This window comes from Nicotiana tomentosiformis, chromosome 8 (genome assembly GCF_000390325.3).
Source record: "Nicotiana tomentosiformis chromosome 8, ASM39032v3, whole genome shotgun sequence".
Classification (NCBI taxonomy): Eukaryota; Viridiplantae; Streptophyta; class Magnoliopsida; order Solanales; family Solanaceae; genus Nicotiana; species Nicotiana tomentosiformis.
In genome coordinates, this window is record NC_090819.1 from 97,070,405 (window position 1) to 97,142,493 (window position 72,089).

General features: G+C 39.4%; 1 long non-coding RNA gene across 5 annotated transcripts; it reads left to right on the top strand.

Annotated features, from left to right (window-relative positions):
* The first annotated feature begins 7,751 nt into the window (after positions 1-7,751).
* On the top strand, positions 7,752-42,814 carry LOC138896910 (uncharacterized). 5 transcript variants are annotated; one of them, XR_011410481.1, is made up of 5 exons: positions 7,799-8,465; positions 23,851-24,034; positions 33,362-33,424; positions 34,367-34,428; positions 42,578-42,814. It is a non-coding gene; the product is annotated as an uncharacterized lncRNA (long non-coding RNA). The 5 variants fall into 5 exon arrangements; XR_011410482.1 differs by lacking the exon at positions 33,362-33,424; XR_011410479.1 differs by lacking the exon at positions 42,578-42,814 and having other exon boundaries at positions 34,367-34,590.
* Positions 42,815-72,089: the final 29,275 nt, after the last annotated feature.

The window sequence follows — 72,089 nt, forward strand, 5'->3', positions numbered from 1 at the left end:
TCTTGGATCATGAGAGAACCTTGAGAGACTATTTTTAGGGTTATAAGGTCTGAATATACTGAAAAATAATGACTTAAAACGGGGTTGAGGTATCTTATATATGTCCATATGTCTTAAACCGCCTTTGTGGGCCCCATAGAGAGCAGCTTGGCGCACTCTCGCGAAAATGCGAATATCTCTCTATTCCGAGATCGTATCGACGAACGGTTTAATGAGTTGGAAACTAGACTCATAGATATTCAATTTGATAGGTAGATCACCCCATAATTCCAAGCACATTGGGAGAAAAATGCAGTAACATTTGACCTAAAGTTTAAGTAAAATTATAAACCTAAGTTGCGACAACTTTTATCGACTTTTGTTTCATAACTCGCTTGACTTCAAGACTTATGATGCGGATATTATATGATTCAAATACATTAAAACAAGACCTCTTGGGACAGTTAATCATCTCTAGTGTTACCCGAAAATACGGGTTACAACATCCTTGATTCGTTTAACTTCTAATACTTGTTAACCACTCTTATACACCCTTGTATCGTTTAAGACCAATAGGATTAACTTCTTATCATCTCAAAGATAACCTCTTCTTAGATTTACGTCGACTAACTTACGGCGTGATCTATGGTATTCGAATTTGGGTTGTAACATACCAGTCCCGCTATCAATGAGCAGTGATTACGTGAAGACTTCAAGGTATATCTGCCAGCGTCCGCAGACCTCGGAGTCCCCCTCTACCTTTTTTATGTTGATTTCCTTTATCTTCGTTAGACTATGATGTATAAAAACATTTAGTATTTCTCTTAGAAGCTTGTGACTTTTCTACCGGGTTTTGAGAATTGTAATTATTTTGAATTGCAGTTTTATTTATTCCAGATATTAAGATTTGAGTTTCAGCTTAATATTCAGCTATTTGGTATAATTGGTAGGCTTACCTAGTTTTAAAGACTAGGTGCCGTCACGATATCCTACTGAGGAAAAATAGGGTCGTGACAATAACAAATGAAGTAGACAAAATATTATCACGACCCAAATCCCACTATAGGTCGTGATGGCGCCCAACATCGCCGTTAGGCAAGTCAACGGTAAACCATTAACTTAATTGTCCATTTTTATGCTTTAAAATCATGGGTTACATTAGGGAAATAAAATTAAGTGTAGAAAAACTATGGAGCAATAAAGTATTAATGAAACATAAAGCAAAATGATGATAATATTAGGCAAAACCACAATCATCTACTAGAAATTCCCATAACTCGATGTCAAAAGTGCATGAGTAATTTAGTGGAATATGTACAAACCATTATAGCTATTGTCTGAAACAAAATAGATAGAAATGATAATATAACATGAAGGAGACTCCGGGTGCTGCAGATCGGAGCATGGAGAGCAGCTCACCACTAAGTCTCCTGATAGTGCGTATGCACGCCCATATGACCACTTGAAGTACCTGCCTCAGTACCTGCACAATTAGTGCAGAAGTGTAGTATGAGTACGTAAATCAATGCGTACCCAGTAAGTATCTAATCTAATCTCGAAGAAGTAGTGACAAGGGATCGACATCGATACTTACTAGCGGTCCAATAAATAGAGTACATGAATTATAACTAGGCATGTAATACAACATTAATAATGAAATAAGAAACTGTAACTAATATGATCCTTCAACATAATGACAGTATGAGATCCTCAAATTCATGTGTTATCTCAAACAGATAAGGAACATCAAGTAAATGCCAAGTTTCAAACCAAGAAGGAAATCTCATGTATATCCTGACTCCTAGCGATGTTACGCATGAATTATGCCAAGGTCGTACGGCCTAATCCCTAATAATAGTGTACACTGCCAAGGTCGTTCGACCTGAACCATGGATGCATCTCAAATATACTGCCGAGGTCGTACGGCCCGATCCATGTTGCTATTTCACAGCACTGCCGAGGCATACGGCACGATCCACAGAAATAGAGAAACGTTTTGATCTACGGGTCAAATATATGCAACACAAGTATAGGAACATAAAGAAAACATGATTTTTACCGACAATCAAGTATCCCGCCAAAAACTCAAGGTAATGAGGCTTGGCAAAACATAATCCCTAATCAAATTTCAATTATAAATTTAAGTAATTAAACTAACAAGTCGAGTTTAAGTAATACAAATATTGCATGGTAAAGTCCTGAGTCTATCAGGACATAAACATGATTCTAGCTACATATGAATCTCGTCACCTCATGCGTACGTAGCACCCATAACAAGTAGCACAAAATAATTAACGCACCTACGGGGATAATTTCCTTAACAAGATTTGGCAAGAGTCACCCCCGGGCACACGTGCCCGGATATTGCAATTTTTTTGTAGCAAATTGTTACGCATGACCCTACAAACTCAAATATATAATTTATACTCGATTTCATAATAACTTTCGCAGTCAAATTCCATTATTACTAAACCCTAGGTTTTTCAAACCCTAATTCTATAAATTTCTATATTAAAATCTAACCATAATCCTTGTATTTAACTTACATTAGGTAAAAATTACTCACCTTATATTGCTTGATGAAAATCTCCCTCCAAGAAGCTCCAAAACTGGCCAAGCAAGTGTGAAATGGGAAAAATGGGCCTAAGTCCCAATTTTAAAAAGTGTCCTGCCCAGACATTCCTACTTCGCGATCGCGGAAGCCCCTTCGCGATCGCGAAGGCAAATCCCAGAATTTCTCTTCGCGAACGCGACCAGGCCCTCGCGATCGCGTTGGCTATCCTGGCCTACCCTTCGCGAATGCGGACGGATTTTCGTGAATGCAGACAGACCTTCGCAAACACGGACAGACCTTCGTGAATGCGGACGACCAACAGCCTGCCATCCCCCAGCCCCAGCTCATTCTTCGCGATCGCGACTCCCTCCCGCAAACGTGTAGCTTCACTTCCCCTAGCCTTAGAGAACGTGACCCCACCATCGCGAACGCAAAGCACAAAATATCTCCAGTCCAAATCCTTCATTGTGAACACTAGACTCCCTCCGTGTTCGAGAAGAAGGAAACTAACACCAGTAAAGCTGCCAATTTAGACTTTGCTTCGGGTGGTCCGAAACTCACTTGAGCCACCCGTGACCACGTCCAAATGTACCAAAAATTCTATAAACATAATCTGGACCTACTCAAACTCTCGGAATACATAAAACAACATCAAATCCATGAATCGCACCTCAAAACCAAATTAATCAACCTTTGAACTTCAAACTTCTTCCAACTAGCTCTGAATGCGACGAATCATACTTAGACAACTGGGAATGACGCCAAATTTTACGCAAAAGTTACAAATCACTATACGAGCATGTTCCAAGGCATCAATAACACCAATTCTACTTCAAACCAAACTTAGAAAACTCTAAAACCTTCAAGACGCCAACTTTCAACAATAAGCGCTGAAACACTTCCGGTCCACCCGAAACTCAATTCAAACATACGCCCAAGTCCAAAATAATTATACGAATCTATTGAAACCTTCACATCTCGGTTCCGAGGTCATTTACTCAAAGTGTTGACTCAAGTCAAACTTGGCCACCTTATGCCACTATTATAGAACTAAGTGTTCCGAATTCAAACTGAACCCTTCAAAAATCAAAGCAACCGTCCCTGCAAGTAGTAAAATAGTAAAAGTACATATGAAAAGTCTTAAATAGGGGAACACGGTCGATCGGGTTGTTACATTCTCCACCTCTGAAACAAACGTTCATCCTCGAACGGGACTAAATCATACCTGGAGTGTCGAATAAATATGGATATCTGCTCCACATGTCTTCTTGGTCTCCCAAGTCGCCTCCTCGACTGGTTGACCCATCTACTGGACCTTCACCGCTGAAATCTTATTAAACCTCAACTTACGACCTGCCTATCAACAATAGCAACTGGCTACTCCTCATAACGCAAGCTCTCATCTAGCTGAACTGTGCCGTAATCTAACACATGGAACCTGTAGGCATGGTAACTCCGGAGAATAGACACGTGGAATATTGGATGAACTCTCGATAGAATAGAAGGCAAAATAAGCCCGTATGTAACCTCTCCAACTCGCTCCAACACCTTGAATAGACCGATGAACCTCGGGCTCAACTTGCCCCTCTTTCCAAACCTCATGACACCCTTCATCGGCGAAACTTTCAAGAGAACCTTCTCGCCCACCATAAATGATAAACCACGCGCTTTATGATCAGCGTAACTCTTCTACCTGGACTGCATTACCTTATCCAATGCATCCTTTACCAAATCAGTATCATATAACCTAGCCTTGTCGGGCTCAAACCAACCGATGGGAGAACAACATCGTCGACCATACAAGGCCTCAAATGGAGCCATCTCGATACTGGACTGATAACTATTGATATAAGCAAACTCGGCAAATGGTAAGAATCGATCCCACTTCCCTCCGAAGTCAATCACACCAGCTCTGAGAATGCCCGTCGGTCAGCAGATGAAAGATTGTGTTGAGCTCTATCCGGGTACCCAACTCACTTTGTACAACTCCCCAGAAATGTGAAGTGAACTGAGTGCCTCTATCTGAGATAATTGAAAAAGGCACACCATGCAACCGGATGATCTCCAAAATATAAATCTGGTCCAACCTCTCTGAAGTGTATGTAGTCATCACCGGAAAAAAGTGTGTAATGTTGGTCAGTCTGTCGACAATTACCCACTTTAACCGTAATGAGAAGCTTTTATAGTCATACAAATGGCATGGCCTCGCAAAGGTTTTCTCCTTAAAGCTTGTAGGACCACATGGTTCAAAAGTCTTATTTCTTTTCTTAAATTTTATGCCATGTCAAACTACATCATCTAAATTTAAGCGGGGGAAGTAATTGTTAAAGTACTCTAAGATTCAAAATTTCAAAATAGTTGAGTTTTATTTTGATGTTGTAATTTTTTTTAAATGGATATCTCAAGATTCAATTTTTAGGTTTAAGTTATTCAATCTAAAATTTTGTTTTCTTTAATTCAATATCCTCTCTAACCTCTTACAGGTTACGACCGAGAGTTTCGCCTTTTGAAGCTCCAGTTGTGTAGGGAGACCAGGCCAGGTGTCACGACCCAATTCCCTACTAGGTGGAGACTGCACCTAACATTGTTGTTAGGCAAGCCCACAAGCAAAACTACTATTTATTTATCTATTTATAACATATTTTTTATTACACTAAATTTCACGCAACTATGATAAGTCTTTTTAAACAAAATATCAACATAATACGTACATAGTCTGCGGTGATAGAAATGACAAGTACAGCAGTACATAAGTGCTACAAATCCCCAAAACCTGGCATCAGAAGTACATGAGCAATCTAGAAAGTACACAAAACTACTTTCCGAAAGTAATAGACAGGAATAGTACGTAAGATGGAAGAAGACTCTGGTGCTGCGGATCGTAGCAAGGCAAGCAGCTCACCCCTAAGTCTCCGTAGATGATCGGTTACGCGCCCGCGTGACCACTGGTGGAACTTGTCTCAGCACCTGCACATCAGTGCAGAAGTGTAACGTGAGTACGGAGAACAACGTATACCAAGGAAGTATCTAGTCTAACCTCGAAGAATTAGTGACGAGGGGTCGACTTGACACTTACTAGAGGTCAATAATTATAATAAAAGTGCATAAAGTAGACATGGTGAGCATATGATAGGTATCAATGAGACAAATAAAAGCAACTACAATAAATACGTTAGGAATCCGTAACACATCACCAACATCTCATAACTAGCCGTGAAGGCACTAACTCAATTATCCAAATTGGAACCCGTTACGAATATTAGCACGAAGTTGCCGAGGCGAACGACCCGATCCCATAAGAATAATGGTACTCAGTACTACCAAGGCGAACAACCCGATCCAATAAGAATGGTGTTACCATAATACTGCCGAGGCGAACAGCTCGATCCCATAAGAGTGGTATTGCCATACTGCCAAGGCGAACGACCCGATCCCATTAGAGTAGAAAAGTTTACCTCGCTCGCGGAAGTACTAGCGACGCGAGAGGACATGGATTTTTAATAGTTATTAAGTATTCCTCATTTTTCCAAAATAAGAAGGCTAAGTCGATAATTGCAACTTTAAAATACCTAGTCTCAGCTCTATTCAAGACAGTCAATATGCAAGATAATCACAATAGTATAATTAAAAGCATGATGTGGATCTAAGTCTACCCGGATATATTATGGATTATAGCTACGCACGGACTCTCGTCACCTTGTGCGTACGTAGCTCCCTTGTCACACAGGACTCCAGATCTAACCTTGGATCTAACCACCGCTTTATAAAACTTACCTTTGAGTATCGGTGGCACTCTCTTGTCACACAGGACTCCAGATGCTAACCTCCACTTCATCCATCCTACCCCAATACGGTGTGTGACATCCTCGTCGATCTCCCCTCCCCCTGGATAACCGAACCAAGGTACTTGAAGCTGCCTCTACTCGGGATGACCTGCGAATCAAGCCTCACATTCACGCCCTCTTCCCCTGGCTCAGCGCTGAACTTACACTCCAGGTATGATCATGACTCATGAGGTACAATTTTCTTTTTTGTGCACGCATATTTATACAAAATCAAAAATGAATAATAAAAGTATTTATGTATATTCATTATTTTACACCAAATTAAATAATATAAACTATTACAATCACCAATTGTTGTGGCAGGCCGGATTGAGCACCCGAAAAAATGCGAATGCCAACGATAATATTGCAATAGAATGAATTGCGTGTGCGGTGTTCCAATTTAGGTTGCACGCGCCTTGATTATAGGGTTTCTGTTATTTTCAGCCCACTCAGGTATAGATAAATTTGTTTGCAAATGCGTGGATAGATGGAAAAATGTCTCCTAATGTTGGGACCAGCTATTTAGCATACGAAATATAAAAACAAAAAACGGTGGTAGAAGTTGATTAAACAAAATTAAATTACTAATTCCGTTTTAATTTAATTGTTTTACTTTCCTCTTTAGTCTATTTAAAAAACAAATCTTTTAGATCAAACATTTATTTAAAGTTACAAGATTCAAATGGCATTTTGATACACACATTTTTCGTTTAAAATCATAAGTTTTAAAAGCTTCACGTATTTTGTTAAATTCTATGTCTAGTCAAATTAAGACACATAAATTACGACGAAAGAAGTAATAATTGGAATTTCTTTTCAAGTTCTAAAAAACTTGTTTATGGCAGTGTGTGAATTTTTTTTTCACTCACAAAATATTTATTTTTTTCAAATAAAATGCATGTCCAAACACAATTTCAACTTGCAAAAATTATATTTCAACGCAACTTCAAAAATTATTTTTTCATGTTTCAACCAAATCTCTATCCGAACGCTAGCTAAAAGTTCTACAAATCTAGGTACTTTTCTACTAGTAGGATGTAGGCCATTGGCTGATAGTTGTTACCTAAAATCTGGTATCATAGTCCTAGAGATTTGTTAGTCAAGATTCAATTGCCAATTTTGATATCATTTTGGCAAGAGTTTAATTGCAAGTTACCATGACATAATATGAGCATTTAATTTTTGACCAAATTTAAATATTTTATCATCTTTTAATATGTAAATATTTTTAAGTTTAACCTACATATTTTAGCTCTTGTTTTACCTTTATATGTTTTATTTAAGAAAATTAAAAATCACAAAAGAAATTATATGTTCTTGATTTTAAAATATTCAAAATAAAGCAAGAGTCGATAAGTTATTTCCATGTGGCAAGATTCTTCCTTATCTTTTGTAACAAACTCACATTCTCCTTCAAAATTACATACACATACACACTCTTTTTTCTTGGCAACCAATTAATCCCCGTTCCTATAGATCTTCCACACACAAAGGGGGCTGGGAAAAACAAAAAAGGAGAAAAAACAGATAGAGCAAAGAGAGAAAAGAGAGGCCTAGAGGACGAGAGAAAAGCAGAGGGGTTTGGGAACGGGATTAGAAAAAAGAGAGAGATGCCACAGTTCAACTCCATGGACGCCACCTAATTTCCCACTCTACTTTAATCTCTATTAAACACCCATTACCACCAACTTCAACACTACCCTTCAACTCCACTCACGACGGCAAACAGAACAAAAACAGAGAAAAACAGGGGAACAAAAGGAAAAGGAACGGAAAAATTCAAGAACCTATCTTCTCCACCGTAATCAACACAAACCTCCACCAAAGTCCAGCCCCAAAAATAGCCCATTCAACCCCCTAAAGCCACCGTAAATCAGCCATTAACACCGGAAGACACCACCCATAAAGAGAGGAGGTCACGAAACAGAGGGAGTTGAGGGAACGGACAAAGCAACGGGGAGAGCAAAAGGAAACGGGTCTCAGCACACAGCTTCATCGCTCATCGCCTAAAACAAAAATTCCAAAATCTGTTCGAGGTTAGAGTCTGAGGTTCCGCTCGAGGTTCGGGTGCAGTTCTTGTTTGCCGATTTTATTTTTCAATCAAGGTTCATTTCTTCTGTCTCACTCTTTATTTCAAATGAATTAAAGTTTGATTGGTTATCTGATTCATGTTCCTCTGTGTTGGTCTATGTCTAAAATGAATTTGAGCTTAATTTGTTGTCAGATTCTCGTTCCTTTTGTGCTTAGCATTCTCTCTGGGCAGTGACATTTGATAACAAAGATGAAGGGAATTTTAGTTTGTTCAATCTAGTTTTACATTTGATAAGTATAAGTCTTAAAATTGGAAGTAAGATTTGGATTAATTTTGTTTAAGTAACAAAGTGAGTTTGGATATGTTAGGCTTGAATTCTCTGAAATTTTCTATAGATTGGTTTGGTATATTAGTGGGCTAGAATCGTGTTTTAAATAACCTTATGTTATCGCAGGAGCAATTTGCTGCACGATGTGTTATTTGTTTGGATGCTATTTATTTTTCTTGAGTGCTTTGTTGGACTTATATTTAAATGAGCTTTCATGTCGGGCGTAGGGACGTTGGGCTAAATTGAAATGAAATATTGAAACTGTAACCTTTATTGCATTATTCAATTGTTTTGACCGTTAGGAGCATGCTTCGCCGTTAATATTCATAAATATCGTAGCTTGCTTTAGGCGTGATTAATAATAAATCATCGTGACTACGAGTACAGTTCCTGTGGTATGGTCATGATACATAAATCCAAATTTGGGTGTGCATTTCATGTGCTCGACCATAACTTCGAATAATAAAAATTAACATGTTATAAATTGTGGATGTGTTTTACGTGGCGCGATTCGCAATGTGTACAAAAACAAACGAGTGCGCGACATCGCGACTTGTTCAAATAATTTCATAAATAATTAAAAGCGGTTTTAAAAGGTAAAAATGCATAATAGGTTCTAAAACATGTAATAAATCAGATTATTAAGCCAATTATTAATAGTTGAGCGACCGTGCTAAAATCACGGAACTCGGGAATGCCTAACACCTTCTTTCGGGTTAACAGAATTCCTTACCCGGTCTTCTGGTTTTCGCAGACTTTAAAACAGAGTCAAATTTCCTCGATTTGGGATTTGAAATAAACCGGTGACTTAGGACACCATAAATTATCCCAAGTGACGACTCTGAATAAATAATTTCATTTCGATTAATGTCAATTCAATTGGAAAAACTCCCTATCCCCTTCGGGAAAAAGGAGGTGTGACACATAAAATTGAAATTAATAATTTGAAAATTAAGATAGGTTATTTAATGTGACAAGTAAAGATATATTGATAGTGCAAATTTTTCTAAAATGTTATTGTATACAAATTAAATCGATTTGACAATGGTTTATTAATCTCTTTGTCTCACATCCATTTGTTTGGAAATTCGAATGGACACGTTATCTTTAAAAAATTAAAATATGCATAAAATGTCAAAAGCACCCTTAGTACCAAATTGTAGTTGTATTTTTATTCTTTTCGATCATGAAAAATCATGTCGATTCGTATTAGGACAAAATGAATGTGGAAGATTAAATAATCTCTAAGTACAAAAATTTGTCAATTTTCGTGATATACAAAAAAAAAGTGTCAAACAAATTGGGGAAAAAATGAGTACACTGAACTAGACACTACAAGAGAAATACTCCAAACTGAAATTCATTCATTTCAAAAGGTTTATTAAGAAGATTCATGGCTAAAATTTAATAATTGTTGACTCCAGAAAAGCAAAAAATACTTAATTTTTAAGGCCGTGAGAGTATGCAAAAGTTTCTTGTATCGGAAGGCCACTTTAATTAATGTGTAATATACCAACACCGCTGGGATTTTCATGAATTTATAAAAGCAAATCTATGAAGCTGTTTCATCCAACAATACAGCAAATAGGAAAAGCAAAATCTATCCTACGATTCACTATAAATTTGAACTCACCTATTCATCTCATAGCAGTAGCTTAGTAATCCAAGATATAGAGCTAAGAGATAGACATTGAAAAAAATGATCAGTTTTCAATCTTTTCGTCTAAATATTAAACTCTCCAAACTGGAATGATAAACTAGTTTATGTTAAGTTCACCTACCGCAAGTCAGTAAGCAGATGTTAATTTAATTTGTTTTTATTATGTATCACATATCATGTTCGTAGGTTCTGTCGTTGTTTTGAATTGAAAATTAGAATTCTGTCTCATGTCTAAAGTAAATAAATTAACGTCCTTTTTTTTAACTCTTTAAAAAATCTAATCGTAAAAGTTCCTAACAAGAAAAATATTTTTGGATTTTGAATTTTTTTTTTCTGATTGGAAATTTTCGAAAGAAATACTTCCAAAGAACAAAGAAAATATTTTTGAATTTTTGGTTTTGATTTTTGATTTGTTTTTGGGAGAAAAACTTCTAAAGAAGGAAAAAAAATATATTTATGAATCTTGATTTGATTTATTTATTTATTTATTATTTTCTTTTCGAATGAAAGACTTGTAAAAGAAAGAAAATATTTTTGGGTTAATTTTTTTTATTTGAGATTTTCTAAGGAAAGACTTCTAAAGAAGGAATTAAAGGAAAATATTTCTAGATTTTTGAAAATTGGGGGCCGGAACCGATAAGGTTTGCCTACGTATCTCACATCCGGTGAAAATCAGACACGCGTAGTACGGCGAGTTTTTCAGGATCGAGGGAAAATGTCATTTTTTGAAAATTCGGACTCATTTGTGAACTCCTTCTAAAATTAGTTAGAGTTCTAGGATCTTTTTTTTTTTCAAATACCGAGATGTTCTAGAACCGGTCAATTTTCTCTCTCCTACCTTCTATATCTCGGTTTTTCTTGATTTTATTTCCCTATTCTAGAAGCGAGTCAACATGCAAACCAATTCAAACAAATACAAAAGTAGCACGTAAGATGCATCAGGATGGTCTTTTTAATTTCGGGTACACATGTCCTAGACGACTCAACCCCTGTGTTGAGTCCCAAAAGTCTAATGTACGTGATGCAAACAAGCGTACCTACTAGGGATCCTACATGAGGCTATGTTCTTCTAAGTTTAAACCTTAAAGGTTTAAAGTTCTAGATCTATCTTACCCGAACGGATAACTCGAGCCGGGGGCAACGTACCGAGAATCAAAAGGCCATCCGGCTTTGTAACTTATCCGATCCTTGTCTAATCAACTGTCAGAAAACTGTAGAGGGAGTTATAGTAATTCCCGCCAAAAGTAGTATTTCTACCAACTTTTCGGTAACACAAGATTGTGTCATCGGAAAGCAAGGGGACTATCTATATAGGGAAAAATACGACATGACACATGGCAACTTAAATGAAGGACACGTGGAACCCAAGATGGAGATAGCCACCGAACATAGCTATTCCGCTTTTTACCGGAAGGAATAACGATCATAAAATGGAGTGTTAAATGTTTTACACCCGGTAATATTTAATACAGAATATTTTGTAGCATTAAGGATGATGGCCCGTTAAAGGGAATTTGGCATTTATATCTACCGTTACATCTTCATCAATGACCCTCATAATTGACATTAAAGAAGGGCATAATTCTAGAACCTCCTTCCCTAGACATAGCTATAAATAGGGAGTTCAGTTATCATTGTAAATGACATAAATTTTCTAGCAAACTTATACTACACTCTATACAGAGCTTAATATTATTTACTTTCTTGCTTCTAATCTCATCATTATTGTGCCCAGAAACCCTGTTCCCGGACTCATCAGCTCTGTCGTTTCATCTACATTTTAAGGCTAAGTATTTTATATTTCATCAGTTATTTCGTTATTTTTTGGATCAAATTAATTCACTTGTCTAAAAATCACGAACAAATTCAACTGTACCATTTTACGGGTAAACAGTTTGGCGTCCACCGTGGAGCCTAGACAGTCGTGCAATTAAATTGATCCTTACTTTTTTTTACTAACAAGATTTGATTGTTTTGTCTTAGAAAAAATCACAAAAAAATGACAGACAATACTGTTAACAACACTCACAATCCTGGATTTCGAGGGGATCAACCTCATTTCTAGGATTCAATCTGTGACGACCACAACGAGGGGAATGACGCTACACCGGTACATGACATGCAATATCCTCGACATGTTCGGGAAACAACTCCCGATGATGTTAATGAAGAGCATGTCTTCGATGCGGTAAGCGTCTTGCAAGAGCAATAGGCGATTATTCTAGGCCATCTCACTCGGCAGGATAAGGTTATGACGGAGCTAAAACAGGCGATGTCGGGGGCTTCGAATAATGCAAACATGCGAGATCCAATTCCTCCCCGAAAATGAAACAATGCAGAGAGTCAACAACAATACTCCCAAGGGTGAAGTCGATTCTGACGGGGCTGGGGGAAGCGGATCCGGTCTCAACAGCGAGAACGACCCGTTCAATAATGAACTTTTACGGTTCATGAAAGAAGTAAAAGCCTGCATGGACCAAATCCCGGGCGCGCCACTAGTAATGAAGGGCCCGGATTCAAATAAGTATACTAGCTGAGTGCGGCACCAGAATTGATCCTGAAACAGTTCAAAATGCATGAAGTTCCAAAATATAACAGAACTTCGAATCCTCATGAGCATATTGCCACTTACACGATGGCAGTAAAAGGAAATGATTTGGCTCCTCACGAAATTGAATTCGTGTTGCTAAAGAAATTTGGTGAGACTCTCACGGGGGGAGCTTTAACGTGGTATTTATTATTACCCGAGCATTCTATATATTCCATTGAGATAGTCGCGGATTCTTTCATCAAGGCCCATGCTGGTGCCAGAAAGGTACAAGCTGAAAGGCCAACATATTCAGGATCACGCAGGGAGAATCCGAATTATTATGAGACTTCGTTACCCGGTTCCATAAGGAAAGGATGTTACTACCCGCAGTTCCGGATGAATGAGCAGCTGAAGCGTTCACCAAAGGTTTAAATCCGAGAAGTTCGGACTCTTCCCGGAAGTTGAAGAAAAGTCTGTTCGAGTTTCAAGCGATGACTTGGGCGGATGTCCACAACCGGTTCGAGTCAAAAATAAGAATCGAAGAAGATCAGGTTGGCTTTTCATCGTCGACCATAGGACGAGAAAAGAACATAGAAAAAATAAAAGATGATAACGACACGGATAGACGGACTTCGAAGGGCCTATTTTTGCCCTACGAGCGGACCGAAGGTCGTGGCAGGAGCTTCCAGACAGTAGACAAGTTCACTATTAATAGAAGGACCGATAGCGGCCGGAACAATAGATAGCTGCAAGAAAAAGAAATCTCGGGGTCGCGAGAGTCTTCTTACCCAAAGTTATCAGAGTATAACTTCAACGTCAGTGTAGTGGAGCTGGTGTCAGCCATGAGAAATATCAAAGAGGCACAATTCCCGAGACTTATGAGATCTGATCCCACCTAGAGGGATCCTAACTTATGGTGTGAATACCATGGTACTAACGGCCATCGGACTAGGGACTGCAGACACCTCCGGGAAGAAGTGGCAACACTGTTAAAGAATTTCATCTCAGAGAATTCTTGAGTGACCGAGCTAAAAATAATTATGGCCTGAATAGAGGTGACGCGGAACCCTCGAAAGCAAGAGAAGAACCCCCATGCCAAATGATCAACATGATCTTCGGAGGGAATGAGATTAATGTGGTCACCTTTTCGGAAACAAAGAAGACAAAAGTATCAATAACTCATAGTAAAAGGCTCCGGGAAGACGATATCACATTTACAGACAAAGATGCATACCGATTGCTGTTACCGCACACTGGTAATTTCTTTAAATGTGTTAGATTTTAAAATTAAACGTGTCTTAGTAGATCCAGGAAGTTCAGCTAATATCATACAATGGAGAGCACTGAAGCAAGCTAAACTCACCGAAAGCATTATCTCGGCAACAAAACTCCTCGCTGGATTCAACTTTGTAAGCGTGACAACCCGAGGAGAAATTTTATTGCTCACGAATACTGAGAGAGTAATGAAGACAACTCTCTTCGAAGTGGTAGTTGGAGACATGAGGTATAATATCATCTTGGGAAGACCATGGTTGCACGAGATGAAAGTTGTGCCTTCAGCATATCATCAATTGTTAAAGCTTCCGACACCCGAGGGGATCAAACAGATAAGGGGAGATAAACCTACAATAAGGGAGATGAATGCAATTTCGATCTCCAGTAGAAAAGGAAAGGAACGTGCAACATAGCAATTACTGGAACCAGTACCTTCCCCCAAACCAGAGGAAGTTAGCCAGGGGACAGAAGAGTTGGAACAATATCAAGTACCAAGGTATTTTCAAGTACCAGAAGAGACGGACGCGACGAAGTCCACGACAGAAGAACTAGGGAAAGTTGCATTGTTCGAAGAATTCCTAGAAAGGAAATTCCATTTGTGAACAGGACTACACCCGGAGCTCAGGTCTGCTTTTATTGAATTCCTTAAAATAAACACCGATTGTTTTGCATGGTCACACGAGGATATGACAGGAGTCCCAACGGAGATAGTCGTACACAAGTTAATCTTGGATCCCAACATACCTCCGATAAGACAAAAGAAGCGCCCTATTGCTGAAGCAAGGAATAAATTCGTCAAAGAAGAGGTAACCTGTTTACTTAATATTGTTTCAATCCGAGAGGTAAGATATCCAGTCTTGCTAGCCAACAACAACAACAATAACAACAACCCAGTATAATCCCACTAGCGGGGTCTGTAGAGGATAGTGTGTATGCAGACCTTACCCCTACCCTAGGGTAGAGAGGCTGTTTTCGATAGACTCTCGGCTCCCTCCCTCCAAGAACTCCCCCACCTTGCTCTTGGGGTGACTCGAACTCACAACTTCTTGGTTGGAAGTGAAGGGTGCTCACCACTAGAGCAACCCACTCTTGTCCAATGTAGTAGTATTTCCTAAGAAAAATAATAAATTTTGCATGTGCATAAATTATAAGGATCTTAATATGGCGTGCCCAAAAGACTTGTTCCCATTGCCAAATATCGATTAAATGATTGATGCCACGGCGGGCACGAGTTAATGAGTTTTCTCGATGCATTTTCTGGGTACAATCATATCAAGATGAACCTAGAAGACCAGGAAAAGACTTCGTTTATAACGAATTTTAGTACGTATTGTTACAATGTGATGCCTTTCGGGTTAAAAAAATGTTGGAGCCACTTATCAACGACTCGTGAGTAAGATGTTTGAAAAACAAATAGGAAAGACTATGGAGTATATATAGATGATATGCTCCTTATGTCTTTGAATGCAGGTGACCACCTGAAGCATTTGCAAGAAACATTCGACATCCTGAGGGAGCATAATATGAAACTTAACCTCGAGAAATGTGCGTTCGGGGTTAGTTCGGGTAAGTTCCTAGGATTCCTAGTCTCACAAGGGGGAATTGAGGTAAATTCCGACAAAATCAAGGACATAGAGGACATCCCGGATAAATTGTCTAACGTAAAAGAAGTCCAGAGGCTCACAGGGAGATTGGTAGCTTTGAGAAGGTTCATTTCCCGATCATCGAAAAAATGTCATCGCTTCTTCGCACTACTCAAAAAGAAAAACAATTTCGAATGGACATAGGAGTGTCAACAAGCCTTGAAGGAGTTGAAGAAATATTAGTGAAGCCCCCCGTTGCTCTCAAAACCAAAAGAAGGTGAAACATTGCTAGTCTACCTCGCGGTCTCAGAAGTTGCGATAAGTACAATTTTAGTCCGAGAGTATGAAGGAATGCAATCTCCCATTTATTACGTAAGCAAAATTTTAACGGGAGCAGAAACTCGCTACTCACATCTGGAAAAGTTGGCCTTAGCTCTCGTAGTCGCCGTTCGAAAGTTGAGGTCCTACTTCTAATGCTACCCGATAGGTGTGGTGACTACTTTCCCTTTAAGAAATATCCTCTATAAACCCGAGCTCTTGGGTAGATTGGCCAAATGGGCCGTCGAAATGAGCGAGTTCGATATAGAGTATAAACCGAGTACTGCAATTAAGTCACAAGTCTTGGCTGACTTCGTGGACAATTTCATTCCGGGACTATTGCCTCTAGCAGCCAAGGAGGCAATAATGGTGTCAGATTCGACATCGAGAGTTTGGACCTTATTTACGGATGAAGACTCAAACATAAAAGGGTCTGGGCTCGGAATAGTCTTGATCACGCCTTCGGGAGAAACCTTAAGGCAAGCCATCAGAATGATTCCTTTAACTAACAATTAAGCAGAGTACAAAGCTTTGATTGCAAGGCTCGAATTGGCCCGGGAGCTTGATTCTAAAGTCATCGAAATCAAATATGATTCGTAGTTGGTGGTAAATCAGGTCTACAGAATTTTTGACACCAAAGAGGAACGTATGAAACAATACGCGGTAAAAGTTTAGACTTTATTGGAACGATTCTGGGAGTGGTCAATTACTCATATCCCGAGGGAAGAAAACGCGAAAGCAGATGCATTGGCAATTTTGGGCTCATCGACATAAATACAGGGATCAGAATCATGGACAATAGTACAACTGATGAACTCAATCTTGGACACAAATGGTTACTATGAGGTGAATTCGAATAGTTTGGTCTGGGACTGGAGAAACAAAATAATCGACTATCTCGAGCATGGAAAGTTGCTCGAAGACCCCAAAGCATCAAGAGCGTTACGTGCCAAAGCTGCACGTTATAGGTTCAAGAAAGGCCCATTGTACAGAAAATCCTTTCAAGGCCCATTGGCCCGGTGTTTAGGAGCATCAGAAGCTAGCTATGTCATGAGAGAAGTCCATGACGGGATATGCGGCAATCACTCGGGTGCAGATTCTTTGGTGCTGAAATTAGTTCGGGCAGGATATTACTAGCCCCGTATGGAACAAGATGCCAAAAACTTCGTACAAAAATGTGATAAGTGCCAACGCTATGCACCACTAGTACATCAACTGACAGAACCACTACATTCAATTTTGTCCCTGTGGATGTTCATGAAATGGGGGATGGACATCGTCGGACCGCTACCACCGGCTCCTGGAAAGGTAAGGTTTCTTTTTATTTTGACTGACTATTTTTCTAAATGGGTGAAAACAGGTCCTTATTAGAAGATCGGAGAACGCGAGGTGATCAACTTCTTGTGGGAAAATATAATTTGCAGGTTTGGAATACCAAAAGAGATTGTATGCGACAATGGGCCGCATTTCGTGCAAAAGCTACAAAGTTCCTTGAAGATTTGAAGATAAAGAGGATCACCTCTTCACCCTATCATCTGAGCGCAAATGGTCAAACATGGTCAACAAACAAAGTGATTATTCAAAATCTCAAGAAAAGGTTGGAAGCAGCAAAAGGCAATTGGCCCGAAGAATTACCTAGGATTCTATGGGCCTACCGAACAACGGCCAAGTCAAGAACAGGAAAAACCCCTTTTTCCCTTCTGTACGGCATAGAAGCTTTGATACCGGTGGAAGTAGAGGAACCAACCTTAAGGTATTTGCAGGCGGAAGAAGAATCTAACAACGAAGTAATGTTAATCAACTTGGAACTGCTCGAGGAACGCAGGGACTTGGCGCATGTAAGAATGGAGGCTCAAAAGCAGAGAATGGAGCGATACTATAATCAAAGAGCTAATTTCCATTATTTCAAAGGGGGAGATTTAGTTCTGAGGAAACTAACTCAAAATACCCGGGAGTTTAATGCGGGGAAGTTGGTCCCAACGTGGGAAGGTCCCTATTGGATTTCAGCTATCACTCGAAAAGGCTCGTACGAGTTGGAGAACCAGAACGGAGATAAGTTACCTAGCAACTGGAACGTGCCACACCTCAAAAGATATTACTGTTGATGAACGTTACCCAAGCGAAAAGTATATGCTGCACTCTTTTTTCCTTCGTTAAATTTTTGTCCTAATTGGGTTTTTTGGCAAGGTTTTTAATGAGGCAGTGATAGAAAGCATATTACGAAGACAACAATAATAAGATCTTCGATGGCAAGGCTTCACTTGGGGACGGTTAGGTAATCTTTGGCTCTATAGCAAATTCCCACTGGGAAGTTAAGTTTGCTATAGGACAAAGGTTACCCGACCGTTCATGAGAACAAACCACTAGAGGATTGTTAGATAATCCTTCGCTCGATAGCATGAATTCCTAAGGGGAAGTAAGGTTTGTTGCCGAGTTAAGGTTTGTCTAGCAATTCATTGGTGGGATCTTTGAAGACGCAAGACTTCCAGTATTCCAATTCACATTCTTTGCATTCGAACACTAGGGGGAGGAATGATATGAGGATACGGCAACACTGAATGCCACGTCAACCGGGGAACGAATATCCAAAACCAGAATACATCATCGGGATCGGAGACTGCACAATCAACCCTGTAGAAATAAGTTGTACAAGATAGCCACAAGTAATGGCAATTTCTTTTCAGCATATCAAATGCTTATGTACTTTTGAAAATAGAAGGAATTAAAAGACATAAAATCATTTTGTTTTTATCTTGTTTCTTGTCTGAACGATGAATTAATTTTGCTATTTAAAAGTTAAACAAGTACTTCAAATGTTAGTACCATAATAAACAGGAGACGTCCTCTTCAAGAGCATCGTAAATATAAGAGATCCCTATCTTATGAAATCTCTCATGTTAAAGGGTTGGTTTAGAAAGAGTTTGTGCATGAAATCAAAGCGCTTTCGGGGAAAATGCACCCGAAGGACGTATAAGAAAGGACGCAAAAGGTAAATTTGTGAAAATACTTATAAAAACCCTCATGTAAAAGGGATAATGCTTTGCATCCGAGACTACACATAGCAAAGCGCAAAATGAAAACGAGCACAAAATTCTTAAGCAAACACAAAAGTTGAATATTTGCATGGATGTTCAAACAGAAGCATAACGAAAATAAGATGAAAGTAAGACTCAAAAAATACTTAAGCAGAAGAAAATTTTTATTTACAAATGCGTGCAAAAAGTACAAGATAAGAAAAAAGAAAAAAAAAGCTAAATTGCAGCATCTCCGGAACCAGTAGGAAGAGAAGCGTTCGCATCCCCGGGAGAAGCAGGTGGGCTCACTGATGGCTCAACAATTTTCCTGGTTTGGTCTTCAGCATCATCATCTTCCGACTCCTCTCCAGTCCCTGAAAACTCGGAACCGGAACCAGAAGCATCAGACTGCATTGGGAGTCCATTTTTAGTAGCCAACTCAAGCTCTCGGGCCCTAGCAATTTCGGCATCAAAGTCAATGATGCCTGATTTGGCCTCTTCCAAGGTTTTTCTTGTCATGCTATACATGGCATAAATTTTTTCAAAAAATGAGGGAAGCCTCTCGACGCTTGACTTTCTCTTTGAGTTGGGTTTCTTCATCAGAGAGCCTATCCCGGGCGGACCTAACAGATTGGAGGCTAACATCAAGGTCGAGGACAGTTGAACTAAAGAGCCTATTATGCTCGATAGTTTTTCTGTACTTCTCTTCCAACTGGCATGCTTTGCCTCCATAGTATCAAGATCTTATATTTTGGAGTTCAAGGCTACTTCTAATTCAGACACTTTTTCGGCAATGGCAGCCTCGCGCTCGGTTGCAGCAAGAATGGCGTTCTGGACTTCAGCCCATTTGGACTTGTCTTCATCAAATCTAACCGTCAGCGGGCCAATCTCTTAGCTAAGGGTTATCACTTCTTGCTCTCTTTGCTGCAAGCGAGCCTCCAAAATAACTGCCTCAGTAGCTTTGGTTTCCAGTTCCAAGAGGCGGAGAATAGTTTGGTCACGTTTCTCCAAAAGCTGATTCTGTTTAGAAGTAAGTTCCTCTTTCTAACGAATCAACCTCTGTAGGCCCTCGGAAGCAAGAAAGTTGGCCTAAAAAATAAGATAAATAAAATTTAGTACAAATTCATGCAAAAGTCAAAGAAATAGCAAAGGTTGAAAGGGGCACACCACTGCGGTATTATGCATGGCATTGTTCAACAAACACTCTCCCAAAAGTGCTTGGATATTTTCCTAGTCTTTCTCTGAAGCCAATGGCTTCGGATAGTTAGCAAGCTCCACCAACCTCGAGAGCAGGTTGTACCCGGTGGAGACCGAAAGGGTAATACTCATCCTCCTCTGTGGATCCTCAGAAGGGGCAGCATAATTTTGCCCCAAATTCCCATGAACTGGGACTGGGGAAGAGGAGTACCCTCTCCGTGGTTGGATGAGGCCGGTGGAGATGATGTAGCAATTGCTAGTGGAGGAATGGATGAAGATGGAAATGATGTAGCACTTGCTGGTGATGGTGAAGACGGAGATGAAGCCGATGGAGCCGAAGGATGAGAAGCAGTAGCATCAAATGCAGTGCTGGTGGGAGGATACTCTCCAACCAAAGACGGCAGGGATCCGATACTCAGCCCTGTAGTACCGGACACAACAACTGGGACTCGAAAACAGTAATTGGCATTATCTACCAAGTCAAACTCTCCCCACAATGCCGAGAAATCGTCCTCGATTGGTGAAACTGCCTCAACAGGTCGAGCATCTTGTTGAGACGATGAGGATCGTCGCCTTCTGTGTAGAGAAGCTCTCTCATCACTAGCTTCTTCGTTGTCATCAATCATCACAGTGTCTATGACCAGCCCGGAAGGGGAACCAGTCACATTCGCCACCGGAGATAATTTGTGGGTACCAGTCTTTGCCCTCTTATTCTTTTCCTCGGCCATAGAGGAACGTCTTCTCTTTGGTTGCTTGTTCTCTGGCCGGTGACTCCGTGAAGAAACGTTTGTGCCCGAAGCAGTCTGGGAGATGCATGTTCGAGTAAGTTTCTCCTGAAGCAGCCCCGCCGCATCAGCAGGGTCAGCCAAAGAATCCTCCCCCGGGACATCAACTGAGCCCACAAGTAGACCTAATGTCATGAACAAAGTTAGGAGGGTTCAACCAACTTCTTCACATATAAAACAAAAATAAGGTAAATTAAAGTTACCATGACTTTTAGCCCTCAACTCGTACTTAAGGGCCAGTTTTTTCCATAAGCGAGTCTCGGACGTCGTAACGTCCAAGATCTTTTGAACCCACCGGTGGGATCCGTTGAGTTGCTGTAACATAGAAGGTTGAAGGATCAATACATGCATGAAAGAATTTTTATTAAGAGAAAATATATTAAAAGGAAATCTTACGAGTACGATTCCAAGCACTTGGAGAGGATGATGCCGCTGACGGAATAATATTATTGGTGGCAGTTGCAATTAACCGTTCTATCTACCCATGGTCGTTGTCATCATCCATGCTAGTCAACAGAGCATGGTAGTCATGTTTGTAGAGGTTTATCATACATCCTCGAAAAATCTTGGGGGAATAAAAGTTCATTATACAAGCTAATGATAGCTTTTTCTCAGTTTTCTGGCACAGGCGTCGAAGGCAGGAAACCATCCTCCATACTGAAGGGCTTACCTGTGCCAAACACACTTGGTAGCGAAGGCAAAATTACGCAATCACGGGATCAAGCTCTCCGCTCAAAGAAAACGCACCCAGAGTAAAGGTATACGTATAAAAATATGTAAATCCTTCCCTGAGAAGGGTCACTCGCTCCTATAGGCTAGGAGCAATGATGTCCAATTCATGACAGCGGCAATCTTCGTTCATAGTTGGAATATTGGAAGGACGGATGGAAGAAAGATACCTACTAACAGCACATGTACGAGAATTAGTAGTAGAAAATTTTTTTTCAAAATCCTTTGTAGTGTTAAACTTCCTTGGGATGATGGAACCCACCGTCGCAGAGTCCTCAGCTTTGTTCTTGCCCTTTGAAGAACTAGCACATTTTGAAGAGGAAGCCATTGGAATAGAAGGAAGGAAAATTTCTGGTTCGAAGAGGATTAGAGAAAAGTTGGGAAATAAAGATGCAAGTTAGAAAATTGAGAAATTATAAAGTACATAAGAGGAGGATGATGCGTATAAGTAAAATTTTGGCGGCTAAATTCATGGCCTTGATTACCTCGATAAACGGCAAAAGCTATGCTAAATTATGGGTTGACACGTGTTCGGAGCATTAAGTGCGGAGAGACGTGCGTCAAATTAACCGTCAGAAGACTGCAGAAGGAGTTATAGTAATTCCCGCCAAAAGAAGTATTTCTACCAACTTTCCGGTAACACAAGATTGTGTCACCGGAAAGCAGGGGGACTATCTGCATAGGAAAAAATACGACATGATACGTGGCCACTTAAAGGAAGGACACGTGGAACGCAAGATGGAGATAGCCGCCAAACATAGCTAGTCTGCTTGTCACCGGAAGGAATAACGATCATAAAAGGAGTATTAAATGCTTTGTAGCATTAAGGATGATGACCCGTTACAGGAAATTTGACATTTATGTCTACCGTTACATCTTCATCTGGCCCTCATAATTGACATTAAAGAAGGGCATGATCCTAGGACCTCCTTCCCTAGACATAACTATAAATAGAGAGCGTAGTTTTCATTGTAAAGGACACGAATTTTCTAGCAAAGTTATACTACACTCTATACAGAGCTTAATATTATTTACTTTCTTGTTTTTGATCTCATTATTATTGTGCCCGGAAATCCTGTTCTCGGACTCATCCGCTCTGTCGTTTCATCTACATTTTAAGGCTAAATATTTTATATTTCATCAGTTATTTCATTATTTTTTGGATCAAATTAATTCACTTGTCTAAAAATTACGAACAAATTCAACTGTACCGTTTTACAGGTAAACATTCACCCAAAGATTTGGTGAGATCAAATGGAGTAGACAACGAAACATATGGATTGGAACAAAAATTACAAACCTCTTTTTCCCTTTCTTTATTTTTCATTATGATCTTTCAAAACATTTTAAGATATTTTTAACTACAAAAAACGAACATAACTGAAATTGTAGTTTTTTAAAATAACTAATTTCTATGAAGGTGCTAAATATTGCAAGTAGATTCTCACTCGATAAAAAATCTCACATTGGACCTTCCTGCCTTTCATATATATAGATGTAGAACAATTGAAAAAAGAACTCCCCAAAGGTGAATAACGAAAATCTGCAAGCAATAAATTTTGTATCCTATATGCTAAACAAAAATAGTTTAATTAACGAATACAACTTGGATCAAAACTAGTATTCCAATCAAATTAACCTTGGTTTACTTGTTGATATGCGCAGGCAGGGGTGACAAACAGGCGGGTCGGGTTGGATATGGTCCGGTCAAAAATGGGTAATGTAAAAATCGGATAAATTATCCGATCCGACTCATATTTAATACGGATTAACTGATGAATAATATGGATATCCATATTATCCATGACTTCTTGAATATGATCACTTTTGGGAGAATTCATAATATCTCAAACTTGAGGAGTCCCCAATTTGAGACTTTACAAATATAAAAGTTAAACTCATTAGTTATCTATTTTCTAAGTGAATAATATGATTTTTATTCATATTTGACCCATTTTTAAAAAGTTTATTATTCAATCTATTTTTTAATAAATTATATAGATGGATAACTATTTTCTTTTAACTATTTTGCCATCCAGGTATATCAAATCAATGAAGCGCGACTACCATCTAAAATGCTGAGCAGCCATCATTATTCAGGACGAGACCACCATAAAACACGAATTTTGAGCAATGATAATGGAATTGAACCAAAAAGGCAACATGTTCGTGTCCGTCGAGAAACACGTTGCTTTACCTTGAAATCCAATTTTGATACCAAAGGTGACAACATATAGTATATACCAAGAAGGAACGAAAATAAGTCTTTTGTAGTAGTTTATAGTCACTAGTGTTTACCCCAAAATTAGGTAAAAATTAAATTTGTACGTAGTTTAAAAGATACGTGATTTAATTCAACACGAATAATTAAGAATATCAGATAAATGAATTACAGACAAAATAAATGATTAAACCAATCGCAATGTTATGGTCAAGCCTGATCTTAAACTGAACAACGACCTCGTCTTCGATTGGACCTTCGGTTCGAGCCCAGTCGTGAATGAAGAATAATACATGTGAGCAGAGTTCTTGACAATAGCTAGAAAGTAAAAATAAACTTTTATTGTCTGGAATTGCGTGTTAAAATGTAGGAGAGTTTCAATCCTAGTGAAAGTCTAAAAAAGGTAAAACACTTCTTTTTTCGATAATTACTAATCCTTAATCGACATCGAGCGAGATACGCGCCGTGATATCCGGTTGAGGGCGAGTATCACGGCCCTCTATCGGTCATGCACAATCGTTCACCATGTCTCCCGAGGTCTTCGAACTTATACTTAGCCAGAGGCGCATGGATTTACCATACCAGATGACGGACACATCGTTCACTCTTCATGGGTCTAGATACAAAGGGCCTCTAACCTCGATTATAATCTCGTAGATCCGTGCTCTCCCTCTGTTTTCTCATCGGGAAATCGGGGTAGACATTACCACCGATTTTACCCGTACACAGATAGTCCCCTCATTTTTCGGAGAGTAGGTTTACCGAAATGACGGGAAGCGATAGATGGACCCCGATTCCTTCATTCGTACGTTACAACTGATATGACGGGTTAACGAAACGTTCCATCAGTCGCATCGTTCTGACTTCGGACACATGTCAGCCGTTGGTTGACTGCCCTAGAATGTGAAACGTAACGCATTGATTGTCCTTCCTCTATAAAAGCTCTTACCCTTTTATACTTCTCTACTTTTCGATTCCAAAACTCTTAGACTTACCCTCGAATTCTCTACTTGCCTTTTAACTCCTTCAAATCTTCATATATTGCTCCTTTGGCCTTCATATCCTCATCCTCAACCTTCATACATTTTCTTTGAATCTTCAACCCAGACCTTCATATCCTCATCACATCTTGAAAGCTTCATATCTTTCCTTCAAACCTTTATATTATTTCTTCAAAGCTTTATATTTTTCATATCCCGATGGAAAAAACTTTCAAGTATGTGCCTCAACAAGTCGCTCCTTCATCTTCCAACCCGTCCATAGACGTCGAGGTGACCGTTCCTGAGGTGGCCCAGGAGCCTCCCTTAAGGAGCTTCGTACCTGGGGGCTGCTCTATCGAGAATGATTTCAATATCGAGAAGGCCTCCAGTCAACAGGACCGATGTGAGAGAGCATGGAGGTACATATGCTCCTTTACTGAGAAAACATTGACCACAGTCCCGGTAGACTGTAACTGGAAGGGCAAGGAGGTGGTCGTCCCCGTGCCCAACGACGACATCACCACTCACGTGAAGAGGTACTTAAATGTTTACACTTACCCCTTCACGATCGCCCCGATGGACCCCGTACTCCTCGACTTTTGTAAAACGTACGAGGTCTGCCTTGTGCAGATTTATCTATCATTTTGGAGGATTGTAATCCTCCTATGACATTTCATGAACAACACCGAAGCACCTCGGTTCACCCTCGACCATCTGCTTCGTCTATATAGTCCCTGAATCTTCCACGAAGGGTTGATCAAGCTCGTCTGCCGAGCAAGCAAGGCTCCGTTCTCGAGCATCGACGAGGATCGAGGTCGAGGTTGGTAGGGGAGGTTTGTTTGGGTGAAAATCGAAGACCTCATCCCTTCCGAATTTCTACCTTTCCCGGAGAAGTGGAACGCTTCCCGTAAGTCTTTTCCTTCTTGAGCTTATTTTTCTAATTGCCTGTGTTTGTCGTTGTGCAGCAGTATCCCAAGTTTCCAATGCAGTCCCCCGATTTAAGGAGTGGATCGAGGGGATCTACAAATAGATGCTATACTCCGAGTGCGCTTGGCGCAAGTTCTTGAAGGGGAAATGGGAGGCCCATTCCCATGGTAAGGCTTTTTCCCAACTAGTACCTTCATATTCTTGACTTATACATCTCTAAGTCTTCTTTCTTCCTACAAGTTTGCCTAAGACCACTAAGCTTAGGCCGGTTGACGAGGACTCGTCCTCACTTGCCGAGCCTTCCGTTTCCGGACCGCCTGGGGCTACCACAAAGGAGGAGAAAAAGAAGAAGAAGTCTTAAGGCTCCCCGGACGCCGAGTTAAAGAAGAAGAGGGTGACCACCCAGGTCCAAAAATGTAAAAAGAGCTCCAAGTCCAAGGTACCGGACTCTGATTCCCTCTACCGGCTCACGGATTATCTTGAGGACGACGACCTTGAGTTTATTGCTCATTTAGTCGACCCTCAACGAGGGGGAGCACACGGCAGTCGGGGAAGGTGACCACAAGGTCGATCCCCCTAGCTCAGAAGCTAGAGGGAGAGATGGAGGTCGCCGCCACCCGAGAAGCCGCTCATGTCCTGAATTAGGTAGCTGGTGTCATTTACATAACGGAGATGTCGTCCTATACCGAGTCCATGCTCAAAGAGGCTCAAGAAGGTAAAGAGAAATCAAACGAGATGGTGTTGGGCCCAGATGATGCCCTCAACACGTTCTTCGATGGCATAGACATGGCCGTGTTAGAGGACTTTTCCGAGCTTGGTCACCTGAAGGCCCCAAAAAATGATGTGCCATCGGAAGTGAGCAAACTGAGCTCGAGCTCGAAACTAGTGAAGTTGTTCCCTACCCCGAGATCAGCCAGCTTCAGTGCTTTACCATGAAATCTTTCTTCGGTCCCGCTTGGAGATTAGCCAGCTCAAGTTCGAGCTCAAAGAGCATGTCTGAAAGAAGGACATGTACAGGGCTCTCAGTGAGCAACAAGACGAGGCCCTCAAGGACCTCCCAATTCTCCGAGCCGAGCTGGAAAAGGCTCAAAAGCAAGCCTTATCCATCAATCGGGAGAACGCCGACCTGGATGAGAAGGTAAGGATCTTTGAGGCTAAAAATGAGAAGCTACTCGTGGTGACTAACAACGTAACTTCGCAGGTCCAAGAGAAGGTAGACCTGATTGACCAGCTTCGGGCTGAGATGGACGAGGTCAAGGCCACGACCGAGGTGTGGAAGGGCAGGATGGACCTATGGGTTTCAGAAAAAAAGGCTGCAAATGTGGAGCTGGCATCGGTCAAGGACCATCTCCGGGTGGCAAAGGACAAGGACGACAAGTGGTCTCGGCTAAACGATGAACTCCAAGCACAGTTGAACTCAGCTGTTAGGGAAACGGATTCCCTCGGCCAGGAATATGCCGCGCTGAGGTCCAGGCTGGAGGCAACTTCTATTGATTCCTCCAAAATTGAGGAAATGCTGGCCCAGTATACGACCTATGTGAAGAGAGCCGAGGCCCTCTTAAAGACGAATATTGAGTACGTAAAACGGCTATCCTGAAGAGAGACCTTCGAGGAGGTCCATGCCCGAGGTTTTGACTTGTCGGCCGAGATTGAAGAAGCCAAGAGACTTAAGGCTGAGGTGAAGGAACTCTATGAGCTTGAGAGTCCCGAAGACTCTGAGGATTCAGACGGTTCCAGTGATGAGTCAAGCCCGAGAGAAGACCAGGCGTAAATGCCTTAGTTCTTTTTTTAGTTTTTCCTTGTGTATTTTCTTTTTTGTTTATTTTGAGGTCGTTTTATCGTGCCTTTGTAAATATGTTTTTGGAATATATAAAATTTTCCCCTTTTGGAAACACCGTATCTTTATTTTCCAGCATCTATTTGCAATTTTCTATTTGCGTATCGTTTATAATGCCTTAGCGTAAAATCAAAAGTAGTCTAGAGCATCCGTTCTTCCGAGGCCCGAATGGGGCCCGATTTCGATGGAAACTCTGGATTACTTGTGGCTTCGAATATTCGATAAAACCAAAGGGCTTTAAGATTCTTAACTGTCTCAGACAATGTTTTTGCCGAGGGTAATCTTTTAACAGGTTTCGATTTTATGTAAGGGCCTTACTTTCTGAATACGGACTTCTGATGTCTCCGAGCAGTTTTTAGAGTGGCCGTAGCCTTTCATATTCGGGCACTGCCTAATAAGCTTGATACCTCCGGGATTCGGTAGCCCGGATCATCTGAATTTTTATCGGTCGACAGTCCCCGAGTAGGGGTATCCCGTGGGCTTTAGGATCCAGGATCGAAGAAATGAAGTGCGTAGTAATAAAGTGTAATGGAAGTAGAGATTTTCTTCATTATTTAATGTGCAAGGTACATAATCGGCGGTGCATAAGCCTTGTGCCGTGGTTAGAGTGGACTATGTGGGCACGGTTCGTACGAATGTTTAACCCTTATAATGAATCCTAACCACCAAGCCTTGGCTTTTGACACATAAAATTTTCTTTTCCCTTGCTAAAGATCTTAATCTAGGGGTAATAGCCCCTAGTATTCAAGGCCGAACTTGTGAGGGCTCGAATACTATTGGTTTGATACAAATGATCATCGATTCCGGTTTAAGGCCGGCCTTTAAAACTAAGGTATCACGTTTTACTATTCCCTCATTAAAAACCTTGCCGAATAGCCCAATCATCTACAATTGGTGGTAGGTCCATCCATTCTATCTAGAACCTTAATACGAACTCTTTGAGCATCTCGTTATCCCTTTGTTTGACCTTGAAAAGATCTGATTTTCTATTCTCGACCTTGATGGCTCTGGCATGGGCCTTTACGAAATCATCCATGGTCCCGTTATATTTGGGGATGTCGGGCATCGAAACCTCTTTGGGATCGGCTTTGGTGCCGCGCTTAGAGGAAATGGCTTATGGATAAATTTTTTGGAGTCCGATCCCTTAAATATCGGGGTGCTCCCGGGATCTGATCGACTCTGGAGTTGTATGTTTCCACCTTTTTGTCATTACCCTCAATCTTTTTCTCACCCGACTCTACCCATTTTGTCAACGCTTCGAACGTTTTCATTACCTCGGGGATTACCCCGGGCTAGGCTTCACCCGGTCTCTCGGTAATATTTTCGTCTCTTCTGGTGCTTTCCCTGGATTGTTCGAGCTCGACCCTATTGGGGACGTAGCTTTGATTCTGCATCTATGCTATTTCCACTTATTGAGCTTGCCGCATTTCGAAAATCAGTCGTAGGCTTACCCAATCACCTTGCCTTCGGGTGCTTCTCGAGTTGTTGGTCGGGGTCCCCCGCGAACACTATTTTCAGGATCAATTGGCAAATTGATGTTGATGACCACCTGTGAGTTAATATCGACCGGGTCGGTAGCTGGGACAATGCTGGGATCGGCAGGAAGCACATCATTGCTGGGCACCAAATTATTATTTTTGTTGTGATGGACAGACTCAGCGTCAACGTTCAAGTGATAAGATTGAGAGTATGTTAGGGTGTGTTATGGAGATTCATATCAAATCACAACTATTATCCTTATCCCTACGGTGGGCGCCAAATTGTTTACCCCAAAAATACTTGACAATTAAATTTGTTTGTGGTTTAAATGATACATGGTTTAATTCAACACGAATAATTAAGAATAGTAGATAAATAAATTAAAGAGGACATAAACGATCAAACCAATCGCAATGTTATGATCAAGCTTGATCTTAAATTGAACAGCTACCTCGTCCTTCAAATGGACCCTCGGTTCGAGCCCAGTCGTGAATGAAGAACAGTACAAGTGAGCAGAGTTCTTGACAATATCTAGAAAGTAAAAATAAATTTTTATTGCTTGGAATTGCATGTTACAATGTGTCAGACTAAAGAAAAATTCTCCCTTTATTTAGTAGGGGAATTTTAGTCCTAGTAAAAGTCTAAAAAAAGTAAAAATCATCTTTTTCAGTAATTACTGATCCATAATCGATATCGAACGAGATACGCGCCGTGATATTTGGTTGAGGGCGAGTTTCACGGATCTCTATCAGTCATGCACAACTGTTCACCGTATCTCCCGAGATCTTAGAACTTATACTTGGCCCAGGGCGCGTCACTTTATCAAATCGATGGCGGACACATCGTTTACTCTTCTTGGGTCTCGATACGAAGGGTCTCTAACCTCGATTACAATCTCGTGGATTCGTGCTCTCCCTCCATTTTCTCATCGGGAAATCGGGGTAGACATTGCCTATAATTTTACCCATACGCAAGTAAGAGTTGACAAACTAGAGCTAAAACTCCCTTGATATTTATTTTGGGCACGTTAAATTTGTTAGACATTTGTCCTGATTTTCTTACCATATTTGGTTTTCCTATCTGTTGAAGGAAAGGACAATATATTTACCATAATTGAGTTTTTCTTTGCTTGAAAGAAAATTATGAATCTCCCATATTTTGGCTAGTCCTTTTTCTTATAGGAAAAGATTTGGACTTCTATAAATAGAGGATCCTTGCTTCTCATTCAGCATCATCCACAATGTAGCCATATGGGATTTGAGAGTCGTGTTTAGAGGGGAGAACTTTACGGGACAAGTGTTAGTGTGTCACTTGAATTTGCCTGTTCGTGAGGTTGTTCTCTCGATATTTTGTACTCTCTTTTATATAGTGGATTGCTCATCTCCGTTGTGGACGTAGGTCAATTGACCGAACCACGTTAAATGTTTGTGTCTCTTTTGGTATATTTCCTTTTGTTGTCTGATTTATCATTGTTCATGTTGCTTTACTAACTTCCGCATGACACCTGATTATTTTGATCCAAATAAAATTATCTCCAATTTTAATTCAAGTTTCTAGGACAGACAAGTCCTTTATCTAATTCAACTTTTCAACCTAAAGATAGTTTGTGTCTTCTCTTTATGAACTCTTTTGCGAATCAACTTAATTAAAATTTTGAAATGTATATAAGTTGATCAATGTTTCAGGATTATTAATTTGGTCGATCTGCATGTTTATTCCAAAAATTGTTGTCTGGTTCTCAAATATTAACATTTGCTAAACAAAATAATGGGCTAACAATTGTGTAAATATAATTGGATAAAGTAAACAAAATGTGATTTCTAAAAATAAAAAACCAAACCGAAAAAAATAATTTTGGATTTGTTTTTTTTTTTTTTTTTAAAAGTGACTCCATTACTTGCATTTCAAATGAGTTAGTTTTTGGATATCAAACTAAAAATATTTTAGGAAAACAAAACCGGTCCTATCGTTGTTTTTCACTTGGAACCACAACAGAAACTAACAACATTTTGTTTATAATAATCGATTTTTTTAACATTATCTCTTTTACCCAAATATTTTTTTCCTTAATATTTGAAAATCTCTTATTATTTTTCTCCTTCAAATTATGTTTTGTTTTGTGTTTGGATTACATGAAGGAATAAGGGCTGCTGGTGTTAATTTGTTTTGTATTGGGCCTAGCCCAGTTTATTTATGAGTAGCTTAGTTATCTGATTTGGGAAAAAGAGGCCCAATGTATATATAGGGATATAGACGGAATATTCTAGAGACTTTTGGCATTTTTATCAATTACAGAATAAGAAATATCTTCCTGTTCAATTTTGTAGTTTTTCCTTTTCAATAAGAAATATCTCGGAATATCTTCTAGTTTTTCCTGTTCCTTCAAGCCCCAAATGTAATTTGCCAATTTCTCTTTCAATTCTGTATGCTAACATGGTATCAGAGCGAGGAATCTGATGATTCTCGTCATTCTCTATCTAGTGATGTTACCCTCGTTTGATTTCGTTGAGTTTTTCATCTTCGTCGGAGGTTTCTGATTTCGCCAAAAATTTGTGATTTCTTTGATTTCCGTATAATTTTTAGAAGTTTTGTGTGATTTTCTTCTCCTCTGCTGCCCGAGTTATATTTTCGAGGATAAAAGTTATGATAACCCAAAGGGTCATATTATGTTTTAGAACATGAATTTGCACTCTTAAGTCTTAAAAATCTTATTTTTACCTTTCTTGATTTGCATGCGTAATTCGGGCAGAATTCTGAAAAGTTTTTATGTTAAAAATAAGAATTTATGCCTTAAAAAGTTGATTTTAGATGACTCCGGTCAACAATTTTGGTAAATGGATCCGGATCCTTATTTTGACGGTCCAAGTGGGCCCATATCGAATTATGGGACCTGGGCGTATGCCCGAAATCGAATTCGGAGGTCTCTAGCTCAAGTTATGAATTGTTGATGAAAATTAAAAGTCTGAAAATTAATTATTTTTAAGAATTGATTGATGTTTGGCATTGTTAGTGCCGGGTCCGTATTCTGGTTCCGAAACCTAGTACAGGTTCATTATGATATTTAAGACTCGTCTGTGATATTTGGTGAGAAACGGAGTTGATTTGGCGTGATTCGGACATCCAGTTGAGAAGATAGAAATTTTAAAGTGTTCTTGAGAATTTTATTGGATTTGGTGCTAAATTCGGAGTTCTAGGTGTTATTTTGGCGATTTGATCGCTCGAGCAGGTCCGTATGATATTTTTAGACTTGGTTTGGAGCCCCGAGGGCTCGGGTGAGTTTCGGATAGGCCACGAGATATTTTGGAATTGGGAAATATTTGGTTTTCTGCAGATTTTAGTGTCTGGCATATCCTTCCTCGCGTTCGTGAAGGTCCTCTCGCGAACGCGAGGAGTAAATTGGTAATGTTGAGACTTCTTCTTCGCGAACGCAAAGTGATGGGGGATTTATCCTTCGCGAACGCGAAGCACTTGGGGACCTGGGGAGGGTTGGTCGTTCCTTCATCACGAACGCGAGCAATGGCTCGCGAACGCGAAGGCCAGGGGGAGTAACCATCACGAACGCGAGAAGGGTCTCGCGAACGCGAAGGCTTGGCAGCCAGTACCCTTCGTGAACGCGACAGTGGCCTCGCAAACGCGATGCACACTGTCGCCCAGCGCATAAAACAGAATCAAACACGGGTTTGAGCCATTTCTTCAACATTTTTCAAGAACCAAACGGGTATAGACGATTTTCAAGAGACATTTGCTTTTCCAAAGTGTTGGTAAGTGATTCTAAACTATTTTCTTTCTATTACCCATTATATTTCTTGAATTATCAACCTAAAATCTAGAGTTTTCATGGTAGAATTAGGGGTTAGGGTGGAAACTAGGAATTTCGAAAATTTGGGGATTTAAACCTTAATTTGAGGTTGGATTCCAAAACCAATCATACATTCGGGCTCGGGGGTGAATGGGTAAATGGATTTTGGTCCGAACCTCGAGTTTTAACCAAACGGGTCCGGGATCAATTTTTTCGACTTTTTGGAGGAAAATTTGGGAAATTTAATTTATGCAATATAATTGATTTCTTTAGCAATATTTGAAATTATTGAGTCATTTTTGAATAGATATTTGGAGGTGAATTCCAAAGGAAAAGCTGAGATTGATAATTAAATGGCTTTCGGAGCGAGGTAAGTGTCGTGTCTAACTTTGGCTTGAGGGAATATGTATTATGTATTTATTTGCTACGTGTTTAATTGTTAAATACAATGTATAGGTGAGGTGACAAGCATTTATGCGTCGTTGTCGAGTCATAGCATGCGAGTGAAATTCTATTCTTGTCTAATTTGTAGCCTTAAATTCTACTACCCATGCTTAGCGGGTTATTTGAAATTTTGGGTGACTTATATCTGGTTTCACTGAGATTTGATAACTTTTGAATATTGATTCAAGGTTGAGGTTTCATTGTGCTATTAATTATGGGTAAAATACTGGTTTCTTTATGATACTCCTATCTATCCATTGTTATTGATTCTGTTATTTGTGAGGAGGAGTGTAAAGCAAGAAGGGTGATGCCGTACATGCGTTATTTATATTGTGAGGAAGAGTGTAAAGCACGAAGGGTGATGCCGTGCATGCATTATTTATATTGTGATGAAGAGTGTAAAGCACGAAGGGTGATGCCGTGTATATTATGAGAGGTTTAATGCACAAAGGGTGATATCGTGCCGTTCTATTTATTTATTTGGCGAGATTGAGAGTAAAAGCACGAAGGGTGATACCGTGCCATTCTATTTATTTGTTTGGTGAGGTTGAGAGTAAAAGCACGAAGGGTGATGCCGACAGTTTTTCCTTTGCTGTTTTATTTGCTCAATTTTTTAAGGATTTTCGGTTTAATTCTGTTTTTTCATTATTCTCACCCTTTATATTGTATTCTCCCACTGTATGTCCCTTTCCATTATTTCTGCGTTATTTTTTTATTTATTATTGTTGCCACTAGCATAATTATACTGTTCAGGTTATATGTGGGTGTCTTGTCCTATCCTTGTTACTACTTCGCCGAGGTTAGGCTCGGCACTTACCAGTACATGGGGTCAGTTGTACTGATGCTGCACTCTGCACTTTCTGTGTAGATTTTGGTACCGGATCAGGTTGATCGAGATTTTGCTATTGGTCCGCTGTCCGGAGACTCAAGGTAGATCTGTCGGCGTTCATAGACCTTGAAGTCCCCGTCTATCTTTTATGTCCTACTATTTTCTTTCATTCAAACAGTTATATTTCTTTCAGACTATTACTTGTAGTAAATTCTAGAATGATCGTGAATTGTGACTCTAGATCCGGGTGGTAGTAGTTAATACAGTTCTATAATATTCCACACATATTATATTTCATCTCAGTTAATTATTGTTATTTACTGAATGAAATAAGGAATTGGTTTAATGATTCTCTAACGTTGGCTTGCCTAGAAAGTGAAATGTTAGGTGCTATCACGGTGCCGTCGGTGGGAAATTTAGGGTTGTGACAGTTGGTATCAGAGCCCTAGGTTGCCTAGGTCTCACGATTCACGAGCAAGCTTAGTAGAGTCTGGGGATCGGTACAGAGACGTCTGTGCTTATCTTCCAGAGGCTATGAAGTTTAGGAACTAGTCTCACTTCTATTCTTTTCTGTCGTGCGATTTTGATTTCTCAATACTGATTGAACTCTTCTACTCTTATTCTCTCGTAGATGGAGAGAACATGCACCGCTTCCTCAGCTGAGTAGCAGCCAGAGCCTCCAGTAGCAGCTCCTACACGGGGCAGAGGTCGAGGCCGTGCCAGAGGCTGAGGTAGGGGCAGGGCTCAACCTAGAGCCCGAGCAGCAGCCTCAATAGTGGAGCCTCAGATAGAGCTTGACGAGGAGGTTACAGCCTAGACTGTTCCTACCGGACCAGCTCATGTTCCGGAGGGGTTCATTGCCACCCCAGTACTTCAGGACGCTTTGGTCCGTTTGGTGGGCCTTATGGAGAGTGTGGCCCAGACTGGCACATTTTCTATGGCACCGACAGTTTCTCAGGCTGGAGGAGGAGCCCAGACTCCCACCACTCTAGCTCCGGAGCAGATAGCTCCCCAGTATCAGGCTCCAGCAGCTCAGCCAATCGAATTAGTTTAGCCGGTTATTGCGGCACAAGTCGGAGATGGGCCAGCTATGTCTTCTGAGGCTTTATAGAGATTGGAAAAGTTTATCAAGCTCTTTCCTATTCACTTCAGTGGTGCTCATTCAGAGGATCCCAGGAGTATTTTGACAGCTGTCATGAGGTCCTACGAAACATGGGTATAGTGGAGACCAATTGGGTCGATTTTGCTGCATTTCAGATAACTGGTTCAGCCAAGAAATGGTGGAGAGATTACTTGTTGACCAGACCGGATGGGTCGCCTGCTCTTACTTGGGACCAGTTCTCTCAGCTCTTTATAGAGAAGTTTTTTCCTATCACATTGAGAAAGGAGCGTCGCCGTTAGTTTGAGTGTCTCCAGCAGGGCAGTATGACTGTTACTCAGTATGAGACCCGTTTTGTGGATTTCGCCCATCATGCTATTCTTCTGCTTCCCAGCGAGAGAGAAGGGGTGAGGAGATTTATTGATGGATTTGCTCAGCCTATCAGATTACAGATGGCTAAGGAGACTGGGAGTGAATTTTCTTTTCAGGCGGCTGCTAATGTTGTGAGATGGGTCAACATGGTTCTTACTCAGGGAGGTCAGAGGTCTGACAAGAGACCTCGTCATTCCGGTGAGTTCAGCGGTGCCTCGTTTAGAGGCAGGAGTACTTTTGGTAGAGGCCATCTTCCTAGGCCGTTTCATTTAGCGCTCCAGGCATCCCACGCTGCCTCAGGTGGTCGTGGCCCTTAGATGCATTATTTAGACCAGCTAGCCTACAGTGCACCATCAGCTCCTATTAGTGCACCTCCACTCCAGAGTTATCAGGGTAGTTATTCAGGTCGACAGTGTCAGCTTCAGGGTCAGCAGTCACAACAACCGAAGTTATGTTATACTTGTGGTGATCTGAGGCACATTGCTAGATTTTGCCCTCGGGCAACGGGAAGCGCACAGCATCAGAGTTCTCATGCCATGGTTCCGGCACCAGTTGCTACACCACCTGCTCCGCCAGCCAGAAGTAGGGGTTAGGCAGCCAGAGGTAGAGGCCAGACAGTTAGAGGTGGAGGTCAGGCCGTTAGAGGCGAAGATCAGCCAGTTAGAGGCCATCCCAGGGATGTAGTTCAGGGTGGTGGGGCCCAACCCTGGTATTATGCTTTCCCAGCCATGCTTGAGGCTGAGTCATCTGACACTGTTATCACATGTACTGTTTCAGTTTGCAGTAGAGATGCTTCAGTTCTATTTGATCCGGGATGTACTTACTCCTATGTGTCATCCTATTTTGCTTCCTATGTGGTTGTGCCCCGTGATTCTTTGAGTGCTCCTATGTATGTGTCCACACTAGTGGGAGATTCTATTGTTATAGATCGTGTTTGTCATTCGTGTGTGGTCACCATTGGGAGTCTTGAGACTCGTGTAGATCTTCTACTTCTTGACATGGTTGATTTTGATGTCATACTGGGTATTGATTAGCTGTCACCTTATCATGCTATATTATTTTGTCACTCCAAGATGATGACCTTAGCCTTGCAGGGGTTGCCTCGATTAGAGTGGAGAGGGAATCTTGGCCATTCTGCTAGCAGGGTTATCTCTTATGTGAAGGCTCGGCATATGGTCGAGAAGGGGTGTCTAGCATATTTGGTTTATGTCCGCGATTCTAGTGTGGAGGTTCTTTCCATGGATTCAGTACCGGTTGTTCGTGAGTTTCCAAAGGTGATTCCTGCAGACCTGCCGGGGATGCCACCCGACAACGATATTGATTTTTGCATTGATTTGACTCCGGGCACTCAGCCTATTTCCATTCTGCCATACCGCATGGTCCCGCCACAGTTGAAAGAATTGAAGGAGCAGTTGCAAGATTTTCTTGTTAAGGGCTTCATTAGAACTAGTGTCTCGCCCTGGGGGTGCACCTGTGTTGTTTGTGAAGAAGAAAGATGAATCGATGAGGATGTGTATAGATTATCGACAGTTGAACAAAGTCACCATCAAGAACAAGTATCCATTGCCGAGGATTGATGATTTATTTGATAAGCTTCAGGGTGCCAAGGTGTTTTCAAAGATTGATTTTAGATCTATCTACCATCAATTGAGGATTAGGGCATCCAATGTTCCTAAGACAGCCTTTCGGACTCGGTATGGGCATTATGAGTTTCTAGTGATGTCATTTGGGCTGACAAATGCCCTAGCAGCATTCATGGATTTGATGAACCGGGTGTGCAAACCCTACTTGGATTCCTTTGTGGTTGTGTTTATTGATGATATCTTGATCTATTCTCACAGTCGAGAGGAGCATGAGCAGCACCTTCGGATCATTTTTCAGATTCTAAAAGACAACCGGTTATATGCTAAGTTCTCAAAATGCGAGTTTTGGTTGAGTTCAGTTGCTTTCTTGGGTCACGTTGTATCAGCAGAGGGTATTCAGGTAGATACTAAGAAAATTGAGGTAGTTCAGAACTGGCCTAGACCCACATCAGCTATAGAGATCCGTAATTTCATGGGTTTGGCGGGCTATTACCGTCGATTTGTGGAGGGGTTTTCATCCATAGCAGCCCTATTGATCAGATTGACCTAGAAGGGTGCCCCGTTCAGGTGGTCAGACGAGTGTGAAGCGAGCTTTCAGAAGCTCAAGACTGCTTTGACTATGACACCGGTATTGGTGTTACCCACTGGTTCAGAATATTATACAGTATATTGTGATGCATCCCGTATTAGTCTGGGTGCGGTATTGTTGCAGGGTGGCAAGGTTATTGCATATGCTTCGCGGCAGCTGAAGGTTCATGAGAAGAATTACCCTGTTCATGATCTAGAGCTGGCAGCCATTGTTCACGCGTTGAATATTTGGAGACACTATCTTTACGGCATGCCATGTGAGGTATTCACTGATCATCGGAGCTTGCAGTATTTGTTCAAGCAGAAGGAACTCAATTTGAGGCAAAGAAGGTGGTTGGAGCTATTGAAAGACTATGATATCACCATATTGTATCATTCCGGGAAGGCCATTGTGGTGGCCGATGCTTTAAGTAGAAAGTCAGTCAGTATGGGTAGCCTTCCATATATTCCAGTTAGTGAGAGACCGCTTACATTGGATGTTCAAGCCCTGGCCAACCAGTTCGTGAGGTTAGATGTTTCTGAGCCCAGTCGTGTCCTAGCTTGTACAGTTGCTTGGTCTTCTTTGTTTGAGCGCATCAGAGATCGGCAGGATGGCGATCTTCATTAACTTGTCCTTAGAGACACAGTGCAGCACGGTGGTTCCAAGCAGGTTACTATTTGAGATGACTGAGTTTTAAGGATGTAGGGTCGTATTTATGTGCCTAATGTGGATGGGCTTTGTGAGTTGATCCTTGAGGAGGCTCACAGTTCTCAGTATTCTATTCACCCGGGCGCTGCCAAGATGTATCAGGACCTACGGCAGCATTATTGGTGGAGGAGGATAAAGAAAGATATAGTTGCTTACGTGGATCGGTGCTTGAATTGTCAGCAAGTGAAATATGAGCATCAGAGACCCGGTGGTTTGCTTCAGCAGATGGAGATTCCTGAGTGGAATGCTTCAGCAGATAGAGATTCCTGAGTGGAAGTAGGAGCATATCACTATGGACTTTGTTGTTGGACTCCCACAGACTCAGAGGAAGTTCGACGCCGTGTGGGTTATTATGAATAGGCTGACTAAGTCAGCGCACTTCATTCATGTGGCAGTTACCTATTCCTCGGAGCGGTTAGCAGAGATTTATATTCGGGAGATCGTCCGTCTTCACGGTGTGCCCGTGTCTATCATTTCTGATCGAGGTACACAGTTTTTCTCGCACTTTTGGAGGGCAGTACAACGTGAGTTAGTTACGTGGGTTGAGTTGAGCATATCATTCCATCCTCAGACGGACGGGCAGTCCGAGCGTACTATTCAGATCTTGGAGGATATGCTCCGCGCTTGTGTCATAGACTTTGGAGATTCTTGGGATTAGTTCTTTCCCCTTGAAGAGTTTGCCTACAACAACAATTACCAATCGAGCATTCAGATGGCTCCCTTTGAGACATTATATGTTAGGCGGTTCCGGTCGCCAGTTGGATGGTTCGAGCCGGGAAAGGCTCGGTTGTTGGGCATAGACTTAGTATAGGATGCCTTAGATAAGGTCAAGATTATTCATGATCGACTTCGAACAGATCGGTCAAATCAGAAGATTTATGCCGACTGTAGAGTTCGTGATGTTGCATTCATGGTCAGAGAGAGAGTGTTACTTCGGGTATCACCCATGAAGGGTGTAATGAGGTTCGGAAAGAAGGGCAAGTTAAGCCCTAGGTATATCGGGCCTTTTGAGATTCTGGAGAGAGTGAGAGAGGTGGCTTACAAGCTTGCATTGCCACCTAGTTTAGCAGTTGTTCATCTGGTATTCCATGTGTCCATGCTTCGAAAGTATCACGGTGATCCGTCCCATGTGATAGATTTCAACTCTGCCCAGTTGGATAAGGATTTGACTTACGAGGAGGAGCCAGTGGCTATTTTAGCCCGGCAAATTTGCCAGTTGAGATCAAAGAGTTACCCTTCAGTTCGAGTGCAGTGGAGAGGTCAGCCTATTAAGGCAGCTACTTGGGAGTCCGAGTCTGATATGCGGAGTAGATATCCCCACCTTTTCACCAGCCCAGGTACTTTTCTATGTCCGTTCGAGGACGAACGATTGTTTTAGAGGTGGAGAATGTGATGACCCAAAGGGTCATCTTATGTTTTAGAACTTGAATCTTCACTCTTAAGCCTTAAAGATCTCATTTTTACCCTCCTCGATTTGCGTGTACAGTCCGGCAGTTTTCCAGAAAATCTTTTATAATGAAAATTGATGAAAATAAGAATTTATGCCTTAAAAAATTAATTTTAGTTGACTCCTGTCAACATTTTTGGTAAATGGGCCCGAATCATTGTTTTGACGGTCCCGGTGGGTCCGTATCGAATTATGGGACCTGGGCGTATGCCGAAATCGAATTCGGAGATCCCTAGCTCAAGTTATGAATTTTTGATGAAAATTAAAAGTCTGAAAATTAATTGTTTTTAAGAATTGATTGATGTTTGGCATTGTTAGTGCCGGATTTGTATTCTGGTTCCGGAACCCGGTATAGGTTCATTATGATATTTAAGACTCGTCTGTGAAATTTGGTGACAAACGAAGTTGACTTGACGTGATTCGGACGTCCAGCTGAGAAGATAGAAATTTTAAAGTGTTCTTGAGAATTTTATTTGATTTGGTGCTAAATTCGGAGTTCTAGGTGTTATTTTGGCGATTTGATCGCGCGAGCAGGTCCGTATGAGGTTTTAGAATTTTGTGCATGTTTGGTTTGGATCCCCGAGGGCTCAGGTGAGTTTCGGATAGGCCACGACATGTTTTGGACTTGGGAAAACTCTTGTTTTCTACAGATTCTGGTGTCTGGCATATCCTTCTTCGTGTTGGTCCTCTCGCGAACGCGAAGTGTAAACTGGTGAGGCTGGGACTTCTTCTTCGCGAACGCGAAAGCCTGGTCGCGAACGCGAAGTGATGGGGGATTTACCCTTCGCGAACGTGACCGGCTCATCGCGAACGCGGAGCACTTGAGGACCTGGGTGAGGGTTGGTCGTTCCTTCATCACGAACACGAGCAATGGCTTGCGAACGCGAAGGCCAGAGGGGAGTAACCATCGCGAACGTGAGAAGGGTCTCGCGAACGCGAAGGCTTGGCAGCCAGTACCCTTCACGAACGCGACAGTGGCCTCGCGAACGCGATGCACACTGTCGCCCAGTGCATAAAATAGAATCAAACACGAGTTTAAGCCATTTCTTCAACATTTTTCAAGAACCAAACGGGTAGAGGCGATTTTCAAGAGTCATTTTCTTTCACAAAGTATTGATAAGTGATTCTAAACCATTTTCTTTCAATTACCCATTACATTTTGTGAATTATCAACCTAAAATCTAGAGTTTTCATGGTAGAATTAAGGGTTAGGGTGAAAACTAGAAATTTCGAAAATTTGGGGATTTAGACCTCAATTTTAGGTCAAATTCCAAAACCAATTATATATTCGGGTTCGGGGGTGAATGGATAAATGAAATTTGGTCCGAACCTTGGGTTTTGACCAAGCGGGCCCGAGGTCGATTTTTACGACTTTTTGGAGGAAAATTTGGGAAATTTAATTTATTCAATATAATTGATTTCTTTAGCAATATTTGAAATTATTGAGTCATTTTTGAATAGATGCGAGTGGTTTCGAGGTGAATTCCAAAGAAAAAGCTGTGATTGAGAATTAAGTGGCCTTCGGAGCGAGGTAAGTGTAGTGTCTAACTTTGGCTTGAGGGAATAGGTATTATGTGTTTATTTGCTACGTGTTTGGTTGTTAAATACGATGTATAGGTGATGTGACAAGCATCTATACATCGTTGTCAAGTCATAGCATGTGAGTGATTCTATTCTTGTCTATTTTGTAGCCTTAAATTCTACTATCCATGCTTAGCGGGTTATTTGAAATGTTGGGTGACTTATATCTGGTTTCACTGAGATTTGGTAACTTTCGAATATAGATTCAAGGTTGAGGTTTCATTGTGCTATTGATTATGGGTAAAATACTGGTTTCTTTGTGATACTCCTATCTATCCGTTGTTATTGATTCTGTGATTTGTGAGGAGGAGTGTAAAGCACGAAGGGTGATGCCGTGCATAAATTATTTAAATTGTGAGGAAGAGTGTAAAGCACGAAGGGTGATGTCGTGCATGCATTATTTATATTGTGATGAAGAGTGTAAAGCACGAAGGGTGATGCTGTGTATATTATGAAAGGTTTAATGCACTAAGGGTGATGCCGTGCCGTTCTATTTATTTATTTGGCGAGATTGAGAGTAAAAGCATGAAGGGTGATGCCGTGCCGTTCTATTTATTTATTTGGTAAGGTTGAGAGTAAAAGTACGAAGGGTGATGCTGTGCAGTTTTTCCTTTGCTGTTTTATTTGCTCAATTTGTTTAAGGATTTTTGGTTTAATTCTGTCTTTTCATTATTCTTACTCTTTATATTGTATTCCCCCACTGTATGTCCCTTTCCATTATGTCTGCGTTATTTTTTTATTTACTGTGTTTGCCACTAGCATAATTATACTGTTCAGGTTATATGTGGGTGTCTTGTCCTAGCCTCGTCACTACTTCGCCGAGATTAGGCTCAGCCCTTATCAGTACATGGGGTCAGTTGTTCTGATGCTACACTATACACTTTCTATGCAGATTTTGGTACCGGCTCAGGTTGATCAAGATTTTTCTATTGGTCCGTTATCCGAAGACTCAAGGTAGATCTGTCAGCGTTCACAGACCTTGAAGTCCCCGTCTATCTTTTATGTCCTACTCTTTTCTTTCATTCAAACAGTTGTATTTCTTTCAGACTATTACTTGTAGTAAATTCTAGAATGCTCGTGAATTGTGACTCCAGATCCAGGTGGTAGTAGTTAATAAAGTTCTATAATATTCCGCACATATTATATTTCATCTTAGTTAATTATTGTTGTTTACTGAATGAAATAAGGAGTTGGTTTAATGATTCTCTAACATTATCTTGCCTAGAAATTGAATTGTTAGGCGCTATCACGGTCCTGTCGGTGAGAAATTTTGGATTATGACAAGAGCTTTTGTGTTCACTCAGTTTTATCGTCTCAATTTCACCGGACCTAAAGTCGATTTCTGTTGCAATTTTCTTATCAAGGCCTTTACTTCTTCAGGTTGCAAAGAAGTATGTATATTCGTTCTCTGTCTAACTTGTTTCATGCGTAGTTGTGTATATTGTTGTACTGTTTACGGTGTAGACTCTTTCATTTTTTGATCAATTCACTTGCTACCATGGTTAATTCTGTTTCTGAAACATATTCGTCTTCTACGTACACTCCTGAGCCTTCTAGCTCATTGCTTCTCCTTCCTTCTGATGTCCCTGGTATATACCTTGTTCCTGTGCAATTCTCGGGAACTGGATTTAGAAGATGGAGACATAGTATGATCGTGTCGTTATCTGTAAGAAATAAGATAGGGTTTATTGATGGGTCTTGTGCTAAACCTGCCGAGAATTCTCCTCAATATAGGTAGTGGTATATGTGTAATAACATGGTTATATCATGGTTGACTAGCTCATTATCACAGGATATAGCTGAGAGTGTGCAGTATTCTAGGAATGTTGAAAGTATCTGGATGCAATTGAATTATAGATATGGGAGTGTTAATAGAACCAAAGTTTTTGAAATAAAGAGAAACTTGCTTCTACTTTCCAAGGGTCTCTCGTTATTACTTCGTATTTCAACAAACTTAAACAATTATGGGATGAATTGGGGATTATGTGCAGTAGTCATGCAAATTCTTGGGTTTGTGCTGCTAAGGTGGGTCTCCAAAAGGAGAAGGAAGAGGACAAGGTCGATCAATTCCTCATGGGTCTCAATGAGGTTTATATAGGCATTAGAAGCAACATTTTGATGATACAAGCAATTTTCATCCCTTGATACTGTCTATAACATCCTGTTGCAAGATGCGAATCAGAGACACATTACCCCAACACTCAGTTCAACTTAGAAATAGCTTCTTTTAATGCAAATTTCAACAAGCCTTCTTCTCAATTTCCGCCTCAAAAGCAATATACACAAAGAGTCAATTTTGATCAAAGTGACCAGAAGGTGAACTTTGATCAAACCAAGGTTTCTCTGTGTTGCAAGTATTGCAAAAAACCCGATCACACAATTGAAAAATGTTACAAATTACATGAATTTCCTCCAAATTTTAAATTTAAAAAGGGGCAGTCTAAAAGATTTGGTATTGCTATAAATGTTGCGGGGCAGTCTCCCGGGATCTCTGAATCTCTTTCATCATATTCTTCACCTGGGCAAGACTCTTTGGTTCCTGGCCTGACCGAGGAGCAGTATTTTCAGTTGATGAACCTGCTCCAACAGTCTACACTGGGTGAATCTAGTTCTCAGCCAATTCTCATGGGCTGTGCCAATTTTACTGGTAGTAATTCTTCTTTGCCTGTGTATTTGAATGGTAGTTCTACTGTACGCATGTTAACTAGTGTAGTTGGAAGAGTTTGGACAGTGAATTCTGGGACAACTGACCATATGAATTCTAACAAAAATCTTCTTTTTAATATCACACCTCTTCCTGTCCCTTATCTAATTTCTCCGCCTGATGGTTACAAGGTTAAGGTTACCTGCACAGGTTCTTTAACTTTGTTTCCATCCTTTACCCTTGATCATGTCTTGTACATTCTTACTTTCCATCATAATTTAATTTCTGTGTTAGCAAACTGATTATCCAATTAAATTATAATGTGCTATTTCTTTTTTTTCATGTATACTTCTACATGCCCATTCTATAAAGAAGCTTCTGGAGCTTGGTAGTATGGACCAAGGACTATACATGCTCTACCTTAATCATTTTTCTCCTTCTGAACACTCCAATTCTGTTGTCTCTGATAGTTCCGTTTATGCTTTTAATAATGTGGTACAAAGTGCAGATTTTTCATTGCATGCAAATGAGCCAGTTATGAATTCAAATTTTTTGCTCCTTTATCATCTTGTATTGTTCAACAAACTATGAATAAAAATGATGTTCTTTGGCATCATAGATTAGGACATGTTCATTTTGTGCAAATAAAAAATATACCTTGTATTTCCAATGACCTGTCAGCTAAACAATCCTTTACATATCATATTTTTCCCTTGGCTAGACAACCTAGGTTACCTTTCCCAGATAGCTCTTTTCAGTCTATTTTCTAGTTTCAACTTATTCATGTTGATACTTGGGGACCTTACCACACTCATACATATTCTGGAGCTAAGTACTTTATCACCATAGTTGATGAATATAGCAGAGCAACATGTACACATTTATTGCACTCTAAAAGCTATGCATTTTCCTTGATTAAAGCATTTAAAGCCATGGTGAAAACCCAATTTTAACTTTCTATTCAAAATAAAAGAAGTGATAATGTTTTATAGCTTGGATCTTCTACCTCAGCCACCCAATATTTTTCTCATAATGGGATAATCCATCAAATCACTTGTCCACACACACCACAACAGATAGGTGTGGTTGAGAGAAAATATAGACACCTACTTGAAACTTCAAGAGCTTTGCTGCTTCAATCCAATCTTCCTATGAAATTTTGGGGAGAATGTGTTTTGACAACAACTTGCCTTATTAATAGGTTTTTATCTTCACTTTTATCAAAAAGAATCCCTTTTGAATTATTGTATGGTCATCCTCCTTCTTATACTTATTTAAAGCTTTTTAGTTGTCTCTGTTATGCTACAGTCCCCAAGTATCACGGGGATAAGTTTTACCCTAGAGCTTTCTCTTGTGTGTTTATTGGGTATCCTTTTGTCAAGAAGGGGTACACGTTATACTATTTGCAAATTAAGTCTGTTTTGTTTTCAAGAGATGTTGTGTTTCATGAATCTGTGTTTCCTTACAAGATTTCCTCTCCTGCTCCTGCTACTTCTCCTTCTCCTTCTCTTCCTTTGTTCTATGATAATTCTCCCACTGTTTTTGTCCCTACTTCTGCTACTTCTTCACCTTCTGATATATCTATAACTTCTTCTGATGCCTTTGTACCTCCTTCTTCCTCAACTGATAATGTGTTACTCCCTCCTTCTGAGCTTAGGAAAGTACCAGATCCCATCAACTTCCTTCCCATTTGCAAGACTATGTTGTTAACCTTCCTCCTTCTATTTCTTGCTCCACCACTACCTCTATTTTCACTGCACAATATGTTGTAGTGGAGCCTTATTCATACACTCAGGTTGCTGCCATCCATGTTTGGCAATAAGCAATGAGACAAGAATTTGAGGCTCTAGAGGCAAATCACACTTGGAAAATTGTTAAGCTTCCTATTGGTAAGAAGCCCATAGGCACTAAGTGGGTGTATAAAATAAAATATAAAGCTGATGGTAGTGTGGAAAGATATAAGGCGAGATTAGTGGTTTGAGGTAACACTCAAGTAGAGGGGATTAATTTCAATGAAACCTTCTCTCCTATGGTTAAAATGTGTACTCTCAGATGTTTAGTTGCTATTGCAGTTAAAAAAATAGTGGCCTTGCCTTTTTACACGAGGATTTAGATGAGGAGGTTTATATGAAAAAGAGGCCCAATGTATATATAGGGATAGAGACAGAATATTCTGAAGACTTTGCATTTTTGATCGATTACAGAATAAGAAATATCTTCTCTCTAGCTTTTCCTGTTCCTTCAAGCCATAGGTGTGTAATTTGCCATTTTCTCTTTCAATTTCGTATGCTAACATTTTTGCTACAATTTCCTTCACTTGTGATTTTCTTTAATATAAAGTTGCGAGGGAAAAGCCTTTACAATTGGAATGTCTCAATGCTGAGGTGAGCTATGTGCTAATAACGTGCAACATAAGGGATTTTAGGGTTTAAAACTTGCGATAGCAAATCAACCACACTTTGAATCTTCCTTGCATAACTATCAGCTGAATGAATGAGAAGTAGAAGATTGAAAGGATCTGAACAAATAACGACTATTTAAAATTTTGAACAAATTAAGTAGGCGTTTGGACATAAAAATTATAATTTTTGAAAAACAAAATGTGCTATTTGAAGTTAAGTTGAAAAATAGTATTTGAAATTTGGAATTATGTTTGGACATGCATTTCACTTAAAAAATGTTGCAGTTTTGTGAGTGGGGAAAAGAATTCTGAAAATTTTGAAAAAGTGATTTTTTGAAAAACTTATTTTCGAAATTTTTTCAAAAACTTGTAAAATTGTAGGGACAAACATATATTTGAATTTTTTTTATGGACAAACATATTTTTTTATAAAAAAATTGAAAAAAAGGAAAAAGAATTTATGGACGTACAAACGGGGCCTAAGTTATATATAAAAATTGCAAACCATTCCTATTCAAATTGACTCTCTTCAAGCAAAGGGTTCTTATAGCAAACAAAAATTTAGGAGTAAGAATTTATAACAAATTTAGTTGACTTGAAAATCCAAATTATTTGGCAGGCTTGACATCTTTTTCTTTTCCCTTTTTTTTTTTTCTTCTTTTGACTTTGGGGCTTGGCGTCCCGCAAATAGTCTTAGATGGTCAATTCTAAATAGAAAGATTTTTAATAACCAAACAAACTAACAGATTTGTGAAAATAGAAAAGTTAGATATTTCTTGGACAGAAAAATATATTGATAAGAATAAAATTAATTTTCGTATACTTCCTTATCCCAAATTGTTGACTGAACAACGAGAAATGGATAATGTAACATATTAATTCTTGAAGATATGAGTCCTGGTTAGATTGGAAGTCCAAGCAAGTCAATCCTTTGTCCAACCGCCAACGTAACGTTATTCTCCAAGTGGAATTAATATTACAACGGCACCACATGTCTAACAAATTTAAATGTATAATTGATTTCAAAGTTCTATTACTAGCCAAAATTTTTATTATTACAATTTTATCCAACATTAATTGTATATTTGAAATAATAATTTAAGATTATTTTGGTTTATTAATATTGTATTCGCGCTTTTATAATATAAAATGAGACAAATGAATTGATATTTGAATTCACAATGAAAACTACTGTTGGACCTGTAGTTTTTGGGATAGAGAAAGTACATATAGAATTACACTATGAGGCTTTCCTTTTAAAATTTTCATCAAACTTTCGTGCATATTTAGGATAGGAAATGAGAAATATATGTTTAGTTGATGCTACATAAATAGGTATCGGTATCTGACTGGAAGATCATTTCTCAATGTTTAGTTAATTTTATATATGATACGTTTTCCCTCATTTTATGGTTACATTTCTTGTTATTTGAATAGCAAAGGAATGTTTACACAAATAGCCGGTCATATCCATTGTTTAGTATTTTAAGCATATATATATAGATTATACATTAGTTATACACGATTATCTATCTATCTATCTATCTATCTATCTATATCTATATTTATACTATATTAAAAGCACGAACGACCTTAGTGAAATATTGTTCGTTTTTTTACCCTTTAAAAATAGAGTTTATACTGAATAAAATAGTCATTTTATTAATTTTCTAATATTTAGAATTTTGAAATCAACTAAACTTTATATTTTATAGTAAGAAATCTCAAAATGTAGGACATTTAAATCAACTAAAATTTTTCTTTTATAATTCAAAATCCTAATATTTAGGACCAAATATAACAACTAATTTTGACGTTGAACTACGTTTTAGGAATTCAAATTCTCAATGTTTTAATACCTAACCACTAACATTAGATTTGTATTCAAGACATTAAAGTCAAAAAATGAAGAACCGCTGTTACTTTTTAATTTGAAGAAAAGAAATACCATTATTGGTTCTTTCATCTATTTTTTTATCCAGTACTATTGATTATTCTAAAAGTAAAGTTAGATGGGGAATTAGTGTTAAAATAAGCCAATATACAATTAATATGAAGAATTAATTTCTACTCCCTCTGTCTCAAATTATTTATCGTAATGTCTAAAAATAGATGTTTTAATTATTTATCATTTTAGAAGTTCAAGATAATTTTTTTATTTTTTTTTATTTTATCCTTAGTAGTAATTATTCTTGAAGATGAAGATGGCACATAAATAAAGTAAAATGTTCAATGAAGAGAAATTATATTAAAGACATAAATAAGGTAAATAGTCAAAAATATATTCTAATTAATATTTTCTTTAAAGACGTGTAAAAGAGAAATACGATAAATAATTTAAGAAGGAGGAAATATTTTTTAGTAATCAAGACTCAAGAGACTTTAAATAGGTAAAAATATGATTGAATTATTAGAGTTATGAAATATTTAGTTTAACAACAAAAATGTAACTCAAACCAAATAAATAACGGGAAATATTAAAAATCCCATCAATTGGTGTTACGACCCGAAACTCAACTTGTCGTGATGGCGCATATCGCTATACTAGGCAAGCCAACAACTCACAAATATAGACATGTTTAATTCAAAATATACTGAAATAGATTTCAAGTAAATAAAATCTCATATAAACTGGATGAAAACACTGTAACTCAATACAATTTTTTTCCAAAATTCGGGTGTCACGGAGTATATGGGCATCTATACAATAATATGGTATGACAACCGAAACATTGTCTAGAAAAGTAGAACAGTATAAACAAAACTAAGAAATAAAGGAGGAGAGTCAGGGTTTGTGGACGCCAAGGCAGTTACCTCGAAAATCTCCGACTGAGAAGCTCCAGAAATCCGCAACCACCGTGCCCGAAAAATACCTGGATCTGCACACAAAATGCAAAGTGTAGCGTAAGTAAAACCAACTCAATAAGTAACAAGTCTAACCTTTGGGCTGAAAGCAGTGACGAGCTCGAACAGTACATACCAAATACAGAATTAAACAGTACGGAAATGACAGAAAATATGACAATAATACCTTAGAGAAACTCATAATCTGCAGGTATAAGTACATGAATGTAGACATGTTTCCAGGTTTAACAGTTAAGCTCAACACAGATGGAATATATATCAGTACAGGAATGTAGACATGCTCATCCTGGCTACGTGAGTATACCAGGATATCATCAATGAATACTATGACAAATAAATCAAGATATGGCTGAAATACACTGTTCATCGGATGCATGAATGCTGCTGGGGTGTTAGTCAGCCCAAAAGACATCACAAGGAACTCATAGTGATCATAGCGGGTCCTAAATATCGTCTTCAGAATATCCGAGTCCCAAATCTTCAACTGTGATACCTACACCTCAAATCAATCTTAGAGAACACTCTTTCTCCCTGAAGCTGGTCAAATAGATCATCAATACACAGCAAAGGATACTTGTTCTTGATGGTAACTTTGTTCAACTACCTATAGTCGATGCACATCTGCATAGTATTATCCTTATTCTTCACAAACAGAACCAGTGCACCCCAAGGCGACACACTAGGCCTAATAAATCCCTTATCAAGAAGCTACTGAAGCTATTATTTAAACTCCTTCAACTCTGCTGGTGCCATACGATACGGAGGAATAGAAATGAGCTGAATGTCCGGCACCAAGTCAATAACAAAATTAATATCCCTATTGGGTGGCATACCTGGCAGGTCTGCAGGAAACACATCCGAAAAATCTCGTACTATCGGGACAGAATCAATAGTAGGAGTATCTGCACCAATATCTCTCACAAAGGCCAAGTATGACAAACATCCCTTCCCAACCGTCCGTTGGGCCTTCAGATAAGAAATCACATTGCTGGGAACATAATCTAGAGAACCTATCCACTTAATCCTCGGCAATCCCGGTATCGCCAACGTCACAGTCTTAGCATGACATGGATACAACCAATCCATATCCAAAATCACGTTGAAATCAACCATACTAAGCAATAAGAGACCAACTCTAGTCTTCAATCCCTCAATAGTCATTACACACGACCGATAAACACGGTCCACAATAATAGTATCGCCCACTAGCGTAGATACATGAACCTGTGAAACTAAGGACTCATGGGGCATAACCAAATAACGAGCAAAATATGATGATGCATAAGAATCACTGGAACCAGGGTCAAATAATATGGAAGAATCCTTATGGCATACTGAGACAATACCTGTGATCAATGTGTCTGAAGTAACGACCTCTAGCCTAGCAGGAATAGCATAGAATCGAGCATGACCACAACCTGATAGGACTCCCCCTCTAGGATAGCCTTTGGCTGCCTGGGCCCCATCCGAGCTGGCTGAGTGGGTGGTGAAGTAACTGGTGCAAAGTCGCAACCTGACTCCTCTGCTGAACTAGACCTCCCGAAAGGCGGGGACAATGCCTCTTCACATGACCAAATACTCAAGACAACCCCTCTCTGAAAATGGCGGCAAGTACTGAAGCGGACGCCGAGAACCAGAATAACTACCAGAGAAACCTGATGCAGATGAACCCTGAACTGAAGGAGCACGAGATGAACTCTGAGCTGGGAGTGCATTGAGAGATAACTGTCTCGAGCGAGCAGTGTATGAACCAGGGCTTGCTGATGTGCCAGGATGAACCGGGTGATCCAACTGAGCGAGCCTATAAGGATGACCCCTGTTGTGGTGGGACTGAACCCCAGAAGAAATACCGCTGAATCCACCTGAACCATGAGGCCTTGGCCTCCCTCTCCACACGCTCCTTGCTACGGACCAACTCTAGCCGCCGAGCACTATCAACCACCTCGTTGAACCTAGCACCTGATTCATTCTCCCGAGTTATAATAAAATGCAACTGATAGCTGAGGCCATCAATGAACTTCCTACTACTCTCCCTATTAGTAGGAACCAACCAGATCACATGACAAGCTAACTCTAAAACTCTCATCTCATACTGGGTCACACATATGCCCTCCTGGCGCAATTGCTTGAACTGCCTACGCAAATTTTCCTTGTGGGTCGGTGGCAAAAACTTCTCCAAGAAGAAAACAGAGAACTCATTCCATGAAATTGGTGCAGCACTGACTGTAATGCTCTTCTCATAGGCCTCCCACCAATTGAAGGCAACCCTTGATAGCTGAAAAGTAGTGAGTCTCTAGAATACCCACCATGCGAAGAATCCAATGGCATATATCCAAGAAATTCTGAGCATCCTCTAACTCATCCCCACTGAATGATGGAGGCTTGAGCCCCCCAAACCTCTCTAATATCTTTTGCTCCTCATCACTCAGAATGGACCCAACTGGGTCTGAACAACTGCAACCGACTGGGCTGGTAGTAACCTGTGCTGAAGTCCTTGCACCACCTGCTCTAGAGTACGGGCGGCGGGAGTCTGAGTACCTCCCCCAGACTAAGAAGTGGTTGGTGTTTTCTAAAAAGAAACCGCCTGAGCAAGGCTAGTGCAAACAGTCAATGTTTGGGCCAAAGCCTCCTGAAGGCTCGGAATCACAATAGGCACAACTAGTGCCTGAGTTGGCCCCACCGACTCAACCACATCTGGAATCTGCTCTTGAGCTGGAGCAACTGGTGGGTCTATAGGTGCTACTCTAGCTGCTATACGAGCTGCACATTGGCCTCTACCGCGGCCCAGCCTCTCGTGGCCCTAGCTGGTGGTACTAGTGGTCTCCCACCTGATTCGGTAGCACGTGTCTTCACCATCTATGAGGGGATAGAATAACAAAAGTTTAGTTTTCGGAACCAACAAATTCGCACGACAAGAATACAAGAATGTGAAGTTTTCCTAAGGGTTCGGCAACCTCTCGAAGATAAGTATAGACATCTTCGTACCGATCTGTAAAGCTCTACTATACCTGCTCATGAATCATGCGACCTATGTAACCTAGGCTTTGATACCAACTTATCATGACCCGAGACTCAACACGTCATGATGGCGCCTATCGCGATACTAGGCAAGCCGACAACTCATAAATATAGACATCTTTAATTCAAAATATATTGAAATAGATTTCAAGTAAATAAAATCTCATATAAACTGGATAAAAACACTGTAACTCAATACAAAATGTTTCCAAAATCCGGGTGTCACGGAGTACATGAGCATCTATATAATAATATAGTTTGACAACTGAAACATTATCTAGAAAAGTAGAACAGTGTAAACAAAACAAAAAGATAAAGGAGGAGAGTCAAGGTTTGCGGATGCCAAGGCAGCTACCTCGAAAATCTCTGATTGATGAAGCTCCAGAAATCAGCAACCACCGTGCCCGGAAATACATGGATCTGCACACGAAATGCAAAGTGTAGCATGAGTACAACCAACTCAATAAGTAACAAGTTTAACCTTTGGGTTGAAAGCAGTAACGAGCTCGAGCAGTATATACCAAATACAGAATTAAACAGTACGAAAATGACAGAAAATATGACAATAATACCTTAGAGAAACTCATAATCTGTAGGTATCAGTACAGGAATGTAGACATACTTCCAGGTTTAACAGTTAAGCTCAACACAGAAGGAGCATATACTAGTCCAGGAATGTAGACATGCTCATCCTAGCTATGTGAGTATACCAGGATATCATCAATGAATACTATGACAAACAAATCAAGATATGGCTGAAATACACTGTTCATCGGATGCATGAATGCTGCTGGGGCATTGGTCAGCCCAAAAGACATCACAAAGAACTCATAGTGACCATAGCGGGTCCTAAATGCCGTCTTCAGAATATCTGAGTCCCGAATCTTCAACTGGTAATACCTAGACCTCAAATCAACCTTAGAGAACACCCTTTTCTCCCTGAAGCTGGTCAAATAGATCATCAATACACAACAAAGAATACTTGTTCTCGATGGTAACTTTGTTCAACTACCTATAGTCGATGCGCATCCGCATAGTATCATCCTTATTCTTCACAAACAGAATCGGTGCACCCCAAGGCGACACACTTGGCCTAATAAATCCATTACCGAGAAGCTCCTGAAGCTATTCTTTAAACTCCTTCAACTCTGCTGGTGCCATACGATGCGGAGGAATAGAAATGGGCTAAATGCCCAGCACCAAGTCAATACCAAAATTAATATCCCTATTGGGTGGCATGCTCTGCAGGTCTACAGGAATCACATCCGGAAAGTCTCGTACTATCAGGACAGAATTAATAGTAGGAGTATCTGCACCAACATTTGTCACAAAATCTGAGTGTGACAGAGTACATGAGCATTTATACAATAACACGGTCTGACAACTAAAACACTGTCTAGGAAAGTAGAACTATATAAACAAAACTAAAAGATAAAGGATTAGAGTCAAGGTCTGGGGACGCCAAGGCAACTACTTCAAAAATATCCGACTGATGAAGCTTCAGAAATCAGCAACCACCGTGTCCGGAAATACCTGGATCTGAACACGAAATGCAAAGTGTAGCGTGAGTACAACCAACTCAATAAGTAACAAGTCTAACTTTTGGGTTGAAAGCAGTGACGAGCTCGAAAAGTACATACCAAATACAGAATTAAACAGTACGAAAATGACAGAAAATATGACAATAATATCTCTGAGAAACTCATAATCTGCAGATAGCAGTACATGAATATAGACATGCTTCCAGGTTTAATAGTTAAGCTCAACACAAATAAATATGCCAAGTTTGAATGATATGAGGAATATGACATCTCTATCTCTACTTGCCAATATGCATATCGTATGTGATGTAACACAATGAAAGCTTCGCATACTCACACTCTTAGAGTACTCAACCTGACTGTCTCAATTCCCACTCATCACCATCAATCACTCAGCACTGTACGGTACCCGCTGCGACGTGTAACCCGATCCCATCATGAATCAATAGAACATGCGCTCACTGTGAGTGTGTCAGACTTTAGAGGGGATGATCCTTCCCAAATGCTAATAAAACCTATTGCGGAGCGCATCTCGATCCCATCGTGAATCAATAATACGTGTTTCACCGTGCAACTCGATCCCATCATGAGTCAATAGTACTCGGTATGACGTGCAACCCGATCCCATCAATATCACAAACAAATAGGTCCTCGGCCTCACTCAGTCATCAATTTCTCCAATTTCTCGGGCTCACAACATTCATGCCAAGCAACCCAAATCATTGATACATTATGTGACAATGTATGATAACAGAAACTGAGATATGATATACAATGATGAATGCGACTGAATACATAACTAAAATTAAGCAAATAACTCAACAACAAAGAACGACGGTTGTGGGTCCCAATAGCACTAGCACATAGGCTAAACATAATTTCTAACATAAATTATAACTCCAATTCTCTAACACATAAAGTACGGTAATAATATTCAAATAAGATGACACACAATTCCACGGAATCCACTGAATACTAGCATGCCCGTCACCCAACACTAATCACATATCACGTAATTTTAGAGATTCATACCCTCATAACCAAGTTTGGAAGTGTTACTTACCTCAAACCGTGCAAATCTCTACTCCAATAAGCCCTTGCCTCATGAATCAGCTTCTGAATGCCTCAAATCTAGCCTCAAACAATTCGATACAATCAACTCAAGGTATAGGAATCAATTCCATATGAAAATGTTAAGTTCTTAATCAAAAGTCAAAATGTCTACTAAAAAAGTCAACCCCGAGCCCACATCTCAAAATCCAATAAAAGTAACAAAATTTGAACACGCATTCAACCACGAGTCCAACCATATCAAATTTACGAAATTCCGACACCAAATCGTCACTCAGATCCCCAAATTGCATTCTCAAATCTCTAGCCCAAAACTCCCAAAATTCTACCTTAAAACATATAAACTAGGTGGGAAATTCAATGGGTAATCAATATTATTGCATAAACATGATATAAAGTGACTTACCGCAAGAAATCACTCGAAATCCCTCTAAATAATCGCCTTAGTCCGATCTTACAAAGTCCAAAAATGATAAAATCTCGGAACCCTTGAATCTTATATACTGCCAGGCCTTTCCGCACCTGCGCCCCACTTAACCACATATGTGGTCTTGCTTTTACGGATTTCCGATTGCTTCTGCTATCCAAATCCTCAAGCCCACTTCCGCATCTACGATTGCCTATCCGCAGATGCGCATCCGCATCTGCGGATATCCTTATGCGCCTACGCCCCCAAGCTCCCTTTCCAGACCTCGCACCTGTGACCCCTCTCTACATCTGCGACCTCGTAGTTGTAGAAAAACCCTCGCATTTGTGACCGTTGCCCAAATTCGTCCAAACCGCATATGCCACCATTCCTTTGCTTCCGCGGTCACGCATCTGTGACCAAACTCCGCAGGTGCGATGGCACCAGACATTAGCAGCTCAGAATTTCTCCCAAGTCTAAATTTCAACCGGATCCCCATCCGAATCATTCCCGAGGCCCCTAGACCTCAACCAAATATAGGAACAGGTCCAAAAGCACAATACGAACTTAGTCGAGGCCTCAAATCTCTATCAAACAACATCAAAAACACGAATCGCACCCCAATTCAAGCCTAACAAAACAAAACACTCCAACTTCTACACTTGATGTAGAAACCTATCGAATCCACTCCGATTGACCTCAAATTTTGTACACAAATCATAAATGACACAACAGGACTATTCCAACTTTCGAAACCAAAATTCGAGTCTGGTAACCACAAAGTCAACTCTTGGTTAAACCTCTCAACTTTCAAAACTTTAAATTTTCCAACTTTCGCTACTTCGAGCCAAAATCAACTACGGATCTCCAAATCACTATCCGGACAGACTCCTACAGAGCTATTAGAACTGTTAAAACTCCATTCCAGAGTCGTTTACACAATCAACACCCGATCAACTCTTTCAACTTAAGTTTCCAACCTTGGGACTAAATGTCTCCACTCATTCTGAAATATCCCCGGACCCAAACCAACGATCCCGACAAGTCACATATCAACAATTAAGCATAGAATAACCAGTAAATGGGGGAACAGGGCTACAATACTCAAAACGACCGGCTGGATCGTTACAATTGATAAATGGTACAATTACAGATTATTAGTACAAAAGATGCAATAATCAATAAAGTCACAAAGTTTACTAGCAAAATTAATTAAGTTTTGATTGGTGGAATTGTATTTTCTAAAAGTTCAAGGCAACAAATTTTGTTGGTATTTGTCGTCTAAAAAATAGAAAAGAAAACTTTTAACTCACAAAATTAAAACTCTATATCAAAATTATTCAAAGTCGCAAGTCGATCTACATTTTTTCTAAATACAAGAAGACTAAAAACAAATAACATTGGATCTTTGATTAATAATAATTACTATGTATCTATCTATCTATCTATTTATCTATCTTTGTTAATAAGAAAAATATGTTATGTAAATTAAAATAGAGGAAATAATATTTATATAAATTTTATATATTTAGCACTCACTGATATATATACACGCGCAAAGCGCGTACCCTAAAGCTAATGTTATATTAAAAGAACGAAGGTCTTTAACGAAATGTCGTTCGCCTTTTTTACCCTTTAGAAATAGATTTCGCATGTGACAAAATTGCAATTTAAGTTTTTTCCTTAATATTTAGGTATTTGAAATCAACTAAACTTTTTGTTAATAAATCTTTCCTTGTATGAAATATGGAGTCTTTGTCATGCCCCAAACTCGGGGAGCGCGACCGGCGCTCAACCGAGTGAACCCGACCGAGCAAGCCTGACAGATGTTCCTTCTACCCAAACTCATTCATGAAATAAGAGGAGATGTACTCCAGTAATCAAGCACTAAAAAGATTTCGTTAACAACTTCCATTTTATTTCCATTAGCATCTCCATTCATAATTTCCAAAATATTAAAAGTTTATAGATATAATGAAATATTTTCCAAATACCAATATTTCTAGTTCAATGTAACGACCCGACCAGTCATTTTGAATATTTGTACTTAGCTCGGTTATTTGAAGGCATGAGTAGCTCCGTATGATGTACTTTGACTTGTGTGAATCGTCGTTTTTGATTTTGTAGGTATTTCAAAATCGAATTGGAAGAAAGAATTTCATTGTTGAAGCTTTAAATTGGGAGAGTTGACCAAGTTTGACTTTTTAGAATTTTGACCCCGAATTTGAATTCTGATGGTTCCGTTAGCTCTGTTAGGTGATTTTGCAATTAGGAGTGCGCCGGGAATGTGATTTGGAGGTCCGTGGTAGAGTTAGGCTTGAATTGGCGAAAGTTGAAAATTTGGCGATTTTGGTCGGCAGTGGAAAATTTGATATTGGGGTCAGAATGGAATTCCGGAAGTTGGAGTAGGTTTGTAGGGTCATTTGTGATGGGTGTGCATAATTTGAGGCCATTCGGACGTTGTTTGGTTGGTTTCGGCATCGGTTGTCGAATTTAGAATTTAGAAGTTCTTAGGCTTGAATCTGAGGGTAATTTGGTATTTGGATGTTGTTTTAAGTGATTCGAAGGTTCGACTAAGTTAGTATGTTGATATATGACTTGTTGGTATTTTTGGTTGAGGTCCCGAGGGCCTTGGGGTGATTCCGGGTGGTTAACGGATTTGTCGAAGTTGGAAAATATCAGCTGAAGCTGATGCTTCTGCTATTTCCGCACCTGCGGAAGGAAGAGTCGCAGGTGAGAGGCCGCTGGTGCGCATGGGAAGTCCGCAAGAGAGGGAAATGTTGGGCTAGGTAGGATGCGCAGGTGCGAGTTTGAGGTCGCATCTGCGATCCCGCAAGTGCGAAACCTGGGGCGCAGATGCGGAAAGGGGGACGCTGGGCAGGCTTCGCAGAAGCGGAGGAAACACGCAGGTGCGCCTTCGCAGGCGCGGGGTTTTGGGCCACAGATGCGGAACCTGGGATCCTAAGTGAGTTCCACACCTGCGATGGATTTTTCCGCAGGTGCGGTAGCGCAAAAGCGTGAAAATATGCCGCAGGTGCGAAAAAAACTGGGCAGAAACCATAAATAGAACCCTTCGCGAATTTGGTGCATTTCCACCATTTTCAAGTCAGTGTTTGGAGCTTTTGGAGTGATGTTTGAAGGGTGATTCAAGAGCTATCAGTGAGGTAAGTTTCTTGAGCCCTAATACTCGTATATATGGTAATTTCCCGTTATTTAATCATGTAATTAGTGAAAATGAGGGGTTAGGGCTCGGGATTTTTGGAGAAGTGATTTAAGGATTTGAAGGACCAAACGATGTCGAATTTTGATGAATTTGGTATGGTTAGACTCGTGAGTGGATAGGCTTTCTAGTTTTGTAAATTCTGTCGGATTTCGAGATGTGGGCTTGGGGGCCGGGTTTGAGCCAATTTCGAGTTTTGGTTTAATTTTGTAGTTTTTCTTGTGGAATTCATTCCATTAGCATGTATTGATGGTATTTTACTGATTGTGAATAGATTCGGAGCATTTGGAGGCCGAGTCGAGAGGCAAGAGCATCGCAGAGTAGGGATTTGTCCGGTTTGATGTAAGTAACAATTGTAAATCTAGTCTTGAGGGTATGAAACCCCGGATTTCGTATCATTCTACTATTTTGAAGTGACGCACATGCTAGGTGACGGGCATGTGGGCATGCACTGTTGGGGATTGTGACTTGGTCCATCCCATAGCAACTGTAAAGTTTCATATTTTGTTGAAATTATATGATACTTATATGTTTTAGAAAGAGTTTCTGTAAATTGGGTTGAATGTCATGTTTGGGACTTGTGTCGATGCTGTTTGGACTCTTAAGGGCCTTTTCTTACTATCCCCTCACTATTTTCGATTGAAAGTTTATACTCAGTCATGGTTATACTTGTTTACTGCATAACTCAGTTTTCCTTACTCTATTTTGATGCATATAAATGTTGTTTTGGGCAGAGTACCCTGTTTTTACTGAAATGCCCGAGTGGCTTGAGAGGTTTATGACTGAGTGAGGCTGAGGGCCTGATTTGTGAGGATATTTATGAGATCGGGTTGCACGCCGCAGTATGCTTGATATAGGCCGAGGGCCTGAGTGATTTATGCCATGATTTGGCTTGATATAGTGCTTGGGCTGAAGGAGCCCCTCCGGAGTCTGTACACACCCCCAGTGAGCGCAGGTACCTATTGAGTGCGAGTGCTGAGTACTGAGTGACTGTGAGGCATGAGTGATTGTGAGATATGACCGAGTGGCAAGAGTGATAGTGAGGTATGCCCGAGTGGCAAGAGTGATTGTGAGGTATGCCCGAGTAGCACGAGTGACTGTGAGGTTTGCCCGAGGGGCTGTTTATGATTTCATAATCTTTTCTCACCTTCGCATTGAGCCTTTATTTTAAAAACTATTGAAAAATATCTTTAAATAATTTTTACTGGAACCGGGTTTAAACAAGATGATTTGATTCAAACACTGATTTTTAAAGCATGATGTACTTTACTGAATTTTTGTGATATGAACTTGATATGCTTTACTGCTCATCACTACTGCTCAGTCTTTATTTATTGTTGTTACTTACTGAGTTGGCGTACTCACGTTACTCGCTGCACCTCATGTGCAAATCCAGGTGTAGCTGGATACGGTGGCCGTTGTTGATTATGCTGGCTGCAGATCTTTCTCGGGGATAGCAAGGTAGCTGCCTGGCGATCGCAGCCATGCTCTTCTCCCTCCTATCTTCATTTAGTTGTATTAGCTATTTTCCAGACTATGTTAGTCTTCATATTGTTAGACATATTGTTGTAGATGCTCATGACTAGTGACACCCCGATGTCGGGCTTTTCTTTTCCGCATTTTTGTTTTGATTTGAACTCCTTTACGAAGGGTTTTTACTCTATATAGCCTTGAAATTATCCTTGAAATAAAAATATCTATTTGTTTTGGAATGAGTCAGCTTGCCTAGTTCTATGATAGGCTCCATCACGACAAATTAGGTTTTTGAGTCGTGACATTCAATCCCCAAAATCAAATACCACCGACAACTTGTCTACGGAGCTTCTAAGTAAAATAGAAGAGAAATATGAAAAAGCCGGCAACAAGGCCTCGACTATACCTCAACCACAAAGTACGTGAGAAACAAAAGATAAATGACCCCGAAATGAAGTAGGGCTCACCAAGTCAGCTGAAGAGAGTGTACCGCTATCACTGATCAATGCCGCTTGCTGTAGAACCACCTGCATCCATTAAAGATGCAGCGTCCCCAGCAAAAGGGACATTAGTACCGTCGAATAGCACTAGCATGTATAGCTAAAAGTCCTCTTTCAAAAAAGAATGCCCATATAAGAAAAAGTAACACATACTAACAGCAAGTCATGATAAAAAATATCCAAATGTCCAGTTAAAACATAATAATTTTCAAAATACGAATTTCATAAACAATATTTGGTTGGGAGATCATTAGTACCGATATACCACTGTCTTTTTTAGCACGGAGTCCGATCACGTCCGATCGGCTAGGCCATCTCCCCACGAACAAAGTGGTTTGACATGTGATGCGAAAGAAAGTTATTACCAAGAGTAGTACCACCATGTGCGCAACATGGTGTCCGATCTCAACCCGATCAGCAAGGCCGCCTTCCCACATATGCCGTGTGAGTTGACTTTCCAATCCACAATTATTACCAGTTTCATCCCAATTAAGGGGAAAAATAACACAATTTCACCAATATTTCAATTTCATCCCAAATAAGGGGAATAATTATTATCCACCCCTACACCGGTACGTGTAGTTTCAGGTGTGGGCCTTATGACCCACCCTTTCTCGATTTTGCTAATGATACTCCCAAAAACATTTTTATTATTTGATTTGCATACAAAGGTAAGATAAATACAATTGTACTCACCTCAACCTCTTTTGATTTCAAAGATCACCATCAAATATCAACATATAGAATATTTCAGAAATCATATACTTCAAATCCATTTGTAATGGGAACTTTAAACACAAATGGTTTCTTTCCAAAGAATTGGGGCATACCAACCAGCAATAGAAACACACATCAAAATCATAAACAATCAATATACCATTTATTCTTGCAATACTCTTTCCCAGAAATGATAATGTACAATTTCAATACATGAGTATGTAAGAACTCGAATCACACTGGATATATTTATAAAGTAGAGCATTAGTTAAAGCAGCCAGTTATGGGCATGAATTGAGTACAAAAGCTTTTAGGCAATTCTATTTTCGAAATCATTTTTAAACAAAGTCGAGGCTTATTTCATATTCTTTATCGCATCCTCTCAAATCATTTACACTACTAGCCACAATTATAACTTAAATTCTTGGCATGTTGGCCGCACTCTATATCCCCAATTCAATTATTTATTTCACTTCCAACCATCTTTATTGTCACGACCTAAAACCCTACCCGTCGTGATGATACCTATCTCAATACTAGGCAAGCCGACAATATCAATAAAGTACATATCTTTTAAATTTGAAAATAAAATGATTAAATTTAGTGGAACAAATCTCGCAAGTACAAATATAAATACTCCCAAAACCTTGTGTCACTGAAGAAATCTAGTATGAATACAAGTCTGGAAAATACGTTCTATAATAGTCGAAGACCAAATACAGTAAACAAGGATATAGGGAAGGAGAGACACGGTCTGCGAAATACGGCAGCTACCTCAAAATCTCCGAAAAATAAACTGCGTAAAAGAATCAACACCCGCTATGATCGAGAACACCTGGATCTGCACACGAAGTGTAGGGTGTAGTATGAGTATAACCAACTCAGCAAGTAACAATAATAAATAAGGAATTGAAGATATTGACGAGTTACACAGTTATAGTTCATTTCCAATAATTCTAACAGAGAATAGACATGCTTTCAAATCCACCAATTTAAGTCAAATCAATTTATACAGTTCAAATTCTTGTAATACGGATATAAAATCTTTCAGAGAATTTCATAACAATGACAGATAACAACTAAGTACAACAACAAATGCAAAGCAAGTACACCCTCTCAGAGCAACAGTCACTCCACTCATCATAATAACTCAACCACTCGGCTCTCAGCCCTCAGCACTCACACTCAATGGGTACCCGCGCTCACTGGGGGTGTACACTCTCCGGAGGGTCTCCTACAGCCCAAGCACCATAATCCGCATGGACAACTCATGTGCTGAACGTACAACTCACGTGCTATAATATCCTGCACGGACAACTCATGTGCCATAGTATCCTTACCTCACCGACAGGCCCTCGGCCTTACTCAGTCCTCAATCTCTCGGGCTCTCAGAAATCACAAAGATCAGCCCAAACAAAGATAACATAGTGTATCAACAAATATCAGAAAAGACTGAGGTATGATACACAAGTAAAGTCATGACTGAGTACAATACAACAATTAGCAAATAATTCAACAAGTACGCGACCTCGGCGGGTCCTAACAGTACTATCATATAACCTAGGCATGATTTCTATCATTATTTACAGTCAAATTTCTTTAACACATAGAGAGCATATAGCTAACAACAAATTATTCAACTTTACAGTTTTACAGGACAGACCAAGTTATAATCCCCTCGGTGCACGCCCACACACCTGTCACCTAAGCATGTGTGTTACCTCCAAAATAATCACATGATACAGCAATCCGGGGTTCCATATCCTCAGGACCAGATTTATAACTATTACTTACCTTAAACTGCATAATTCTTTATTCCTCTATGCCCTTGCCACAATAATTGGTCTCCGAAATCCTCCTATCTAGCCACAATTAATTCGATTCAGTCAATACCAATTATTGTAATTAATTCCATAAGGAAATACTAATTTTCCAATAAAAATACGAAATTAACTCAAAAATTGCCCGTGGAGCCCACGTCTCGGAACCCGACAAAAGTTACAAAATATGAACTCTCATCCAACCATGAGTCCAACCATACAAATTTCATCAAATTCCGACATCAACTCGACCCTCAAATCGTCAATTAAAGTCTTTGAAGATTTCTACCATTTTCAACCCAATCTTTACCCATTTGAACTCAACAATCTTTTCATAAACCTTATTGATATGTATAAATAATACTATTACACCCAAGAATCATACTCTTAATTACCCATCCTTACCCAAACTCAAAATTGAAGACTAGAGGTTAGAACCTTACCTCTTAGGTGAAGATCTTATGATATTTCTGTCACGACCCAAAATTTTCTACCGACGGGACCGTGATGGCGTCTAATATTTCACTTGCTAGGCAAGCCAACGTTAGAAAATCGTTAAACCAATTCCTTATTTCCATTCAGTAAATAACAATAATTAACTAAGATGAAATATAATAAGTACGAAATATTATAAAACTGTATTAATTACTACCACCTGGATCTGGAGTCACAATTCACGAGCATTCTAAAATTTACTATAAGTAATAGTATGAAAGAAATACAACTGTTTGAATGAAAGAAAATAATAGTGACATAAAAAGTAGACGGGGACTTCAAGGCCTGTGAACGCCGACAGATCTACCTTGAGTCTCCGGACAACGGACCAATAGCAAATTCTCGATCAACCTGAGCCGATATCAAAGTCTGCACAGAAAGTGCAGAGTGCACCAGTAGTACAACCGACCCCATGTACTGGTAAGTGTCGAGCATAACCTTGGTGAAATAGTGGCGAGGCTAGGACAAGACACCCACATATAACCTGAACAGTATAATCATGTTAGTGGCAACAACAGTAAATAAAAAAATAACACGGAAATAATGGGGAGGGAACATATAGTGGGGGAATACAACATAAAGAGTGAGAATAATAAAAAGACAGAATTAAACCGAAAATCCTTAAACGAATTGAGCAATTAAAATAGCAAGGAAAACTGTACGGCATCGCCCTTCGTGCTTTCACTCTCAACCTCACCAAATAAATAAATAGAATGGCACGACATCACCCTTCCTGCTTTAAACCTCTCATAATATACACGAAATCACCCTTCGTGCTTTAAATCTCTCATAATATACACGACATTACCCTTCGTGCTTTACACTCTTCCTCACAATATAAATAATGCATGCACGACATCACCCTTCATGCTTTACACTCCTCCTCACCAATCACAAAATCAATAGCAACGGATAGATAAGAATATCACAAAGAAACCAATATTGTACCCATAATCAATAGCATAATGTAATCTCAACCCTGAATCAATATTCGAAAGGTACCAAATCTCAGTGAAACCAGATGTGAGTCACCCAACATTTCAAATAACCCGCTAAGCATAGATAGTAGAATTTAAGGCTATAAAATAGACAAGAATAGAATTTCACTCGCATGCTATGACTCGACAACGATGCATAGATGCTCGTCACCTCACCTATACATCGTATTTAACAACCAAACATGTAGCAAATGAACACATAATACCTATTCCCTCAAGCCAAAGTTAGACACGACACTTACCTCACTCCGAATGCCACTTAATTCCCAATCACAGATTTACCTTTGGAATTCACCTTCAAATCATTCATATCTATTCAAAAATGATTCAATAATATCAAACATTTCTAAAAGAATCAAGTTTAATGAATAATTACAGATTTCCCAAATTGTTCCTCCAAAAAGTCGAAAATCGACCCCAGGCCCGCTTGGTCAAAACCCGAGGTTCGGACCAAAATCCATTTACCCATTCACTCCCGAGCCTGAATATGTAATTAGTTTTTGAATCCAACCTCAAATTGGGGTCTAAATCCTCAAATTTTCGAAATACCTAGTTTCTACCCTAACCCATAATTCTACCCTGAAAACTCTAGATTTTAGGTTGATAATTCATAAAATGCAATGAGTAATTGAAAGAAAATGGTTTAGAATCACTTACCAACAATTTGGGGAAGAAATGGATCTTAAAAAATCGCCTCTCACCGTTTGATTTTTGAGAAAAATGAAATTTTGGCTAAAATCCCGTTTTTGGTGACAGTGTTCATCGCGTTCGCGATAGCACTGTCGCATTCGCGAAGGGTACTGACTACCAAGCCTTCGCGTTCGCGAGACCCAGCTTGCGTTCGCGATGGTTACTCTTTCCTGGCCTTCGCGTTTGCGAGGCATTGTTCGCGTTTGCGATAAAAGAACGGCTGACTCCCCCTCCCCAATGCCTAACACTACGCGTTCACGATGGGCTGGTCGCGTTCATGAAGGGTAACGCCCCCCATCGCTTCGCATTCCTGACCAAGCCTTCGCGTTCGCGAAGAAGAAATCCCTGTCTCATCAGTTTACTCTTCGCTCGCGAACGCAAAGAAGAATATGCCAGACACCAGAATCTGCAGAAAACCAGATTTTCCCAAGTCCAAAATATCCCGTGGCCTATCAAAAACTCACCCGAGCCCTCGGGGCTCCAACCCAAACATGCACACAAGTCTAAAAACATCATACGAACTTGCTCGCGTGATCAAATCTCCAAAAAACAATACCTAGAACTACGAATTTAGCACCAACTCAAATGAAATTCTCAAGAACACTTTAAAATTTTTATTTTCTCAACCGAACGTCCGAATCACGTCAAATCAACTCCGTTTTTCACCAAATTTCATAGACAGGTCTTAAATGACATAACAAACCTGTACCGGGTTTCGAAACCAAAATACGGACCCGATACTAACAATGCCAAATATCAGTCAATTCTTAAAAATAAATAATTTCCAAACTTTTAATTTTCATCAAAAATGCATAACTCAAGCTAGGGACCTCCGAATTCGATTCCGGGCATACGCCCAGGTCCCACAATTCAATACGGACCTACCGAGACCGTCAAAGCACGGATCCGTGCCCGTTTACCAAAAATGTTGACCGAAGTCAACTAAAATCAACTTTTAAGGCAAAAATTATTATGTTTATTAGTTTTCAACATAAAACTTTCCGGAAACCCGCCCAGACTGCGCACGCAAAATCGAGGAGGGTAAAAATGAGATTTTTAAGGCTTAAGAGCGCATATTCGAGTTCTAAAATATAAGATGACCTTTTGGGTCATCACAATTTTCTTGTAGGATTTCAAAGCTTGAACAAGATCTTGATGAACAAAGCACTTGAGCTTCTTTCTCTCTCTAGAACACTCTCTCTTTTCTCTAAAAATGTCAGATTCTTGCTCCAAAATGAGCTTCAAGGGCTATAAATCGAAGTTGGGTCGGGTAAAAAATTAGAAAGATTTGAAGCCCAGAAGCAGATTTGCTAAAATGTATGCGGTCCGCAAACTGGCCGCATAATTGAAGATCAAAAATAAGGGTCGCATGTTTAGGTCTGCGGAGATTATGCGTCCCGCATACCTATTCTGTTGTCGTATAATACACTGCAGAACAGGTCTGCAATCGCATAATGCACCACATATTTTCCTCAAATCTGGCCTCAAATATGCTTCACTCTGCTCCCATTATGCAGTCCGCAGAGTGATTTTGCGACTGCATAGTGGGCCGCCGAAATGCCCTCTTTTGCCGAAAAGTTTTCCTTTACTCCTCAATGCATTGTTCAACCCAAAAAGTCCGAGCCCCGAACTACAAACTAATCCACCTCGGCACCACAAAACCTTTTCAACTTAAGTTTTAAAGCTTGAAACTAAGTATTCCAAAACCTCACTGGCCCCGAATCGATTTTCCCGGCAAGTCAAATAACAATCGTAAATCACAATTTGAGCAGTAAATGGGAAAACGGGGTTTTAATACTCAAGATGACCGACAGGGTCGTTACATTTATAGATTATCAACAATAAGACATTTCCAACCAAGTCTTTAGGTACGCATATGAGCAATTAAGAGTCTTAAGAATGTTGAGATTTTCTCACACAATTTGGCATCATAACCTTCATTTGGAATACGACTCAGACATAGCATTTTAATACACATATCATTCTTGAACACATTCCAAAGGATAACATAATGTGATAGGAGCATTCGGAACAAGTTTTGATTACTCAATTCTCGACACTTTGCTTATTCGGGATAATCGAATTTATTGGGAATAACTCGAAATATAGAATAAGGAAGTTGAGACAACCATACTTGGAACTTATGGGAACATCATGGAATTCAATTCTAAGCGAGAAAGTTTATCCAACATACCTCAAATTCGTCCCTTAATGATACTACAACGATACACTACACTAAGCAACTTCAATCTACAATAACAACATCCAATGGAACCAATATTAGTAACAAATTCCATAGTTTAGGCCATTTAGGTATTTTATCAAACACCTAGTAGGCATGAATCTCTACATTTCTTACTCATAGAATTAGTTCATCCAACTACTACCATTTACTAATAATTTATCCCCATTATCATTCTTAAACAATTCATAACTTCCAACATCACATGCATGACCATCCATCCATACCCAACCAACAAACTTCCATCAAATGATCACCTTTCAATCTCTACAATTGTTATGTATTTAAATTGGGAACTTATGGCTTTCATTTACCATACCATAAGTTTCATTACTTAATTCATACTCATATTCCCATAATATATCCATACATGTAAGTCTAAGGGTGTAGGATTACCTTTTGGAAGAAATCTTGCAAAACCCTCCTTTGAGTTCTTGAAGAAATTTCTTGAAGATCTATGTATTTTATAGAGGATTGAGTTAGTTTTAGGGTGGAATTGATGGAATGAAACATAAAATTAGTAGGGATTACTCACTTTGAAGACGGGGGGGAGTTGGATGTCTTGAGAGAGTGGAGGAAAACCCCAAAGTTTGGCAAAGAGAAATGGGGTAAAATGAACCCCGAATGAGTATATAGTATTTTCGGGCGCCACAGGTGGCGTGGGGCGCTGCATGTGGCACTGGTTCCAGAACCTCAAGATTCCTGGCGCCAGGGATAGCGCCCATTCTACCCTGGGCACCGGGCAATGGGAAATCGTTTCTATTCCACTCGGAAATGGGTATAACTCTCTCATACGATGTCCGAATTCGACAATTCTTTTTGCTATGGCTCCATAATTTCAATACGGATCTAATGCTTCAATACAAACTGAATTTGGAGCTCATTTATCTAATGTGATAATACTTATACTCAAAGAAACAACGTCGAAACATCCTCGAAATATCCAAATTATATTCCGGGCATATGCCCGAGTCCAAAATCACCATCCAGACTTATCGGAACCATCAAAACTCTATTCCGAGGTCGAATACAAAATAAACTATTCAAAATTAGTCATAATACATCATATAAAGTTACTCAAGACTTAAATAGTTGAAATGAATGTAAATGTTCAAAAGCACAAGTCGGGTCGTTACAGTCTTAATATTTAGGACTTTAAAATCGATTAAGCTTTACCTTACATAAATTCTTTTCTAATTGAAATATGTAACATAAGTAGAATTAGTAGTATTAAAAAGCAGAATAAAAATTAAAGATAAACTTGACTGCCACTACTTGTGGAGAAGATAGGTAAAAATAGTCTCGGGACATAAAATTTTCATCGCAAAACTGACTATACTTCTTTAATGTTGTTTTTCTAATATTGGTATTTTGAGTTCAACTAAACTACTTATATTAAATTCTCCTCAATTGATCTAAGTTCTTACATTTTAAGATTTTGAAATTAATTAAATTTAACCAAAATTAACTAAAATTTAACCTAATGTAAATTATGTTTTTATATGAATAGTGTATAATAACCATATAATTTCCTTCCATGCTACTTTTGAACTGTATGTATGCACTCTAATACATTTTTATATTATACTTGAACTCATTTCTTTCCCTAGCTTGTTTTAGTAGCCTTTCTGAATTATTTTTCTATTTTCATTGCACTTTTATTTTGTGTTAATTTGAAATTCATAAATTATTAATTGCATGATGATATGTTTTAAGTTCTATCCTTCAACATTATATAAGTTTTCAAGGATTATGTGTTTTTGTTGAAATTGAAAAACAAGCAAGATAACTTGCGAAATTGAAGTCATGATACCATAAATCCGGAACAAATTTTAAGTTAGATTATTGAGTAATGATTAAGGACTTTTATAAGACAGTTTCTTACCAATATTCACGATCATCTTCAGAAACTTACACTTTTATTAAATAACTATAACATAGTTTTTAAATACATTTATACTCATCGAGACGAGATACACACGTGCATCGTGTGTGCCTTGAGAGTAGTACTATATTTAAAACACGAAAACTTTTAGAGAAATGATGTTCACCTTTTTTGCCCCTTAAAAATAAATTTTATATTAGACAAATTATCATTTTAAGTTTACTCCATAATATTTAGGAGTTTTAAATAAACTAAATTAGGACACTAAATCCTTCCTTATTTGAAGTATTTACACATTCTTAATATTAAATATCTTATATAAATCCTTCCTTCTTTAAATAATGTAACATAAGAACATTTATTAATAAAAAGAAAACAACGTTTGGAAAAACTTTTGAAGTAGCAAACTTTTGTGAGGACTCCTTTTTTTTAATTTTTTTTTTGTAGTCTTTGGCTTTTGTTACAAAATATCTATACTATTTTATATGTACGAAACCCTTAGTGAAATGACGTTCATCTTTTTTAGCAATTACAAAAATAAAGTTCATATTGGAAAATATTTTCAATTTAATTTTCTTAATATTTATAAATAGTTATTTGGTTATTTTTCTAATATTTAAGACTTCAAAATTAATAAATTTTTATGTATTTAACTTTTTCTTAAGATTTTACCTCATATACAATTTTCTTATTGGAACTATTTAGCATAATTTTAATTCTTTCCATTATTGTTATTTGACCATTTTATGTATTATTTAATTATATCCTACCTACTCTTGATTTTCCAAAACCATACAAATTCTAAATTGTCACGATCCCAATTTTCCTCCATATGATGTCGTGATGGCACCTAGTCTTTACAACTAGGCAAGCCTAACAAATAGTAATAGTTTAAAAGAACAATTATCGAAATGCTAGAAACAAAGTTGAATAACTGATAAAACCTCCCGATACAAAGCATAATCTTGTCACGCCCTAACCTCGGAAAACGCGATCGGCGCTCAACCGAGTGGACCTGACCGAGCAAGCCTGTTAGATCCTTTCTACCCAACTCACCCATGATCAAGAAATAGCTTGATTTCATTAATTATACAGTAGGAAGCTCATTCATGCAACACTAAATCGTTTCATTAGCTATTTCACCTTTCAGTCTCAAAATACATATATTCTTTTAGTTTGAGTGGAACAAGTGATCAAACACAACATAACATGTTTAACATTTTCAACACCCATATACAACCTATATAGTGTCTACGGAGCCTTTAAAGATACAAAAGAGTGTAAAGATGGTACCAGCGATAAGGCCCCGGCTATACCTCAAAAAGTGATCACAATATAAATAAAAGGTACAATACATGACCCCGGAATAAAATGGGGCTCACTGAGTCCGTTGGGAAGAGGCTGCAATACTATCTGTGATCAACACGGTCTGTTATGTAACCACCTGCATCTTTTTAAAGATGCAGCGCCCCCGGCAAAAGGGACGTTAGTACTGTCGAATAGCACTAGAATGTATAGCTAAACACCATCTTAATAGAATGAATAATAATACAAGAGGAAAAGTCAAGAATTCAATAAGAGCTTCAAATAATATTAAAACATCAAGTTAAAGATCACGTAAGTTTTCAAGTCAATTTCCTCATTATTAGGTTGGGTGATCTTTAGTGCCGACATTCCACAATTCACAATACCACCGTATTCTTACACGGAGTACGATCACGACCCGATCGGCTAGGTCGTCTTACTTGAGACATTAACCATAACCACAATTTCATTTATCATTTTCAGCACAGTCACCACCATGTGTATGGCATGGCGTCCGATCACGACCCGATCGGCTAGGTCGTCTCATTTGAGACATCAACTATAACCACAATTTCAATTATCTCACATCATACTTTTTTTATATCCATTCGATTCATTGGCACTAGTGATCAAGGTTATAAAATCATTCTTGGCACTTGGCCGAATTGCATAGTTCCAATTCCATTTTTCCATATTCAACTATCATTATCATTATCAACAATAATAAGGCTTCCCATTCAAGACATTAATTCACATATTAGCACTTTGGGAATCTTAGGCACATAGAAGCTTTTCATACAATTTGGCATAACAACCTTTATTTTGATCTTGACATGAAGCCTTAACATTTCTAACATATATTCCACATTTTGAACACATCCTCAAATGGTAATATAACATGATGAAGTATTTAGAATGAATATAGAACACATATCCTTCAACACAAACACATTAGGAATAGCCAATTCTATATTGATCAATTTGGGCTTACACCAATTTCATGAACACCGTGGGATTCGATTCTAAGAAGAAGGGGGTTTAGCCAACATACCTCAATTGAGCTTCTTAAAACTCTAATATGTTCCGAAATATTAGCAACTTCAATCTATTTTA